General features: G+C 43.3%; 4 protein-coding genes across 4 annotated transcripts; all 4 read right to left on the bottom strand.

The window, feature by feature from the left end:
* Window positions 1–5,064: 5,064 nt before the first annotated feature.
* Window positions 5,065–10,610, bottom strand: LOC112265743 (P2Y purinoceptor 13). Its single transcript, XM_042296469.1, has 4 exons — window positions 9,195–10,610; window positions 8,532–8,731; window positions 8,039–8,428; window positions 5,065–6,422 (listed from the first exon to the last, which is right to left on the bottom strand). The coding sequence occupies exons 2-4, from the start codon at window positions 8,712–8,714 to the stop codon at window positions 5,955–5,957; spliced, it is 1,041 nt and encodes a 346-aa protein (XP_042152403.1). The 5' UTR covers window positions 8,715–8,731; window positions 9,195–10,610; the 3' UTR covers window positions 5,065–5,954.
* Window positions 10,611–17,232: 6,622 nt separating this feature from the next.
* LOC112265745 (P2Y purinoceptor 13) lies at window positions 17,233–25,764 on the bottom strand. The gene is made up of 2 exons (XM_024443305.2): window positions 25,061–25,764; window positions 17,233–18,586 (listed from the first exon to the last, which is right to left on the bottom strand). The coding sequence occupies exon 2, from the start codon at window positions 18,576–18,578 to the stop codon at window positions 17,601–17,603; it is 978 nt and encodes a 325-aa protein (XP_024299073.1). The 5' UTR covers window positions 18,579–18,586; window positions 25,061–25,764; the 3' UTR covers window positions 17,233–17,600.
* A 2,021-nt stretch (window positions 25,765–27,785) lies between these two features.
* On the bottom strand, window positions 27,786–37,048 carry LOC112265744 (P2Y purinoceptor 14). Its single transcript, XM_024443304.2, has 2 exons — window positions 36,262–37,048; window positions 27,786–29,186 (listed from the first exon to the last, which is right to left on the bottom strand). The coding sequence occupies exons 1-2, from the start codon at window positions 36,317–36,319 to the stop codon at window positions 28,138–28,140; spliced, it is 1,107 nt and encodes a 368-aa protein (XP_024299072.1). The 5' UTR covers window positions 36,320–37,048; the 3' UTR covers window positions 27,786–28,137.
* A 92-nt stretch (window positions 37,049–37,140) lies between these two features.
* On the bottom strand, window positions 37,141–39,256 carry LOC112265740 (P2Y purinoceptor 12). The gene is made up of 3 exons (XM_024443298.1): window positions 39,013–39,256; window positions 38,563–38,822; window positions 37,141–38,455 (listed from the first exon to the last, which is right to left on the bottom strand). The coding sequence occupies exons 1-3, from the start codon at window positions 39,152–39,154 to the stop codon at window positions 37,619–37,621; spliced, it is 1,239 nt and encodes a 412-aa protein (XP_024299066.1). The 5' UTR covers window positions 39,155–39,256; the 3' UTR covers window positions 37,141–37,618.
* Window positions 39,257–72,089: the final 32,833 nt, after the last annotated feature.

Below are 72,089 nucleotides of genomic sequence, written 5' to 3'. Positions count from 1 at the left end.
CCATTCTTTATTAAACCAACCATTCTTTATTAAACCACAACCATCCTTTATTAAACCAACCATTCTTTATTAAACCAACCATTCTTTATTAAACCAACCATTCTTTATTAAACCAACCATACTTTATTAAACCAACCATTCTTTATCAAACCAACCATTCTTTATTCAACCAACCATTCTTTATTAAACCAACCATTATTTATTAAACCAACCATTCTTTATTAAACCAACCATACTTTATTACACCAGCCATTCTTTATTAAACCAACCATTCTTTATTAAACCAACCATACTTTATTACACCAACCATTATTTGTTAAACCAACCATTCTTTATTAAACCAACCATTCTTTATTAAACCACAACCATCCTTTATTAAACCAGCCATTCTTTATTAAACCAACCATTCTTTATTAAACCAACCATTCTTTATTAAACCAACCATTCTTTATTAAACCAACCATACTTTATTAAACCAACCATTCTTTATTAAACCAACCATTCTTTATTAAACCAACCATTCTTTATTAAACCAACCATTCTTTATTAAACCAACCATCCTTTATTAAACCAACCATTATTTATTAAACCAACCATTCTTTATTAAACCAACCATTCTTTATTAAACCAACCATACTTTATTAAACCAACCATTCTTTATTAAACCAACCATTCTTTATTAAACCAACCATTCTTTATTAAACCAACCATTATTTATTAAACCAACCATTCTTTATTAAACCAACCATACTTTATTACACCAGCCATTCTTTATTAAACCAACCATTCTTTATTAAACCAACCATTCTTTATTAAACCAACCATTATTTATTAAACCAACCATTCTTTATTAAACCAACCATTCTTTATTAAACCAACCATTCTTTATTAAACCAACCATACTTTATTAAACCAACCATTCTTTATTAAACCAACCATTCTTTATTAAACCAACCATTCTTTATTAAACCAACCATCCTTTATTACAGTTTTTCTCAGTCGCTTTGGTGCATTTCTTAGATCAAAAGTGCAATTCTTGATACTACTTGTACAAATTCCAAATCATCTAGTCACTTGTGCACATCATTAAAGCAATTTCTTATTCCTTTGAACAAATTGCAATTGATAATGTACAAGTGTCAGCTTTTTCCACATTATCAATTGCTCATGTCATGTTGATCAAAATATAGTAGATGGTTCTCTGTTGAATAGTCTTACCCCTCAAAACATCTAGGCATTAGTTCCTTGCATAAGCCATTACATGCAAAATTGTTGAACTATTTGTCATAAACTGTCAAGCATAGTTTTACACATTTCTATTAGACCTTTTGTACAAAAACGTGAATTGATGAGTCGTGCAGGTGAAATTGACCCTCACTCATGAAGGAATGTAAAGTGTTAGTTCAACCAACAATCAACCAGTTGTCTAAATTGCTCAAAGGTGCATCTCATGAAGAATCAATTGGCAAGCATATATAGACAGACCACAACACAGTTGCAATTTTCCAATAATGGATGGACCAGGAAACGAACAGGGTCAACAGCCAAGAGGAGGAAGAAGAGGAGCAAGGATGCGTGGAAGGCAAAACAGAGGAAGAGGCAGAAGAGGACATAGGCGCATATCTGATGACATAAGGGCCACTATTGTAGACCATGTTGTCAATCATGGCCTTACAATGGCTGAGGCGGGTCGAAGGGTGCAGCCGAATATTGGGAGATCAACCGTGTCCTCAATAGTTCAAACGTTTTGAAGAGAGAACAGGTATGTCCACCAATGTACACTGTTACTGTATATAAGCAGTGTACTGTATACTTCCTACAATGCTTCATATTACAGTAGTCCACTTGTATTTCACAGCATACAGAAATATACTCTATACAGATACATACTGCACCTTACATGCACCCACCTGTATGTTTTACAGTAAAATGTGTGTTCACATAGTTTTTGTCTATGTGAAAGTGTGCGATGCATCACTGCATCTTTCCCCACGTAGGACTGTAAGATGACCTCAAACCGGTGGCAGAGGACGCCTTTTCACACCTCAACAGGAGGAGGCTATTTGCACCATGGTCCGAGCAAACAATGCCATGAGACTCAGGGAAATACAAAGGACCATTATAGAAGACAACGATGTCTTTGAAAACATCCATACGGTTAGCATCTCAACCATCGACAGGGTGCTGCATAGAAACCAGATGAGTATGAAACAGCTGTACCGTGTACCATTCCAAAGGAATGAGGACAGAGTTAAGGAGCGACGGTACCAGTATGTATAGGTAAAACATACATCTATGTAACTACTTTACAGCAACATTTTATAGTGATACATAGTACAGTAAGCATAAACTGCACACATTTCCATTGCTGTGGAAGGAACATGCAATATATGTACATTTTTATGTCACTCTTCCTTACCAAAACAAATTCAACTGTGTGTTCTGGGATATGGAGCATAATGGAGTTGGAATCAAGTGAACCATCTCACAACTTTGTATACGTGGATGAGGCTGGCTTCAACCTGACCAAATGCAGAAGGCGGGGACGGAATATCATCGGTCACAGAGCTACTGTGGATTTGCCAGGCCAACGGGGAGGAAATATTACCATGTGTGCTGCTATTTCGGAGCATGGTGTCCTAACCCATATCCCCCTTATAGGGCCATACAACACCCATCAGCTACTCAACTTTTTAGAGACTCTCTACAGGGCTCTCATCCCTGATGATGAGAGGGGTCTGTTTAGAGAGGATTTTCCAAAGTATGTGGTCATTTGTGATAATGTGAGTTTCCATCGATCAAACATCATAAGGCAATGGTTTGTGACCCACCCGAGGATGCTCATAGAATTCCTCCCACCTTATTCACCATTCCTTAACCCAATTGAGGAGTTATTTTCAGCATGGAGGTGGAAGGTGTACGATCGTCAGCCACACACACAGATGACCCTGCTGGCTGCAATGGATGCAGCATGTGAGGACATCACAGTAGACACCTGCAGAGGATGGATAAGGCATTCCAAAAGATTCTTTCCATGTTGCATTGGAAGGGAAAATATCCGGTGTGATGTGGATGAGAATATGTGGGCCGACAGACAGGAACGTCTGGATGTGTAGAGACAGCACAACAGTGCTGTGGGCAAAGTTGTGCCTTAGGGGTGGTTTCCTGTGTTTCTTTCTAATTTAGTTTTTTTTCCTTTGTGCCCCTTGGGTTGTCCAGTCTCTTTCAATCAATAACCCACATACAGTAACATGTAAATAGTAATGTTGAAATTGATATATGACACAGAACTGCAGCCTTGTGCATTTTCAATACAGTAACTGTCATCCAAACTGTAGCCTAAGTTTACATCAGGTAATACTGTCAAAGTACACAGTTACATTGACAACAGGCCTAAACATTTTGACGACCTTGTTCGTGAACAATGACTCAATGACTGGTGACACTGACATGATCATTGGCATGAATATTTACTTTTGAGAGCTGTACTAAGGGTTTTTAGTGACTGACTAGCTTTAGAAACATATCTATTGTATATTGCAGTTGGTACAGATTGTTCTGAGAAATGCACTTATTATTTTGCACATGTTAGGGATGATGTGAAAAATGCACCAAAGCGACTGAGAAACCGTAAACCAACCATTCTTTATTAAACCAACCATTCTTTATTAAACCAACCATCCTTTATTAAACCAACCATCCTTTATTAAACCAACCATTCTTTATTAAACCAACCATTCTTTATTAAACCAACCATCCTTTATTAAACCAACCATCCTTTATTAAACCAACCATTCTTTATTAAACCAACCATTCTTTATTAAACCAACCATTCTTTATTAAACCAACCATCCTTTATTAAACCAACCATCCTTTATTAAACCAACCATCCTTTATTAAACCAACCATTCTTTATTAAACCAACCATTCTTTATTAAACCAACCATTCTTTATTAAACCAACCATTCTATATTAAACCAACCATTCTATATTAAACCAACCATTCTATATTAAACCAACCATTCTTTATTAAACCAACCATTCTATATTAAACCAACCATTCTTTATTAAACCAACCATTCTTCCTCTGCAGTATTTGTGTACTGATTGGTACACTACATGAGCAAAAGTATGTGGACACCTGCTTGTCGAACATCTCATTCCAAAATCATGGGCATTAATATGGAGTTGGTCTCCGTTTGGCTGTTATAACAGCCTCCACTCTTCTGGGAAGGCTTTCCATTAGATGTTGGAACATTGCTGCTATAACAGCCTCCACTCTTCTGGGAAGTCTTTCCGCTAGATGCTGGAACATTAATGCGTGGACTTGCTTCCATTCAGCCACAAGCGCATTAGTGAGGTTGGGCACTGATGTTGGGCGATTAGGCCTGGCTCGCAGTCAACGTTCCAATTCATCCCAAACCCTGACCTCAACGATGGGGTTGAGGTCAGGGTTCCGTGCAGGACAAGTTCTTCCACACTGATCTCGACAAACCATTTCTATATGGACCTCCCTTTGTGCACGGGGGCACTGTCATGCTGAAACAGAAAATAGCTTTCTCAAAATTGTTGCCACAAAGTTGGAAGCACAGAATCGTCTAGAATGTCATTGTATGCTGTAGCATTAAGCTTTCCCTTCACTGGAACTAAGGGGCCTAGCCCGAACCATGAAAAACAGCCCCAGATCATTATTCCTTCTTCACCAAACTTTACAGTTGGCACTATGTATTTGGGCAGGTAGCCTTCTGCTGGCATCCGCCAAACCCAGGTTTGTCCGTCGGACTGCCAGATGGTGAAGCGAACGCATTTCCACTGCTTTAAGAGTCCAACTGTGGCGTGCTTCACATCACTCCAGCCGGCACTAGGCATTGCGCATGGTGATATTAGGCTTTGTGCGGCTGCTCGGCCATGGAAACCCATTTCATGAAGCTCCTGAAGAACAGTTATTGTGCTGACGTTGCTTCCAAAGGCAGTTTGGAACTCGGTAGTGAGTGTTGCAACCGAGGACAGATTTTTTTAGGTGTTTCAGCATTCGGCGGTCCCGTTCTGTGTGCTTGTGTGGCCTACCACTTCGCAGCTGAGCCGTTGTTGCTCCTAGACGTTTCCACTTCACAATAACAGCATTTACAGTAGACCGGGGCAGCTCTAGCAGGGCAGAAACTTGACGAACTGATTTGTTGGATAGGTGGCCTCCTATGACGGTGCCACGTTGAAAATCACTGAGCTCTTCAGTAAGGCCATCCCACTGCCAATGTTTGTCTATGGAGAATGCATGGCTGTCAGCAACGGGTGTGCCTGAAATAGCTGAATCTATTAATTTGAAGGGGTGTCCACATATTTTTGTACATGTAGTGTATTTGCATGAGATGTCTGAGAAACTGTGCTTTTGTCTTGCTTTCCAACAACATGTAAAAACTGCATCACCCTATACTATACACACAAACAACATACCATTTCGTAAGCGTGTGTGTTACATCGTCACACTCACATTATCTAAAAGCACTCAGTCGAGTTGTTTTCCTTTCTGGTGAAATTAAGAAGAAGGAAAGTATTTTTTGGAGAAGATTAGGAAAAGGGAAGTGAGAGCTGACAGTAAATTACGCTGAGAAAAAAAGACAGGATGACTTTGCGATCATTAGAGACCGACACATTAGCCTGGGTTGACTCTTGTGTCTGGTGATGATATTTAGAAAGCCCTGCTGCAGTTATCTGATGTAACACCAGCCATTTTGTTTCAAAATACTCGTCACACATGGGCTATCACAGAGGTCATGTGGGAACACTGCTGTTTATATAGCCTATTAGACCTGCAACACTGTCTTAGTAACAGAGCCACTTATCCAGAAATGATTTGAGGGCTTTACTCTGGTCACAACCTGTCCAGGGGTTAACATCAGGCCTAAATATATTTACAATTTAATAGAGCTGGGAAAAAAAACATGTCAGTTGTGTTTCTAGGCCGAACTGACATCCAACATTCTGTTATGTACTATCTGAGACATCTCCAGCTGAGTGGAGGTTGCCGTGGGCGATTCCAAACCGCCCTGGGGGAGGGGCTTGCGGTTGAGTGTGGCAGTCAATCTTTTCCGGAACACCCTGCACAGGAACACATAGATCAGCGGGTCCAGACACACGTTAGTGGCAGACAGCCAGAGAGTGGTCTCCTTGGCAACGTAGAGTGCGTTTTGCGCCCGACAGTGGTTGTCTATGTTTCGGGTCTGGGTGAGAGTGTAGGGCACCCTGGCGAAATGAAAAGGGGCGAAACAAACGAAAAACACCCCCACCACCACAAAGACTTTGGCCTTGGTCCTACGGCTGGCCGCTTTGGAGCCACTACGCGAGGCTTTGTAAGACTCGTAGACTTTCCGACTGATGAAGGTGTAACACAACAGCATCAGAGCCAGTGTTCCCCAAAACACCACCTGGGAAGAGGAGGAGAAAACCCCGTAAGGCATCAAACGTCATCATCAGAAAAGCTAAAGGAACATTTTTATTTAAGTCCAGGCACTCGTGTGCTTTTGAAAGTTAAAAAGCTTTTAATGTGTTTGGCTAAGTCATTATTAAAATACATTATTATCGCTTACCGGCCAACGCCTTCATCAGGGTGTCAACATGTAATCAGTATAAATGCAACAATTTCAATGATTTTACTGATATCATGTAAGGAAAATCAGTCAATTGAAATCAGCTAATTTTCCCTAATCTATGGATTTCACATGACTGGGCAGGGGCACAGCCTGGGAGGGCATAGGCCCACCCACTTGGGAGCCAGGCCGACCTATTGAGAAGCCAGGCCCAGCCAACCAGAATGAGTTTTTCCCCACAAAAGGGCTTTATTACAGACATAAATACTACTCAGTTTCTTCAGCTGTCCGGGTGGCTGGTCTCAGATAATCCCGTAGGTGAAGAAGCCGGATGTGGAGGTCCTGGGCTGAGCTTCAGCCATTCCTGAATGGAATGTTCATTTCTCTATCATAAGCCGCCTCCACCATCCAACTGGCCTCACAACCCCAGACCAGATGTAACCATGCCAGCCCAAGACTTCCACATCCGGCTTCTTCACCTGCGGGATCGTCTGAGACAAGCCACCAGCTGATGAAACTGTGGGTTTGTACAACCGAAGAATTTCTGCACAAACTGTAAGATAACGGTCTCAGGGAAGCTCATCTGCATTCTCGTCGTCCTCACCAGGGTCTTGACTTGACTGCAGTTTAGGGTAGTAACTGACTTCAGTGGGAAAATGCTCCCCTTTGATGTCCACTGACACGCTGGAGAAGTGTGCTCTTTACGGAGGAATCCCGGTTTCAACTGTACCGGGCAGATGGCAGACAGCGTGTATGGCGTTGTGTGGGCGAGCGGTTTGCTGATGTCAACGTTGTGAAGAGAGTGCCTAATGGTGGCGGTGGGGTTATGGTATGGGCAGGTGTAAGCTACGGACAATGAACACAAATGCAATTTATTGATGGCAATTTGAATGCACAGAAATACTGTGACGAGATCCTGAGGCCCATTGTTGTGCCATTCATCCGCCGCCATCGCCTCATGTTTCAGCATGATAATGTAAGACCCCATGTGACAAGAACCTTTACACAATTCCTGGAAGCTGAAAATGTATGTTCTTCCATGGCCTGCATACTCACCAGACATCTCACCATTGAGCATGTTTGGGATGCTCTGGATCGACATGTACAACAGCGTGTTCCAATTCCCTGCAATATCCAGCAACGTCGCACAGCCTTTGCAGAAGAGTGGAACAACATTCCACAGGCCACAATTAACAAACAGCCTGATCAACTCTATGCGAAGGAGATGTGTCACACTGCATGAGGCAAGTGGTGGTCACATCAGATACTGATGCCCCTACTGTATTTTTTAAGGTATCTGTGACCAACTGATGCATATCTGTATTCCCAGTCATGTGAAATCCATAGGTTAGAGCCTAATGAATTTATATAAATTGACTGATTTCTTATATGAACTGAAACTCTGTACAATCTTAGAAATGGTTGCATGTTGTGTACAAGAATATTGCCCATACTTGGCAGAAGTAGTTGAAGCCCTCGTGCCACAGCATGCCGGCCTGACCCTTTAGAGAGGTACACTTCAGCCGGCCACCAGAGAACAGCGGTGTGCGGTCACTCAGAATGGCATTGGGCAGAGCCAGAGACACCATCACAGCCCAGACGGCCGCACTCAAGGCCTGTCCCACCCCGACCCTCTGGAGGGCGCACTTCCCAAAGGGCCTGACTATCTTGAGGTAGCGGTCCAGGCTGATGAGCCCCAGGAGCAGGATGCTGATGTACATGGTGGTATAGAAGAGGACGGCGGAGTAGCGACAGTAGAACGCACGCAGACGCCAGGAGCCCACATCGGCGTCCGCGAGGACCTTCAACGGGATGGACAGGGTCATCAGCAGGTCTGCCACCACCTGTTGACGGACAGGCCATCACGTCAGTCATATTGTTAAACTATTATTGACAGTCGGACAACTAAATTGATTTATCACAGAAAATAAATGCTGGTCCCCTTACTACGTTCTTCAGGTAGACCACGAAGGTGGTGGTGCTACGGATGTTGAAGAAGATCCATGCAGCCAGGCAGTTGAGTACCAGCGCAAACAGGAAGAGGGCGCTGTAGAGACAGGGGAAGACCACCGCCGTCACGCTGGTGTCACGCACACACTTCAGAGACAGGTTTGATTGGCTGCCGTTCATCCTCACGCCCAGAAGTACTTGAGAGAGAGAGAGAGAGAGAGAGAGAGAGAGAGAGAGAGAGAGAGAGAGAGAGAGAGAGAGAGAGAGAGAGAGAGAGAGAGAGAGAGAGAGAGAGAGAGAGAGAGAGAGAGAGAGAGAGAGAGAGAGAGAGAGAGAGAGAGAGAGAGAGAGAGAGAGAGAGAGAGAGAGAGAGAGAGAGAGAGAGAGAGAGAGAGAGAGAGAGAGAGAGAGAGAGAGAGAGAGAGAGAGAGAGAGAGAGAGAGAGAGAGAGAGAGAGAGAGAGAGAGAGATTCATTCAGTGTAATATGCAGGACAATTAGAATGCACTTTTTCATAAGACCCTTCACAATGTATGTTTAAAAATGTATTTAATATTAATTTGGACATTGTAAATACATCAAGTAGGTTAGTGCTCTGTACAGAGCGGTTCAATTTATGCCGATGATAGACAGTACATTTACTGTGTCAGTCGTTTCTTACAATCTCCACCTGTCTGTCCGTCCGTCCGTCCGTCCGCCTGTCTCTGTATCCGCTTGGCCTTCTGCTTTACATAAGGAGTCTAAACAGCTTAGAATCACATTCAGTGCAGTAACAGGTGCTATGGCAACCGAGGCACATTTTCAAAGTTGGATCCATTCAGGGGTCTATAGGCTGATACTCAGAAGACATGAATCCCTTTAAAAATATGTTTCTACAACTTGATGAGAGATTTGAGGCAAATCCCTGAAAATACACTTGATGTCCCTTCATGAATCTGCATTCATTCAGTCTGATTTGGACAGCTCACGAAAATGTGCTGTGAAGTAGGCCATTAAGCGAAAAACTACATTGAAATGCTTGAATATATACTCTTCCCTGTGACATAAAAAAATATTCAATTGTTATGCAGAATTGCTATACACTGTCAAACATAATCATAAATTACATTAAATGCATAAATGAAAATGTCCTTACCCTCCTTTGATTGAAGTTTTAATGTTGAAGATGTGAAATTCACAGGGAACACTCAATATGAAGAGAAACTCAGCAGTCTTCACTCAATATGAAGAGAAAAACTCAGCAGTCTTCACTCAATATGGAGAGAAAAACTCAGCAATCTTCACTCAATATGGACAAGTGAAATATCCAATTCAGCTGTTTTTTTTCCTTAAAATCTTTCCAAGACTTAACAATTTCTCTTTATTTTCAAGGGTCACATTGGCTTTCACACCGACCAACAAAACGGTCCATTTCAGCGTACTGTATGCACGTGTAATGGTATTTTCTGTAGGAGGTCTCTGGGTCTCTACATAGAGCTCGTGTGTGGCTGTCTCGTCACAATCCCAATGACTTTGCCAATGAGTGACTTTGCCTGTGTGAATGAGCCTGTACCTCCTCTCTTCCTGTTTAATTGTCCACTGAGAGGTTAGTACGGCATGGTGCCAGTCTCCCAGTGCCAGTGTGCGTCAGTTTCACTAGTTGGTGAACGAGCGGCGAACGCAGCAGGCAGGAGACACTTCCTGACTGTGATCTTAAAGAGACCCCCCAGGGCCACACCCCATCCACTCTCCCTGGCCTAGTCCTCCCACCCATTTCTCTTTACTAAGTTCAAAGCCCTGTCTTAATGATGCCAAACCAGAGCAAAGCGGCAGTGTAGTGGCGAGCATGCAGAAATCATTCATCTCTGCTGATTGCTTACTGTCTTCAACTGTGTATCTGTGGGGCCATCTTATCTCCTGACAGGTTTTGATTGAATAGGGCCCAGAGTCCTCAGCACCCTGTCTACTACGCTGCATTGTAGTGTGCATGGTAGTGTGCATGGTAGTAGAGTTAGGGATAGCAGGAGCCTAGTGGTTAGAGCGTTGGAACTTGTAAACGAAAGGTTGCAAGATTGAATCCCCGAGCTGACAAGGTGAAAATCTGTTGTTCTGCCACTGAACAAGGCAGTTAACCCACTGTTCCCGGTAGGATGTCATTGAAAATAAGAATTTGTTCTTTACTGACTTGCCTAGTTAAATTAAGGTTAAATAAAATAAAAAATGTATAATAATAAATGTGTGCATGGTAGTGGTGTGCATGGTGGTATTGTGCATGGTAGTGGTGTGCATGGTAGTGGTGTGCATGGTAGTGGTGTGCATGGCAGTGGTGTGCATGGTAGTGGTGTGCATGGTGTTATGTGCATGGTAGTGGTGTGCATGGTAGTGGTGTGCATGGCAGTGGTGTGCATGGCAGTGGTGTGCATGGTAGTGGTGTGCATGGTAGTGGTGTGCATGGTAGTGGTGTGCATGGTAGTGGTGTGCATGGTAGTGGTGTGCATGGCAGTGGTGTGCATGGTAGTGGTGTGCATGGCAGTGGTGTGCATGGTAGTGGTGTGCATGGTGGTGGTGTGCATGGTAGTGGTGTGCATGGTAGTGGTGTGCATGGTAGTGGTGTGCATGGTAGTGGTGTGCATGGTAGTGGTGTGCATGGTGGTATTGTGCATGGTAGTGGTGTGCATGGTAGTGGTGTGCATGGTAGTGAGTGTGCATGGTGGTGTGCATGGTGGTGTGCATGGTGGTATTGTGCATGGTAGTGTGCATGGTAGTGTACAGGGTAGTGTGCATGGTGGTATTGTGCATGATAGTGTGCATGGTAGTGTGCATGGTAGTGGTGTGCATGGTGGTATTGTGCATGGTAGTGGTGTGCATGGTGGTATTGTGCATGGTAGTGGTGTGCATGGTGGTATTGTGCATGGTAGTGGTGTGCATGGTGGTAGTGTGCATGGTAGTGGTGTGCATGGCAGTGTGTATGGTAGTGTGCATGGTTATGTGCATGGTGGTAGTGTGCATGGTATTGTGCATGGTAGTGTGCATGGTATTGTGCATGGTGGTAGTGTGCATGGTAGTGTGCATGGTAGTGTGCATGGTATTGTGCATGGTATTGTGCATGGTAGTGTGCATGGTAGTGTGCATGGTATTGTGCATGGTAGTTGTGCATGGTAGTGGTATTGTGCATGGTGGTAGTGTGCATGGTAGTGTGTGCATGGTAGTGGTGTACATGGTGGTATTGTGCATGGTAGTGGTATTGTGCATGGTAGTGTGCATGGTAGTGGTGTGCATGGTAGTGTGCAGGGTAGTGTGCAGGGTAGTGTGCATGGTAGTGGTGTGCATGGTAGTGGTGTGCAGGGTGGTGTGCATGGTGTGATGTGCATGGTAGTGGTGTGCATGGTGGTGATGTGCATGGTAGTGTGCATGGTAGTGTGCATGGTAGTGTGCATGGTAGCATGCACGCAATGCAGAGTCGGAGTAAGCATGCAACAGGCAGGATATCTCAATGCCCTTGTTGTCCTCTATTATAATTTGTTTGTTGTTTGTGTGTTAGAGTGCTTCTGTGTTTCTTTGACTTGGAGGGTTTGTTCTGTTGTGTAATCTCTAAAACCCACCATAATTCTGTGTAACATGATGCTGAAACATGAGGCTGAGAGTTTAAGGGCTGATATCTTTAGTGGAAAAAGTACCCAATTGTCATACTTTAGTAAAATTAAAGATACCTTAATAGAAAATTACTCAAGAATGTGTGAAAGTCACCCAGTAAAATATTACTTGAGTAAAAGTCTAAAAGTATTTTTAAATATACTTAAGTATCAAAAGTAAATGTAATTGCTAAAATATACTTAAGTATCAAAAGTAAAAGTATAAATCATTTCAAATTCCTTATATTAAACAAACCAGACGGCACAAGTTTTTATGTTTTTAAATTCACGAATAGCCACTGGTAAACTCAGACATCACTCAGACATAATTTACAAACAAAGTATTTGTGTTTAAGTGAATACGCCAGATCAGAGGCAGTAGGGATGACCAGGGATGTTCTCTTGATAAGTGCGTGAACTGGACCATTTTCCTGTCTTGCTAAGCATTCAAAATGTAATGAGTACTTTTGGTTGTCAGGGAAAATGTAAGGAGTAAAAAGTACATTACTTTCTTTTGGAGTAAAAGTTGTAAAATATATAAATAGTAAAGTAAAGTGCCCAAAAACTACTTAACTAGTACATTCAAGTTTTTTAAATATTTTTTTTTACTTAAGGACTTTATACCACTGCTATGAGAAATGGGAAATGTGCTTGCAGAAGCTTGAGTTTTTTTCCACCACTGTCACTTTATTTTGCTACACAGTTTAGTTATCAAATATCTGACTTCCTGTGTAATAGTTTTTTAATTTTAAAGAAGGCCAGAATGTGTAATGGAACCAGCAGTGAGTGACACACTTCATTCCTTCGAAATATCCAACAACTGTTACAAAACCACAATGAGAATAGTTTCTCTACCACTGAGGAACCTGTATGAAATTAAAGTCCAACTGACACACTTCTATTATGGTCTTTCATTGAGGTTTAAAGGTTATTTACAGAAGTGCTTGAAAAGGTCAGTTGTGTGTGTTGTATATGAAATACCATTTACTATCACTACTATTATCATTGTTTTGATGGACTCATTCTTAGGTTAGTCACGCCCTGATCTGTTTCACCTGTCTTTGTGATTGTCTCCTCCCACCTCCAGGTGTCTCCTGTTTTCCCCATTAGTCCCCGGTGTATTTATCCCTGTGTTTCCTGTCTCTGTGCCAGTTTGTCTTGTTCTCCTAGCTCCTATTTTTTTCCCAAGTCTCTGTTTTTTCCGAACCCTCCTGGTTTTGACCCTTGCCTGCCCTAACACCGTCTCCACCTGCCTGTCCTGACCTCGAGCCTGCCTATCCCCTGGTACTGTTTGGACTCTGACCTGGTTTATGAACTCTCGCCTGTCCCCGACCTGCCTTTTGCCTCCTCCCTTTTGGTTTAAATATTGCAGCTCAACCATCTGCCTCCTGTGTCTGCATTTGAGTCTCTTCTTGTGCCCTTATAATAATCACCCACTCAAAAACACAACCAAAAGTTAGTTGAATTTTCAATGTGTTAGTACTATGCTTTCAACTATCTAAAAGCACAACAAAGTTCAAATGGGAACACAATGTCAGATATTTAGTATTTATACATGAACTCAATGTGTTACCACTGTGCTTCATCTAATAGCACAACCCAATAACCTGGATTGCAGTTGAGAATGAGATGACATTAAAGTACATGGGGCGGCAGGGTAGCCTAGTGGTTAGAGCGTTGGACTAGTTACCGGAAGGTTGCAAGTTCAAACCCCCGAGCTGACAAGGTACAAATCTGTTGTTCTGCCCCTGAACAGGCAGTTAACCCACTGTTCCTAGGCCGTCATTGAAAATAAGAATTTGTTCTTAACTAACTTGCCTGGTTAAATAAAGTTAAAATAAATAAAAAAAAACATGATGTGATCAACGCTGTTCAATATTCTACAGCGACATTGAAGATCTTCACAGACCTGCGACCTTTGCACACTATCTTGAAACATGCATTACCCCGAGGGTAATGACTCTGAAAGCTAATTGGAGTCAGGAGTCAGCTAACCTGGAGTCCAATCAATGAGACGAGATGTTGGTTAGAGCTGCCCTGCCCTATAAAAAACACTCTCAAAATTCTCAAAAAGCCTGATGTGAACCATGCCTCGAACAAAAGAGATCTCAGAAGACCTAATTGTTGACTTGCATAAAGCTGGAAAGGGTTATCCTTGTTGTTCATCCGTCCACGGTAAGACACATTGTCTATCAATGGAGATAGTTCAGCACTGCAAAGATGACTGCCATAGCACAGCACAGAATACTCAATGAGGTTAAGAAGAGTGTCAGCTAAAGACTTACCGAACATGCTAACATCTCTGTTGACGAGCCTACGATACGTGAAACACTAACAACAAGAATGATGTTCATGGGAGGACACTACGGAAGAAGCCACTGCTGTCCAAAAGTGCTGTTGGCAAAACAATTGAACTACAATTGAGTTGTTTGGAAGGACAACAACTACACACAACACTATGTGTGGAGAAAAAAATGCACAGCACACCAACATCAAAACCTCTTCCCAACTGTAAAGTATGGTGGAGGGAGCATTGTGGTTTGGGGCTGCTTTGCTGCCTCAAGTCCTGGACAGCTTGCTATCATCGACGGGGAAATTAATTCCCAAGTCTTTAAATACATTTTTTCAGGAGAATGTCAGGCTATCTGTCCGCCAATTGAAGCTCAACAGAAGTTGGGTGATGCAACAGGACAACGACCAAAAACAGAAGTAAAGCAGCAGTAGTATTTGGAGAGGGCATGGCGTGCCATGCCGAATTTCTTCAGCCGCCTCAGGAAGTAGAGATGCTGTTGCTCCCTCTTTACAAGAGTGGTGTTGTTAGTCCATGACAGGTCCTCGGTGATGTGGACGCTGAGGAACTTAAAACTTGAGACTCTCTACTGTAGTCCCGTTGATGTGGATCAGGGCATGTTCCTTCCTCTGCTTCCTGAAGTCATCAATCAACTACTTTGTTTTGCTGACGTTGAGGGTAAGGTTGTTGTCATGACACCACAATGCCAGTTCACTTACCCCCTCCCTATAGGCTGACTTGTCATCGTCGGTTATCAGGCCTACAACTGTAGTGTCGTCAGCAAACTGGTGGAGTTGGTGTCATGCAAATCAACACAGTCATGGGTGAACAGGGAGTATAGCAGAGGACAGAGGACACACCCCTGGGGGCCCCTACGGGAGTACAGCTGAGGACACACCCCTGGGGGACCCCCGTGTTAAGAGTCAGTCGTGGGTCAACAGGGAGTACAGCAGAGGACAGAGGACACACCCCACGGGGGCCCCTGTGTTAAGAGTCAGTGGGGAGGAGGTGTTTTTGCCAATCCTTACAGCCTGTGGTGGTCTGCCCATCAGGAAATCCAGGATCCAGTTGCAGAGGGTGGTGTCCAGACCCATGGCTCTGAGCTTGGTGTCGAGCTTGGAGGGAACAATTGTGTTGAATGCTGAACAATAGTCAATGAACAACATTCTCACATAGGTGTTCCTCTTGTCCAGAGGTTTTACGGCTGTGTGAATAGCGATGGAAATGACGTTTTCCATGGATCTTTAAAACAGTAGAAAAATTGTGTATCCAGTATGCTGGCCTTGATGTGGGCCATGACCAGTCTCTCTAAGCACTTCGTGACCGCCCTGCGCCAGCAGCATACCACCTTGCATCCCACTCCTGGCTTGCTTCTGAAGCTAACTAGGTTTGGTCCTGGTTGGTCCCTAGATGGGAGACCAGATGCTGTTGAAAGTGATGTTGGAGGACCAGTTGGAGGCAACCATTCCTCTGGTGCCTCAAATAAATATCCCAATGCCCCAGGGCAATGATTGAGGACGTTGCCCTGTGTAGGGTGCCATCTTTCAGATGGGATGTTAAACAGGTGTCCTGCCACTCTGTGGTCACTAAAGATCCCATGGCACTTATTGTAAGAGTAGGGGTGTTAACCCCGGTATCCTGGCTAAATTCCGAATCTGGCCCTCATATTGTCATGGTCAACTAATCATCCAGAAGGCGAGATCAGTACAGGTGCATCAAAGCTGGGACCGAGAGACTGAAAAACATCTTCTATCTCAAGGCCATCAGACTGTTAAACAGCCACCACTAACATTGAGTGGCTGCTGCCAACACACTGACTCAACTCCAGCCACTTTAATAATGGGAATTGATGTAAAATATATCACTAGCCACTTTAAACAATGCTACTTAATATAATGTTTACATACCCTACATTATTTATCTCATATGTATACGTATATACTGTACTCTATACCATCTACTGCATCTATATGTAATACATGTATCACTAGCCACTTTAACTATGCCACTTTGTTTACATACTCATCTCATGTGTATATACTGTACTCGATACCATCTACTGCATCTTGCCTATGCTGCTCTGTACCATCACTCATTCATATATCTTTATGTACATATTCTTTATCCCCTTACACTGTGTATAAGACAGTAGTTTTGGAATTGTTAGCTAGATTACTCGTTGGTTATTACTGCATTGTCAGAACTAGAAGCACAAGCATTTCGCTACACTCGCATTAACATCTGCTACCCATGTGTATGTGACAAATAAAATTTGATTTGATTTGATCCCCAGCTTCCAATTGGCTCATTCACCCGCCCTCCTCTCCCCTGTAACTCTTCCCCAGGTCATTGCTGTAAATTAAAATGTGTTCTCAGTCAACTTACCTGGTAAAATAAGTGTTAAGTAAATTTAAAAAAGGACTGAGGTGAGGTGAGGGCAACAGCACAATATTCATTTGGGCATGTCACCTTGTTTTTCTTGGGCACTGGGACAATGGTGATCTACTTAAAGCAGATTAGGACTACAACTTGGGACAGGGACAGGTTGAATATATCTGAGAAGACATCTGCCAGTTGGTCAGCACACACACTGAGGACGCGGCCCAGAGGACGTCATCTGGGCTGGCGACTTTGTGATTATTCACTCTTTTGAGAGTTTTCCTCAAGTCAGCCTCAGAGAGGGAAAGCACCTGGTCGTCAAATCCAATGTATTTTTTTCCACGTAGATTCCACATCACAATACGTTGACAAATTACCTTAAAACAACATTGATTCAACCAGTTTATACCCAATGGGTGGTTTTACATGCTCTGTGATAACAAGCTAAAGTAACAGTGAAATAACAGCTTGTGTGACCTAATTAATTTTACATTTAGATTTTAGTCATTAATCAGACACTCTTATCCAGAGTGACTTACAGTTAGTGCATCCATCTTAAGGTAGCAGAGACAACCACATATCACAGTAATCCAACTTGCTCTCCAACAATTATGGGTAGAAACATTTTAACAAGTATAGAACAAAAGAAAACCAATCTAAGACAAAGTTATTTAGTTTTCCTCAGGAAATTTTATTCAAATCTCCTATTTAGCCTACAATGTGTTTTTGTCTCAATTAGAGAAATGTCTAATTGGATGATACTCCTCCCTGTCTATGTTGAGCGGTTCTATGTGGTGCCTGATGTTATTTGTGAAGGTGTCCCTTTTCTGTTCAGCATCCCCATAAGTTTCTCTTTGAACTCCCTGCACAGGAAGAAGTAGAGGAGTGGGTCCAGGCAGATGTTGACGGTGGACAGCCACAGGGTCACCTTTTGAGCGATGTTGATGGAGACTTGAGAACAGCCGTTGACATTGTTGGTCTGCTGAATGGTCCGTGGGATCCGCATGATGTGGAATGGAATGAAGCACACAGAGAACACGACCAGAACCAGGAAGACACGGACCTTTGTCTTTTGCTTGCCCTGACTGTTTTTGCTGCCGGAATTTCTGAAGGACTGGAGGACCTTGTTGGTGATGCACATGTAGCAAACTACAACCAGTATGCTTACGGCCCAGAACAAGACATCCATGAACACAACCACCACTGTGTGAAGTCTGACCCCGGCTGGGCTCTTCATGGACATACAGGAGGCATCCGTCTTGTTGCTGGCACCCTGATTGGTCAGGATAATGGTAGGGAGAGCAGTGGCTCCAAACAGCGCCACCCACACAGAGACAGACAGTACCTTACCGAAGACCAGGTTCTGACCCAACAACCTGCCACAGGGCCTGACGATCTTGAAGAAGCGGTCCAGACTGATGAGGCCCAGTAGAGTGATGCTTGTGTACATGCATGTGTAGAAGATGACACCTGAGTAGCGACAGGAGAACAGTCGTAACCCCACAGATGACGTAGGAAGTTTACTGGCCGCCACAATAGGCATGGTCAGGGTCATGAGAAGGTCAGCGGCCAAAAGGTTCTTCAGATACACCATGAAGGTGGAGGTTGAGCTCAGGTGCAGGGAGACCCAGGACGCGACCCCATTCAACATCAAGGCAAGCGGGAACATTGCAAAGTACAGCCATGGGATAACCACATCTAGGTCGTGATAATTGAAAGAGCCACAGTCCAGAAGAAACAGGGGGGATGTCAGGTTAGATGTCATTGTAGCATCTGAAAAAAGGGAGAAGAAAAGTTATGGAAATATCTCAGTCTAATCCATTGTTTGCCAAATGAGGAACTTATTCAAGGACTTTCCTAAGTCAATACGAAAACATGCAAAATGAAGACACTGAGGAAAACCTTTGAATCACCTTGCATCATTTAACATGATTTGCATTGCTTTTGTTAGCAATAACAAGCTAGCTAGCTGCCACAGAGTGACCCAGCCCCAAAGCTAGCCCTGAGCCAGGCCCACTTCCTGGCCTACTCTGTGATCACTCGGCTACACAGCCGATGCCTCCCAGACTCTACCCCAACACGGATAGAATCCACTACTCCACCAGATCCTTGTCATAAGCTCTAGACCTTTGCATCAGATCATCGCTGCTAGCTAGCTGCTACAGAGTGGCTATGCTGGCTAACGTCCCTGCCCCAAAGCTAGCACCAATTAGCCGCGAGCCAGGCGCATCTCCCGGCTAGAAAACAAAATTACTACAACTACAATACCTCTTTCGCCATCTGGCCTGTACCACCACGACTGGTCCGCCGACGTAACTCCATCTGCTGTGTCCTCAACCGGCCAATGCCGGACGTCGGAGCAGATGCTCCTACTTACCCCGGCCTGCAAACTTTAAACGCTGTGTCTCCCGCGTGCTAGCGTAGTAACGCTTCCCTGTTCTATCTGTTGCTGTTCACTGGATCCTATGATCACTTGGCTACATAGCTGATGCCTGCTGGACTGTTCATTAGTCACGATACTCCATTTTTTAATAAAAAAAAAAAAATTCGGCCCCAGCCTAGAACTCAGGCTCTATGTGTAGTTAACTGACCATCTCCGCCCATTCATCACCATTTTACCTGTTGTTGTTGCCTTAGCTGATTAGTGGTCGTTGTCTTACCCGTTGTTGTCTTAGCTGGCTCTCCCCATCAACACCTGTGATTGCTTTTTGCCTCGCTTTATGTCTCTCTGAAATGTCAATATGCCTTGTACACTGTTGTTTCGAATAGTTATCATTGTTTTAGTTTACTGCGGAGCCCCTAGTCCCACTGTACATGCCGTAGATACCTCCTTTGGCCCAACTCCCACACATGCGGGGACCTCCCCCAGCATAACTAGCACGTCCAGAGATGCAACCTTTCTTATCATCACTCGGTGCCTGGGTTTACCTCTACTGTACCCGCACCCCACCATACCCCTGCCTGAACATTATGCCCTGAATCTATTCTACCACGCCCAGAAATCTGCTCCTTTTGTCTCTGTCCCCAACGCACTAGACGACCAGTCTTGATGGCCTTTAACCGTACCCTCATCCTACTCCTCCTCTGTTCCTCGGGTGATGTGGAGGGTAACTCAGGCCCTGCGTGTCCCCAGGAACTCTCATTTGTTGACTTCCATAGCTGAAAAAGCCTTGGTTTCATGCACGTTAACATCAGAAGCCTCCTCCCTAAGTTTGTTTTACTCACTGCTTTAGCACACTCCGCCATCCCTGATGTCCGTGCTGTGTCTGAATCCTGCCTTAGGAAGGCCACCAAGAATTCTGAGATTTCCATACCCAACTACAACATTTTCCATCAAAAAGGTGGGGGAGTTGCAATCTACTCCAGAGATAGCCTGCAAAGTTCTATCATACTTTCCAGGTCTATGTCCAAACAGTTCGAGCTTCTAATTAAAAAATTAATCTCTCCAGAAATAAATCTCTCACTGTTGCCGCCTGTTATAGACCCACCTAAGCTCCCAGCTGTGCCCTGGACACCATATGTGAATTGATTGTCCCCCATCTATCTTCAGAGTTCATTCTGTTAGGTAACCTAAACTGGGATATGCTTAACACCGTGGCAGTCCAACAATCTAAGATAGATGGCCTCAATCTCACACAAATTATCAAGGAACCCACCAGGTACAACCCTAAATCCGTAAACATGGGCACCTTCATAGATATTATCCTGACCAACTTGCACTCCAAATACACCTCTTCTCTTCTGTTTTCAATCAGTATCTCAGCGAGCATCCGCTATGGGTCCGCGGTCAAACAACCACCCCTCATCACTGTCACTAGTCCCCGGGATATGCAACTTTTCATGGAAGTCAGGAACCAATACCGCAATACAGGAAATCAAAGACTAGCTTTTTCAAACAGAAATTTGCATCCTGTAGCTCTAGCTCCAAAACGTTTTGGGACACTGTAAAGTCCATGGAGAATAAGAGCACCTCCTCCCAGCTGCCCACTGCACTGAGGCTAGGAAACACTGTCACCACCGATAAATCCACGATACTCGAGAATTTCAATAAGCATTTCTCTACGGCTGGCCATGCTTTCCTCCTGGCTACCCCAACCCCGGCCAACAACTCCGCACCACCCGCAGCTACTTGCCCAAGCCTCCCCAGCTTCTCCTTCACCCAAATCCAGATAGCAGATGTTCTGAAAGAGCTACAAAACCTGGATCCGTACAAATCAGCTGGGCTTGACAATCTGGACCCTCTCTTTCTAAAATTATCCGCCGCCATTGTTGCGACCCCTATTACCAGTCTGTTCAACCTCTTTCGTATCGTCCGAGATCCCTAAAGATTGGAAAGCTGCCGCGGTCATCCCCCTCTTAAAAGGGGGTGACACTCTAGGCCCAAACTGTTATAGATCTATATCCATCCTGCCCTGCCTTTCTAAAGTCTTCGAAAGCAAAGTTAACAAACAGATCACTGACCATTTCGAATCCCACCTTACCTTCCTCGCTGTGCAATCCGGTTTCCGAGCGTGTCACGGGTGCAGGTACTAAACAATATCATAGCTGCCATTGAAAAGACAGTAATGTGCTGCCGTCTTCATCGACCTGGCCAAGGCTTTCGACTCTGTCAATGACCATATTCTTATCGGCAGACTCAGCAGCCTTGGTTTCTCAAATGACTGCCCTGCCTGGTTCACTGACCTCTGGCAGACTCTATGGGGGTACCACAGGGTTCAATTCTCGGGCCGACTCTTTTCTCTGTATATATCAACGTTGTTGCTCTTGCTGCGGGTGATTCCCTGATCCACCTCCACGCAGGCAACACCATTCTTTTACATCTGGCCTTTCTTTGGACACTGTTTTAACTCATCTCCAAACAAGCTTCAATGCCATACAACACTCCTTCAGTGGCCTCCAAAATGCTCTTAAATGCTAGTAAAACCAAATGCATGCTTTTCAACCGTTCGCTGCCCGCACCCGCCTGCCAGACTAGCATCACTACTCTGGACGGTTCTGACTTAGAATATGTGGACAACTACAATTACCTAGGTGTCTGGCTAGACTGTAAACTCTCCTTCCAGACTTATATTAAACATCTCCAATCCAAAATTAAATCTAGAATCGGCTTCCTATTTCGCAACAAAGCCTTCCTTACTCACGTCGCCAAACATACCCTTGTAAAACTGACCATCCTACCAATCCTCGATTTTGGCGATGTCACTTACACAATAGCTTCCAATAGCTTCCAATACTACTCAGCAAACTGGATGCAGTCTATCACAGTGCCATCCATTTTGTCACCAAAGCCCCTTATACCACCCACCACTGCGACCTGTATGTTCTAGTCAGCTGGCCCTCGCTACATATTCGTCGCCAGACCCACTGGCTCCCGATCATCTATAAGTCTATGCTAGATAAAGCTCCACCTTATCTCAGCTCACTGGTCACGATAACAACACCCACCCATAGCACGCACTCCAGCAGGTATATCTCACTGGTCATCCCCAAAGCCAACACCTCATTTGGCCGCCTTTCCTTCCAGTTCTCTGCTGCCAATGACTGGAACGAATTGCAGAAATCGCTTAAGCTGGAGACTTAAATTTCCCATACTAACTTTAAGCATCAGCTTTCTGAGCAGCTAACCGATCGCTGCAGCTGTACATAGCTCATCTGTAAATAGCCCACCCAATCTAACTACCTCATCCCCATATTGTTTTTATTTACTTTTCTGCTTTTTTGCACACCAGTATTTCTACTTGCACATCATCATCTGCTCATGATTGCTAAATTGTAATTACTTCGCTAGTAAATAAGAATTTGTTCTTAACTGACTTGCCTAGTTAAATAAAGGTAAAATAAAAATAGTATGGTTTATTTATTGCCTTACCTCCTCATGCCATTTGCACACACTGTATATAGACTTTCTTTTTTTTCTATTGTGTTACTGACTGTACGCTTGTTTATTCCATGTGTAACTCTGTAATGTTGTTTGTGCACTGCTTTGCTTTATCTTGGCCAGGTCACAGTTGTAAATGAGGACTTGTTCTGAACTAGTCTATCTGGTTAAATAAAGGTGAAATAAATAAAAATAAATTAGCTTATAGACTTGTATCTATATCACTGAACTATTCCCACCTCTATCCCTATATTTTGTTAGCATTAGCTTATAGACCTGTATGCACATCCTCACTGAACTCTCCCCACCTCTACCCCTATATTTTGTTAGCATTAGCTTATAGACCTGTATGCACATCCTCACTGAACTCTCCCCACCTCTACCCCTATATTTTGTTAGCATTAGCTTATAGACCTGTATGCACATCCTCACTGAACTATCCCCACCTCTACCCCTATATTTTGTTAGCATTAGCTTATAGCCCTGTAGGCACGTCCTCACGGAACTATCCCCACCTCTACCCCTATATTTAGTTAGCATTAGCTTATAGCCCTGTAGGCACGTCCTCACTGAACTATCCCCACCTCTACCCCTATATTTTGTTAGCATTAGCTTATAGACCTGTATTTACATCCTCACTGAACTATCCCCACCTCTACCCCTATATTTTGTTAGCATTAGCTTATAGCCCTGTATGCACATCCTCACTGAACTATCCCCACCTCTACCCCTATATTTTGTTAGCATTAGCTTATAGCCCTGTATGCACATCCTCACTGAACTCTCCCCACCTCTACCCCTATATTTTGTTAGCATTAGCTTATAGACCTGTATGCACATCCTCACTGAACTATCTCCACCTCTACCCCTATATTTTGTTAGCATTAGCTTATAGCCCTGTAGGCACGTCCTCACTGAACTATCCCCACCTCTACCCCTATATTTTGTTAGCATTAGCTTATAGACCTGTATTTACATCCTCACTGAACTATCCCCACCTCTACCCCTATATTTTGTTAGCATTAGCTTATAGCCCTGTATGCACATCCTCACTGAACTATCCCCACCTCTACCCCTATATTTTGTTAGCATTAGCTTATAGCCCTGTATGCACATCCTCACTGAACTATCCCCACCTCTACCCCTATATTTTGTTAGCATTAGCTTATAGCCCTGTAGGCACGTCCTCACTGAACTATCCCCACCTCTACCCCTATATTTTGTTAGCATTAGCTTATAGACCTGTATTTACATCCTCACTGAACTATCCCCACCTCTACCCCTATATTTTGTTAGCATTAGCTTATAGACCTGTATTTACATCCTCACTGAACTATCCCCACCTCTACCCCTATATTTTGTTAGCATTAGCTTATAGACCTGTATTTACATCCTCACTGAACTATCCCCACCTCTACCCCTATATTTTGTTAGCATTAGCTTATAGCCCTGTATGCACATCCTCACTGAACTATCCCCACCTCTACCCCTATATTTTGTTAGCATTAGCTTATAGCCCTGTATGCACATCCTCACTGAACTATCCCCACCTCTACCCCTATATTTTGTTAGCATTAGCTTATAGCCCTGTAGGCACGTCCTCACTGAACTATCCCCACCTCTGTCTCTAAGTTACATACATAGTAGACTTGCCATTTTTGTGAATGACTTTCAAAGTTTCTTTCGTTAACAATTGATGCAAAAGCCATGAGAACCACTGGCAGTAACAAGGGAGTGTACGTTGTTTGACACATTCATTATTTTTCAATTAGTGTACAAAACAACGTCAATTGAGTATTGCGCATAAAGGATACCTTAAATCATCATCTGACTATTTGCTACAGGGAGTTATTTTAATGATTTGAAGTGACAACCAGCTGAAGTAGGACTGATGCACTGAGACTGAAGTGAATGCTGAGAGGTGTAGTGTTTAGATAGCCCTACTAATTTGTGTTTTCCTCTGCCTAGGCTCTTTAATTCATTTGCGCTATTAAGCATTGGTAGTTAATATAATTATTCAAGTCAATGTAGTTGGTGTCATCTGAATCATATTTAATTTGAATGGACGTTACGAAACTCACTTCAAATACCTGTTTTTGAGCACTAATGAAATCATAAAACCTTTAGAAATCTCTTGAGACAACAAGAGAAGACAACCCACAAATCTGTGTAAGGCAAAGAATCATGAATGTTTTACAACTCTTTATTACATATTTAGCTACTATAGAACCAATAAACAAATAAATAACCATTTATGAACTATACTTATAAAACCCATTATAATTTATTTGAAGTGTACCTTGATGAAGCAATGCATAAAACAGAGCAGGATAAGAAGAGGCACATGAACTAACGATGTGCTCACCTACCTGAAGAGAATCAGTGATCAGACGGAACAGTACTGTGGTGTGGAACTCTGCCACAACGCCAGTGAACAGTACATGAGACTCACATCTTGAATTACCCAAGAAGGCTCTACATGTTCAGACAGATGCAAATCCAGGGAAATCCAGGGAAATAGAGTGACACTAAAGCAACAGTGAGAACAGGTTGTAATGTTATTGTGACTCTCTAATGCAGTGTATCATTTACCCAGCATTATTTTACACAATAGAGTCTTGTTTTGACATACTGTAGATTAACCTGACAACCAGAAATATATCTGAAACCTAATAGGACCACTTTATTCATTTTTTTGGTATGTAATTTAAATAGTACATGATATGAAGTATACTTTACTTGTCCATTTACATGGAAATTCATTTTGTGATTTCAACAAACACACATAAACACACCATAGTAATACAATATGGAAAGCTAATAGTTAGCCTACTGTCCAAACATGCATTGGTAGTATATGCAAACAAAAACATAATCATCACTGCAATCATCTTTACAAACATCATAAAAACAAGATGTATTCTGTCTCTCCTGTTAATGTAAATGTGTGGACTTCAGTAGTACATCACACCCAGTGGATTCATTTTCAATATACTAATATACTTTTTCCACATTTTGTTACGTTAAAACCTTATTCTAAAATGGATTAAATACTTTTTTCCTCTCATCAACCTTCACGCAATACCCCATAATGACATCACAATACCCCATAATGACAACACAATACCCCATAATGACATCACAATACCCCATAATGACATCACAATACCCCATAATGACTTCACAATACCCCATAATGACATCACAATACCCCATAATGACATCACAATACCCCATAATGACATCACAATACCCCATAATGACTTCACAATACCCCATAATGACATCACAATACCCCATAATGACATCACAATACCCCATAATGACTTCACAATACCCCATAATGACATCACAATACCCCATAATGACATCACAATACCCCATAATGACTTCACAATACCCCATAATGACAAAGCAAAAACAGGTATAAGAAAAACATGAAATATACATTTAGATAAGTATTCAGACCCTTTACTCAGTACTTTCTTGAAGCACCTGTGACAGCGATTACAGCCTCAAATCTTCTTGGGTATGACGCTACAAACTTGGCACGCATGTATTTGGGGAGTTTCTCCCATTCTTCTCTGCAGATTCTCTCAAGTTCTGTCAGGTTGGATGGGGAGTGTTGCTGCACAGCTATTTTCAGGTCTCTCCAGGGATGTTAGATCGGGTTCAAGTCGGGGTTCTGGCTGGGCCACTCAAGGACATTCAGAGACTCGTCCCGAAGCCACTCCTGTGTTGTCTTGGATGTGTGCTTAGGGTTGTTGTCCTGTTGGAAGATGAACCGTCGCCCCAGTCTGAGGTCCTGAACACTCTGGAGCAAGTTTTCATCAAATATCTCTCTGTACTTTGCTCCATTCATCTTTCCCTCTATCCTGATTCGTCTTCCAGTCCCTGCTGCTCGGAAGAGTCTTGGTGGTTCCAAACTTCTTCCACTGTGTTCTTGGGGACATTCAATGCTGCAGAAATGTTTTGGTACCCTTTCCCAGATCTGTGCCTTGACAAAATCCTGTCTCGGAGCTCTACGGACAATTCCTTTGACCTCATGGCTTGGTTTTTGCTCTGACATGCACCGTCAACTGTGGGACCTTATATAGACAGTTGTGTGCCTTTCCAAATCATGTCCAATCAGTTGAATTTACCACAGGTGGACTCCAATCAAGTTGTAGAAACATCTCAAGGATGATCAATGGAAACAGGATGCACCTGAGCTCAATTTAGAGTCTCATAGCAAAGGGTCTGAATTCTTATGTAAATAAGGTATGTCTGTTTGTAGCAAACCATCCCAAAATTTGTTTTTGCTTTGTCATTACTGTTTTTGCTTTGTCATTCCAAATAAATCAAATCAAATCAAAACAAATGTTATTTATCACATGCGCCGAATACAACAGGTGTAGACCTTACAGTGACATGCTTACTTACAGGCCCTATCCAACAGTGCAGTTCAATAAATAGAGTTAAGGAAACATTCACTAAATAAACTAAAGTAAAAAATATAAAATAAAATAAAAAGTAACACATTAAAATAGCAATAACGAGCCTATATACAGGGGCTTCCGGTATCAAGTCAATGTGAGGGGGTAAAGGTTTGCTGAGATAATTTGTACATGTATGTAGGGGTAAAGTGACTATGCATAGATGATAAACAGCGAGTAGCAGCAGTGTAAAAACAAATGGAGGATGGGCGGTATCAATGTAAATAGTCCTGGTGGCCATTCAGCAGTGTTATGGCTTGGGGGTAAAAGCTGTTAAGGAGCCTTTTTGGACCTAGACTTGGCACTCCGGTACTACTTGCCGTGGGGTAACAGAGAGAACAGTCTATGACCTGGGCGACTGGAGTCTTTTACACATTTTAGGGCCTTCCTCTGACACCACCTATTATAAAGGTATTGGATGGCAGAAAGCTTGGTCCCAGTGATGTACTGGGCCGTACTTACTACCCTCTGTAGCGCCTTACGGTCAGATGCCGGGTAGTTGCCATACCAGGCGGTGATGCAACCGGTCAGGATGCTCTCGATGGTGCAGCTGTATAACTTTTTGAGGATCTGAGTACCCATGCCAAATCTTTTCAGTCTCCTGAGGGGGAAAAGGTGTTGTAGTACTCTCTTCACGACTGTCTTGGTGTGTTTGGACCATGACAGTTTGTTGGTGATGTGGACACCAAGAATCTTGCTCCACTACAACCACATCGATGTTAAATGGGGCCTGTACTGCCCTCCATTATTGGGTATTGTGTGTAGATTTATGAGGGAAAAAATGTAGTTATTCTGTTTTAGAATAAGGCTGTAACGTAGCATTTCTAATAGAAAGAGTAGGATAGTACATTACACCTGGTGGATTCATTTCAAGTATAACTCTTTGGATAGTTAACCCTCCACCAGGTAGCAGTATTATACTCTGTCAAACAGAACATCTCACAACATGAAGTAGATAATTCCAAAGAGTTTTAATTTTCTGTACAGGCACAGGAGTCTCCATCCTGTGTTGGGGTCTGATCCTCTATTGTGTTGGGTCCTCTCCCAGTGAGCCAGCTACAGGTCCCAGGTGGGAGACAGAGCGTCTTGAACAAGGTGATCCTGAAGGACTTACACAGGAAGAAGTAGATGAGAGGGTCCAGACAGACGTTCATGGCTGACATCCACAAGGTGAACTCCTTAGAGATCTGTAAGGTAACCTTAGTGCAGCTGGTTGTTGAGGTAACCTGAAGCAATGTGTAGGGGAGCCGTACGGCGTGGTAGGGTCCGAAACACGTCAGGAAAACCACCAGAACCAAAAACACACGCACTTTGGTCTTATGCCTCCCTTCGTCATTGCTGCTTCCTGATTTCCTGTATGATTGAAAAACCTTCCTTGCTATGCATATGTAGCAGAAACAAATAAGAACACACACCACCCAGAAGATTGCTTTGTTTAATTTGACCAAGCCACTGTGGAAATCTTGTCCTGCATTGCTCTTCATTGCCATACAGAATAGTTTAGTCTTGTTTGTGGGATCCTGATTGGTCAGGATCATGGTTGGAATGACAGCAGTGGACAACAGCACCACCCAGATGGAAGCAGCCAGCACTTTGCCGAAGACAAGGTTCTGACCCAACAACCTGCCACAGGGCCTGACGATCTTGAAGAAGCGGTCCAGACTGATGAGGCCCAACAGAATGATGCTCATGTACATACAGAGATAGAAAAGAACATCGGAGTAGCGACAGGCAAAGGTCTTCAGAGTCAGAGGAGCACTGGGCAGGATATTGGCTGCTTTGACAGGGATGGTCAGGGTCATGAGAAGGTCAGCGGCCAGAAGGTTCTTCAGATACACCATGAAGGTGGACGTTGAACGAAGTTGCATGCAGACCCAGACTGCTACCCCATTGATGATGAGGGCCGGGATGAACAACAGGAAGTAGAGACTTGATATAGTCATATTTAAGGTATCTTCATTAAAGCCACAGTCCTTTGGAGGGGAATGTGATGCCATTGTGGCTACTAGTTTTGAGGAATCTGCAAATGAGGTTAGCAAGAAAAATGATTAAAATAATAATTAATTTCTAGATTAAAGGGGAAATCTGCATTGGTACATCAATTTTAGGAATTTTGAATAAATGATATGTAGCTATTGCTTCTTGAAGAATATAATTTAAGAATATAAATGGATCATGTGCTTAGTGTCTTCAAAACATTACCGTCTGGTTTCCCAGAGACAGGTTAAACCTAGTCCTAGTTGGCATGTTCAATGGATAATGTCTATCTATCAATAAATTAACCCTCAACCTACCATTTTGACCCCAAGAAGAAACTATTGGAAAAGCAACAATCACAGCAAAATATAAACTGATTTCTTATCAAAACATATTTACACATGCAATTAATGTTATCTGAAATAAAATTTGACCAAAATGACCGTTAACCTCAATTCCATATGTTACTAAGCTAACATATCAAATTATTTTAAGATGGTCATACCATGGATCATTTAGCCATTTGTTTTTGAATTTTAGGATGCCTTTAGGTATAAAAAAAATATATTGAAAAGTGATTTGATCAAATATTTGGCCTTTACTATTATAGCCCACGCATTGAATTACACATTCAGAAAAGACGCAAAAAAGACAGTAAACAAATGTATCATAAGAAATAAGGTTTTGAAGTCGCTGTCCTATATTTTGGAGGTATAAGAAATATCTCCATACTTCCATTAATTTGTATGGGTTACCTTCAGATGAAGGTTTAATATCTATACATATCTCCATACTTCCATTAATTTGTACGGGTTACCTTCAGATGAAGGTTTAATATCTATATATATCTCCATACTTATATTAATTTGCATGGGTTGGCTTCAGATGAGTGTTTAATATCTATATATATCTCCATACTTCCATTAATTTGTATGGGTTACCTTCCGATGAGTCCCATGACACTTGTGGGGGATATAGAGCAAAAAGGAGAATACCATCGTGTTCAAGAGAGTCTCCTCTTTCCACAGAGGGGTTTGTAGCCCAAAAGGTTTGGACGCTACAGACATAGATGGATACGGTGGATTGAGATGCAGCCCATGCAAAAAAAAACAGTCATTTTGCACTAGATCTGTACACTCCAATATGGGTATCCCTCTGCGTAGCAGGATATATTTGGAGGAATTTCAGATTAGTCCCGTGTACCAGGTAGTGCTGAGACTGCAGCTGACCCCCGTAATTAAATACTGTAGTAGCCAACATACTACATCCACCTCTTCATTTTCTCAGTTCATTCAAGAGAGGAATGTTAAGAGCTCTACGTTAGAGTGTATAAGAGCAGAAGTGTACCGGCTGCTATTCAATAGCTTGGAGCAGCTAGCTAGTCAGTCTCTCTATCACAAGACTCTATCAGAAGTGTACCGGCTGCTATTCAATAGCTTGGAGCAGCTAGCTAGTCAGCCTCTCTATCAGAAGACTCTATCAGAAGTGTACCGGCTGCTATTCAATAGCTCGGAGCAGCTAGCTAGTCAGCCTCTCTATCAGAAGACTCTATCAGAAGTGTACCGGCTGTTATTCAATAGCTCGGAGCAGCTAGCTAGTCAGCCTCTCTATCAGAAGACTCTATCAGAAGTGTACCGGCTGTTATTCAATAGCTCGGAGCAGCTAGCTAGTCAGCCTCTCTATCAGAAGACTCTATCAGAAGTGTACCGGCTGCTATTCAATAGCTTGGAGCAGCTAGCTAGTCAGTCTCTCTATCAGAAGACTCTATCAGAAGTGTACCGGCTGCTATTCAATAGCTTGGAGCAGCTAGCTAGTCAGTCTCTCTATCAAAAGACTCTATCAGAAGTGTACCGGCTGCTATTCAATAGCTTGGAGCAGTTAGCCTCTCCATCAGGGTGCTCTGCTGTCCCTCCATTCGGTTTTGGCTTGTGCCATCTCCTTTGGGTTCTTTCCTTGTTTTTATTGCTTGTGACAGTGTACCAACCTGGGCGATACTCAGTTTGTTCTACCAGTATTGCAGCGCTGAGGGTTTGTCTTAGTTGGGACAGTGCACCAACCTGGGCGATGCTCAGTTTGGTCTACACTGGTCTACCAGTGTTCTAGCCTTCGGGTTCGAGGACCGTGCCTAACCCACAAGATTGGTAGACTGTGTACGTTCCACTCAGCCAGACTTGCAGTTCTCCCCTGAGAGTAAGCCAGGTGTTTGGAGGTGCACCACGTTTTCATCTCTCACAGGGTGCAACCATCTTGCCCAGACACTTGTGTTCCACAGTGAACGAGCTATGCAAAGTAGCTAGCTTAGCGAGAGATGATCATTGCAGGATTAAGCACAGTTACAGTATAAACACACTTTCCCTTGAAATCAAATCAAATCAAATCAAATTTTATTTGTCACATACACATGGTTAGCAGATGTTAATGCGAGTGTAGCGAAATGCTTGTGCTTCTAGTTCCGACAATGCAGTAATAACGAGCAAGTAATCTAACTAACAATTCCCAAAAAACTACTGTCTTATACACAGTGTAAGGGGATAAAGAATATGTACATAAGGATATATGAATGAGTGATGGTACAGAGCAGCATAGGCAAGATACAGTAGATGATATCGAGTACAGTATATACATATGAGATAAGTATGTAAACCAAGTGGCATAGTTAAAGTGGCTAGTGATACATGTATTACATAAGGATGCAGTCGATGATATAGAGTACAGTATCAACGTATGCATATGAGATGAACAATGTAGGGTAAGTAACATTATATAAGGTAGCATTGTTTAAAGTGGCTAGTGATATATTTACATCATTTCCCATCAATTCCCATGATTAAAGTGGCTGGAGTAGAGTCAGTGTCATTGACAGTGTGTTGGCAGTAGCCACTCAATGTTAGTGGTGGCTGTTTAACAGTCTGATGGCCTTGAGATAGAAGCTGTTTTTCAGTCTCTCGGTCCCAGCTTTGATGCACCTGTACTGACCTCGCCTTCTGGATGACAGCGGGGTGAACAGGCAGTGGCTCGGGTGGTTGTTGTCCTTGATGATCTTTATGGCCTTCCTGTAGCATCGGGTGGTGTAGGTGTCCTGGAGGGCAGGTAGTTTGCCCCGGTGATGCGTTGTGCAGACCTCACTACCCTCTGGAGAGCCTTACGGTTGAGGGCGGTGCAGTTGCCATACCAGGCGGTGATACAGCCCGCCAGGATGCTCTCGATTGTGCATCTGTAGAAGTTTGTGAGTGCTTTTGGTGACAAGCCAAATTTCTTCAGCCTCCTGAGGTTGAAGAGGCGCTGCTGCGCCTTCCTCACGATGCTGTCTGTGTGAGTGGACCAATTCAGTTTGTCTGTGATGTGTATGCCGAGGAACTTAAAACTTGCTACCCTCTCCACTACTGTTCCATCGATGTGGATGGGGGTGTTCCCTCTGCTGTTTCCTGAAGTCCACAATCATCTCCTTAGTTTTGTTGACGTTGAGTGTGAGGTTATTTTCCTGACACCACACTCCGAGGGCCCTCACCTCCTCCCTGTAGGCCGTCTCGTCGTTGTTGGTAATCAAGCCTACCACTGTTGTGTCGTCCGCAAACTTGATGATTGAGTTGGAGGCGTGCATGGCCACGCAGTCGTGGGTGAACAGGGAGTACAGGAGAGGGCTCAGAACGCACCCTTGTGGGGCCCCAGTGTTGAGGATCAGCGGGGAGGAGATGTTGTTGCCTACCCTCACCACCTGGGGCGGCCCGTCAGGAAGTCCAGTACCCAGTTGCACAGGGCGGGGTCGAGACCCAGGGTCTCGAGCTTGATGACGAGCTTGGAGGGTACTATGGTGTTGAATGCCGAGCTGTAGTCGATGAACAGCATTCTCACATAGGTATTCCTCTTGTCCAGATGGGTTAGGGCAGTGTGCAGTGTGGTTGAGATTGCATCGTCTGTGGACCTATTTGGGCGGTAAGCAAATTGGAGTGGGTCAAGGGTGTCAGGTAGGGTGGAGGTGATATGGTTCTTGACTAGTCTCTCAGCTCAGTTACCTTAGCTTTCTTGGGAACAGGAACAATGGTGGCCCTCTTGAAGCTTGTGGGAACAGCAGACTGGTATAGGGATTGATTGAATATGTCCGTAAACACACCGGCCAGCTGGTCTGCGCATGCTCTGAGGGCGCGGCTGGGGATGCCGTCTGGGCCTGCAGCCTTGCGAGGGTTAACACGTTTAAATGTCTTACTCACTTCGGCTGCAGTGAAGGAGAGACCGCATGTTTCCGTTGCAGGCCGTGTCAGTGGCACTGTATTGTCCTCAAAGCGGGCAAAAAGTTATTTAGTCTGCCTGGGAGCAAGACATCCTGGTCCGTGACTGGGCTGGGTTTCTTCCTGTAGTCCGTGATTGACTGTAGACCCTGCCACATGCCTCTTGTGTCTGAGCCGTTGAATTGAGATTCTACTTTGTCTCTGTACTGGCGCTTAGCTTGTTTGATAGCCTTGCGGAGGGAATAGCTGCACTGTTTGTATTCAGTCATGTTACCAGACACCTTGCCCTGATTAAAAGCAGTGGTTCGTGCCTTCAGTTTCACACGAATGCTGCCATCAATCCACGGTTTCTGGTTAGGGAATGTTTTAATCGTTGCTATGGGAACGACATCTTCAACGCACGTTCTAATGAACTCGCACACCGTATCAGCGTATTCGTCAATGTTGTTGTCTGACGCAATACGAAACATCTCTCAGTCCACGTGATGGAAGCAGTCTTGGAGTGTGGAGTCAGCTTGGTCGGACCAGCGTTGGACAGACCTCAGCGTGGGAGCTTCTTGTTTTAGTTTCTGTCTGTAGGCAGGGATCAACAAAATGGAGTCGTGGTCAGCTTTTCCGAAAGGGGGGCGGGGCAGGGCCTTATATGCGTCGCGGAAGTTAGAGTAACAATGATCCAGGGTCTTTCCACCCCTGGTTGCGCAATCGATATGCTGATAAAATTTAGGGAGTCTTGTTTTCAGATTAGCCTTGATAAAATCCCCAGCTACAATGAATGCAGCCTCCGGATAAATCGTTTCCAGTTTGCAGAGAGTTAAATAAAGTTTGTTCAGAGCCATCGATGTGTCTGCTTGGGGGGGGATATATACGGCTGTGATTATAATCGAAGAGAATTCTCTTGGTAGATAATGCGGTCTACATTTGATTGTGAGGAATTCTAAATCAGGTGAACAGAAGGATTTGAGTTCCTGTATGTTTCTTGTATGAATCCTGCCAACCTGAACCCTGTCTTATATAGCAGAAAATTAAGCCATAAACGTGATGTGAGGTAGAATGCCCTGCCCCTTCACTGTCAGGCAGTTCACACTCCACGTCTCCTCCTTCACATAGTGTATGAGACTAAGGCTGATACTGTAGGTCCGCAGTAATCTTTACTATTATCCAGTATTGCACAGTGTTTACTATAGGACACAGTATATTACACTGTTGGCTGAATTATTCTTCCACATTGAAAAGCTACAGCCATTCATGTCTCCTGTCCTTCAGATAGTGTATGAGACAAAGGCTGGTACTGTGGGTCCCATGCTACACTATAATACAGTAGTGTGTAGTGTATACTATAGACACAGTAATATTACAATGTTGGCCTCATTCTGCAGTATTGGGTTTATGCTAGACTGACCATAGTGATATTATACTGGTGTTTTTTCACAAAGTTGCTGGGTGGCAATAGTTTCTGTTACACTATTTGACAGTACAAAGAGTAAATATCTTAGTTTCCCATGGAAACTCACATCTCATCTCTATTACAGTTTCTCACTGTGTTTATTGTAGTTCTGTTACACTATTTTACAATACAAACAGTAACCTATCCTAGTTTAAAAAAAAATGTTACATTACTTAGAGTGACGCACAAGTGTCAATAGACACTTGTGGATTAATTTGCATATTTTTGGTTGTAAAAATGACTGCCATGTAGCCGTTTCCTGCTGTCAATGACCAAAAGCACCCTCTTTGGCCTCATGGGTGGAATGTTATTCATATTTTTCATAATTACTCAAAATTATAAATGTACAAGATGAAAATCTGGTGTTTCTATGTCAAACTGTTTTATTATATTTCAGTCTAATGTGTAAACTCAAAATGTAATACATCTCAACTCTATATCTGACCTGGTACAGGTGTCTTCTTTTCTTTAAGGCCAGAACCATGTGTGTGAGGTGTAGACTTTTGTTTCAAAGTGGATTTGTTTAAGACTACCAAGAATCTACAGTAAAATGTTTTAGAGGCAGTACACAATATTTTGAAATATACTGAATTTGTATTTTAGAAAAAGCCAATTCAATTCACTTCAAAAAGTGATCGTGAGAGACATTGACCAAAATAAGGCTTTGTTTTCTTTATTTATACTTACCCCACCGACAGCATCTCTGCTAGTGAAACAATGGGATTGGTAGGGGCTACATTTTCTAAGCCACTTCAAACCAAATGGTATAGCACTCAAAATAGCATAACAAGTTGTCCATATAGAATATTGGAGGTTATACAATGGGTGGGTCTAATCATGGATGCTGATTGGTTAAAACCGCATTCCTGCCGGTGTCCATTCCACAAGTTACCACCGCCTAAATCGAATGATGTTGAAATGCCTATTTAATCTGTTCCATCTCACTGCGCAATCCATTGTCTCATCTGCCCAGCCAGGCATTTTATAAACTTGATCTCCACTGTAAAAATAATTTAAAAATGAAAAGCTGGAATGTCTTGAGTCAACAAATATTCAACCCCTTTGTTGTAGCAAACAAGTCACATAACAAGTTGCATGGACCCAAAATCCCAAAGTATTCCTTCAAAAAGTCAGAAAATGTACATACCAAACACAGATTTCCCCTTTAATGTTTTTTAAAAATTAAAACATAAATTTGACACCACGATGTGGTTCATTTTCATTGTGTGAATGAATAGTTTCTTGTTATTGCAAAATACAATTGAAAGCATAAAAGTCTAATGATTGTGATTCATAAAGTTCACAAGAAACATTTCTCAAAAAAATTCACAGCTTATTCTTTCTGTGTCAAAAGGCAACCTTTTATCAGATTTGGGATATTTACGAACAATATTATTTAAGAAAAAAATGTCTATGATGTATTATTATAAATAAATAAGGAAACTCACCGGTGAAGTTGAGAAAAACCATCTTATCATGGAGGAAAGTCACTACGATGTCTTTCATGTGAGATATGTTACTGCGATGTATTGGGCCTGCGTTTGTTACGTCACCTAATACACTTCCTGAAGATGGGGAAGTGGTAAAATAAGAGCTCACGCACAGGGTTAGTTATCAATATCTTTGGCTTTTTTGACCACAACTGAAAAAAAAAGCCCTTGTTTGTCAAACTTCTTATAATATAACAATATCATGCAATTTAGCAGATGATTTTATCCAAAGTTACTGACAGTCATGCATGCATATATTTTGTGTGTGGGTGACCCAGGAATCAAACCCACAATTCTGGCATTGCAAGAGCCATGTTCTACCACCTGAGCCATATGATGAGACTGATGGAACTGCTGCTGTTAGCATCTGCCCATGCAGATGGTATTTCTCCTACCAGTGACCTGGATTCGGCAGGTTAGGGAGGTTATGTATGTTTGTTATATTTTCACAGGGAGGTTGGTGTTTTTTTAATCATTTTTTATCCTAGTTATTATTTAAAAGATCAGACGTGTTGATCCCATGTTTCTCTCTCTCATGCTCTTACACTATGCACACACACCATTTCTTTCACATGAACTATTGTTTTCACATGAACTATTGTTTTCACATGAACTATTGTTTTCACATGAACTATTGTTTTCACATGAACTTTCAGCTGTTTTTCGCAGTGTGGTTTTGTTTTTCAGTCTGCCCTTAGGCCAACTGTTAAAAGGTTGTATACTGTCTGTCTACACATACAGAACATCTGGCTTTCAGGGGATTTTTCCCTCAGTATCATATTGTTTTGTTGAAGAATGGTTAAAGACATGGATCAACGAATGGGAGAGAAAAAAATATTTAGATTTCACAAGTTTATGTAGTATAGAATGTCTTGTTGTCCATTATAGGCATACGTGCTGTGCCATGGTTACACATAATTACATATCTGTTATTTCAGTTCCTGAAGCCTAAAAAATAACGAGGTCAAAGCAGAATGCCGGTATGGGGAACTAAGCTGTTATGAGAGAGACATGGTGATTAGGTGATTTCCTTTGGCATGAGGTTATGGTGACATTTAGAGGGGGTTATGACATTCTACAACATGTTACAGACTGGTGTTACAGACTGGTGTTACAGACTGGTTTGCATATTATTGTAATTATCACTGGTCTGTGCAGAGTTTCCTACTTTACTCTTTCCATTGCCCAGACAGAGCTACAATCAACACACAGTTGATGTTTCCGTCAGCCTTCCAGTAGAGGGCAGTATGATCCTCTGTGAAACATTCATCAGACCACAATACATGGAAGTCCTTCAGAAGAGAGCTTTAGTTCGCTACAGACAAGCAGAGGAGTCTCCCAGAGGGGTACTGCCTGTGTTGGGGTCTGGCCCTCTCCCAGTGAGCCAGCTACAGGTCCCAGGTGGGAGACGGAGCGTCTTGAACAGGGTGGTCCTGAAGGACTTACAGAGGAAGAAGTAGATGAGAGGGTCCAGGAGGGAGTTGAGGGAGGACAGCCAGAGTGTACTCTCCTTTAATTGGAAGAAGAACAGCTTGAGGTTACAGTCAAACATGCGTCCCCGGGTCTGGCTCATGGTGTACGGCACGCGGGAGAAGTGGAACGGCACGAAGCACACAAAGAACACAGCCAGCACCAGGAAGACGTTTGAACTCACAGTCTTCCTCTGGGGCTGGCGCTGCCCTTTACCAGTACCAGCTCGGCTGGCTCCACCAGCACGGTAAGCGTTGGCGCGGGCGTAGGAACTGTACAGCTCTTTGGTGATGAGGGCATAACACACTATCACCGTCACCAGGTTGCCCCAGAAGATGACCTGGCACACATGGTTGACCACCTCATGCCAATGCAGCCCAGCCGCTGTCTTCAGATCACTGCACTTGAAGTAGACTGAGGTGGGGCTGCGGCTGGTCAGGACCATGTTGGGCAGGGAGAGGGCCAGCAGGGAGCACCAGATAACCCCAGAGAGCAGTTTCCTGTGGGACAGACGAGCCGCGTTGGTCCCCTTGAAGGGCTGGAGGGTCTTCCTGCAGCGGTCGATGCTGATGAGACCAAAGAACAGGATGCTGATGTACATGGTGAGATAGAAGAGCACAGAGGAGACACGACAGACGAAGACACGCAGACCCACGGACGCCATGTTGGAGTCAGACAGCACCTACAGCAAAATACATTAATAAAGGCAGTGATTTAATTGCTGTTTTTTCATAGTTATCAATATTATAACTTTGATTAATATTATGATTATTATAATTGTAACTGCACCTTGAAGGGGAAGGTGAGGGTCATGAGGACGTCGGCCACCACAATGTTCTTGAGGTAGATGATGAAGTGGGAGCGGCTGGGGATGCTGAAGAACACCCACACTGCCAGGCCGTTGAGGGACAGGCCCAACAGGAAGAGGAGGGAGTAGAGAACAGGAAACACCACAGTCTTCAGCACGTTGTCACGGGAACAGCTGCTGTTGGTGTGGTTGTGATTGACAGGGGTCAGGGCGAATCCTGTTGTGCTGTCCATATCTAGGGCTGTGACGTATGAAGCAAAATAAAAAAAGGTGAAAGTTGTACAGTACTGTATACTTCCTCATTTCATCCATTACTTACTGTAATGATGACTGGCTTAGAGATAATATAGCTGCCCTCCCATACAAAACAACTTGTTTGGATATTCAGAATACATTATTAAATTGAATTAAAAAATGATGAATACACTCACAAAATGCACTGCTGACGAACTTTGGAACCACGTACAGCCACGTACTGGAGGACTGTGACTTCTTCTCTCTCGGCAGGTTGGATTCGTTAGATACTCTACTTGGAATGCAGGGGTTTGGGCTCTTCAAGACAGAGAAATGCATGAAAATACCCTTCTCTCTCTCTCTCTTTAAATCACTGTCAATCTGATCTGACACTAGAGCAAAGTGACAAAATGTGTGGAGATGTTCTCTCTCTCTCTCTCTCTCTCTCTCTCTCTCTCTCTCTCTCTCTCTCTCTCTCTCTCTCACTCTCTCTCTCTCTCTCTCTCTCTCTCTCTCTCTCTCTCTCTCTCTCTCTCCTCTCTCTCTCTCTCTCTCTCTCTCTCTCTCTCTCTCTCTCTCTCTCTCTCTCTCTCTCTCTCTCTCTCTCTCTCTCTCTCTCTCTCTCTCTCTCTCTCTCCTCTCTCCTCTCCTCTCTCTCTCTCTCTCCTCTCCTCTCTCTCTCCCTTCTGCTTTTGTTTCCGGTCATGCCATTCAGAGGAAAGACAGTCTGGTCCCCCCCCAGGATCCTGCAGTCCACAACACCCTCTCATGAATGTTATCCTGTTGCACAATCTGGCCATCAGCTGATGTGTGTGTGTTAATACACAGTACACTGAGTGGACAAAACATTAAGAACACTTGTTGAGTTGCACCCCCCCTGTTTTTGCCCTCAGAACAGCGCCAATTCATTGGGGCATGGACTCTACAAGGTATTAAAAGGGTTCCACAGGGATGCCGAAGTTGACTCCAATGCTTCCCACAGTGTAAAGTTAGCTTGATGTCCATTGGGTGGCAGACTATTCTTGTGTCGACACACAGGAAACATTTGAGTGTGAACAACCCAGCAGCATTGCAGTTCTTGACACAAATCTGTGTGCCTGGCACCTACTACCATACTCCGTTCAAAGGCACTTCAATATTTTGTCTTGCCCATTCACCCTCTGAATGGCACACATATACAATCCATGTCTCAATTTTCTCAAGGCTTAAAAAGAATATTTTAAATCCTTCTTTAACCCGTCTCCTCCCCTTCATCTACACTGATTGAAGTGGATTTAGCAAGTGAGTCACCTGGTCAGTCTGTGTCATGAAAAGAGCAGGTGTTCTTAATGTTTTGTATATTCAGTGTATAGTGAGCTACTTTTGACCCGAGCCCAATCCCATATGTCATAAATCAAATCAAATCAAATTTTATTTGTCACATACACATGGTTAGCAGATGTTAATGCGAGTGTAGCGAAATGCTTGTGCTTCTAGTTCCGACAATGCAGTAATAACGAGCAAGTAATCTAACTAACAATTCCAAAAAAAAAAACTACTGTCTTATACACAGTGTAAGGGGGTAAAGAATATGTACATAAGGATATATGAATGAGTGATGGTACAGAGCAGCATAGGCAAGATACAGTAGATGATATCGAGTACAGTATATACATATGAGATAAGTATGTAAACCAAGTGGCATAGTTAAAGTGGCTAGTGATACATGTATTACATAAGGATGCAGTCGATGATATAGAGTACAGTATCAACGTATGCATATGAGATGAACAATGTAGGGTAAGTAACATTATACAAGGTAGCATTGTTTAAAGTGCTAGTGATATATTTACATAATTTCCCATCAATTCCCATGATTAAAGTGGCTGGAGTAGAGTCAGTGTCATTGACAGTGTGTTGGCAGTAGCCACTCAATGTTAGTGGTGGCTGTTTAACAGTCTGATGGCCTTGAGATAGAAGCTGTTTTTCAGTCTCTCGGTCCCAGCTTTGATGCACCTGTACTGACCTCGCCTTCTGGATGACAGCGGGGTGAACAGGCAGTGGCTCGGGTGGTTGATGTCCTTGATGATCTTTATGGCCTTCCTGTAGCATCGGGTGGTGTAGGTGTCCTGGAGGGCAGGTAGTTTGCCCCCGGTGATGCGTTGTGCAGACCTCACTACCCTCTGGAGAGCCTTACGGTTGAGGGCGGTGCAGTTGCCATACCAGGCGGTGATACAGCCCGCCAGGATGCTCTCGATTGTGCATCTGTAGAAGTTTGTGAGTGCTTTTGGTGACAAGCCGAATTTCTTCAGCCTCCTGAGGTTGAAGAGGCGCTGCTGCGCCTTCCTCACGATGCTGTCTGTGTGAGTGGACCAATTCAGTTTGTCTGTGATGTGTATGCCGAGGAACTTAAAACTTGCTACCCTCTCCACTACTGTTCCATCGATGTGGATGGGGGTGTTCCCTCTGCTGTTTCCTGAAGTCCACAATCATCTCCTTAGTTTTGTTGACGTTGAGTGTGAGGTTATTTTCCTGACACCACACTCCGAGGGCCCTCACCTCCTCCCTGTAGGCCGTCTCGTCGTTGTTGGTAATCAAGCCTACCACTGTTGTGTCGTCCGCAAACTTGATGATTGAGTTGGAGGCGTGCATGGCCACGCAGTCGTGGGTGAACAGGGAGTACAGGAGGGCTCAGAACGCACCCTTGTGGGGCCCCAGTGTTGAGGATCAGCGGGGAGGAGATGTTGTTGCCTACCCTCACCACCTGGGGGCGGCCCGTCAGGAAGTCCAGTACCCAGTTGCACAGGGCGGGGTCGAGACCCAGGGTCTCGAGCTTGATGACGAGCTTGGAGGGTACTATGGTGTTGAATGCCGAGCTGTAGTCGATGAACAGCATTCTCACATAGGTATTCCTCTTGTCCAGATGGGTTAGGGCAGTGTGCAGTGTGGTTGAGATTGCATCGTCTGTGGACCTATTTGGGCGGTAAGCAAATTGGAGTGGGTCAAGGGTGTCAGGTAGGGTGGAGGTGATATGGTCCTTGACTAGTCTCTCAAAGCACTTCATGATGACGGATGTGAGTGCTACGGGCGGTAGTCGTTTAGCTCAGTTACCTTAGCTTTCTTGGGAACAGGAACAATGGTGGCCCTCTTGAAGCATGTGGGAACAGCAGACTGGTATAGGGATTGGTTGAATATGTCCGTAAACACACCGGCCAGCTGGTCTGCGCATGCTCTGAGGGCGCGGCTGGGGATGCCGTCTGGGCCTGCAGCCTTGCGAGGGTTAACACGTTTAAATGTCTTACTCACTTCGGCTGCAGTGAAGGAGACCGCATGATTCCGTTGCAGGCCGTGTCAGTGGCACTGTATTGTCCTCAAAGCGGGCAATACTGTGATGGTACAGTATATCTGTTTAGTCATGGACAATGCTGTGATAGTACAGTATATCTGTTTACTATGGACAATGCTGTGATAGTACACTATATCTGTTTACTATGGACAATGCTGTGATAGTACAATATATCTGTTTACTATGGACAATGCTGTGATAGTACAATATATCTGTTTAGTATGGACAATGCTGTGATAGTACAATATATCTGTTTACTATGGACAATGCTGTGATAGTACACTATATTTGTTTACTATGGACAATGCTGTGATAGTACAGTATATCTGTTTAGTATGGACAATGCTGTGATGGTACAATATATTTGTTTACTATGGACAATGCTGTGATAGCACAGTATACAGCGTGCAGCCTACTGTAGGTCACCATATTTGTGTTTTCATGCTGAGCATATGCCTGTGTGTGTGTGTGTGTGTGTGTGTGTGTGTGTGTGTGTGTGTGTGTGTGTGTGTGTGTGTGTGTGTGTGTGTGTGTGTGTGTGTGTGTGTGTATGTATGTGTGTATGTGTGTGTGTGTGTGTATATGTATGTATGTGTGTGTGTGTTTTAGTATGCCGAATACGATGGGTGGTTTTGGGTTATCATATTTCACATTTTGGGGTTTTGTTTATTCAACAAGTTATTTCCATTTGAAGCATTTATCAGCACCGTTCCGGACCAACAGTCTCTGAATAAAAAACACATGGAAAACTGACGCTTTAATGAGACAGACTGGTCTCCTTTCGGGACACTTCAAGGACTTAAGAGAAGCTCTGTGACATCACTGTCCCACTGTCCTCACAATCCGTACGTTCTCTTCACTCTATGACATCACTGTCCCACTGTCCTCACAATCCGTACGTTCTCTTCACTCTTCACTCTATGACATCACTGTCCCACTGTCCTCACAATCCGTACGTTCTCTTCACTCTTCACTCTATGACATCACTGTCCCACTGTCCTCACAATCCGTACGTTCTCTTCACTCTATGACATCACTGTCCTCACAATCCGTACGTTCTCTTCACTCTTCACTCTATGACATCACTGTCCCACTGTCCTCACAATCCGTACGTTCTCTTCACTCTTCAATCTATGACATCACTGTCCCACTGTCCTCACAATCCGTACGTTCTCTTCACTCTTCAATCTATGACATCACTGTCCCACTGTCCTCACAATCCGTATGTTCTCTTCACTCTGTGACATCACTGTCCCACTGTCCTCACAATCCGTATGTTCTCTTCACTCTGTGACATCACTGTCCCACTGTCCTCACAATCCGTATGTTCTCTTCACTCTTCAATCTATGACATCACTGTCCCACTGTCCTCACAATCCGTATGTTCTCTTCACTCTGTGACATCACTGTCCCACTGTCCTCACAATCCGTATGTTCTCTTCACTCTGTGACATCACTGTCCCACTGTCCTCACAATCCGTATGTTCTCTTCACTCTGTGACATCACTGTCCCACTGTCCTCACAATCCGTACGTTCTCTTCACTCTGTGACATCACTGTCCCACTGTCCTCACAATCCGTACGTTCTCTTCACTCTGTGACATCACTGTCCCACTGTCCTCACAATCCGTCTCTTCACTCTGTGACATCACTGTCCCACTGTCCTCACAATCCGTACGTTCTCTTCACTCTTCAATCTATGACATCACTGTCCCACTGTCCTCACAATCCGTACGTTCTCTTCACTCTTCACTCTGTGACATCACTGTCCCACTGTCCTCACAATCCGTACGTTCTCTTCACTCTTCAATCTATGACATCACTGTCCCACTGTCCTCACAATCCGTATGTTCTCTTCACTCTGTGACATCACTGTCCCACTGTCCTCACAATCCGTATGTTCTCTTCACTCTGTGACATCACTGTCCCACTGTCCTCACAATCCGTATGTTCTCTTCACTCTGTGACATCACTGTCCCACTGTCCTCACAATCCGTATGTTCTCTTCACTCTTCAATCTATGACATCACTGTCCCACTGTCCTCACAATCCGTATGTTCTCTTCACTCTGTGACATCACTGTCCCACTGTCCTCACAATCCGTATGTTCTCTTCACTCTGTGACATCACTGTCCCACTGTCCTCACAATCCGTATGTTCTCTTCACTCTGTGACATCACTGTCCCACTGTCCTCACAATCCGTATGTTCTCTTCACTCTGTGACATCACTGTCCCACTGTCCTCACAATCCGTACGTTCTCTTCACTCTTCAATCTATGACATCATATAATTGGCCCAGACCATAGAAATAATCCGACCCCTACTGTCATAAAACGTCTCCCTGTACAGAAACCCAGCATAAAAACCACAAACAGCAAGCAATGCAGAAGAACAATGGCTAGGAAAAACTCCCTAGAAAGGCAGGGAACATAGGAAGAAACCTAGAGAGGAACCAGGTTCTGAGGGATGCCCAGTCCTCTTCTGTCTGTGCCTGGGTGGAGATTATAAGGGCACAAGGCCATTAAGTCCAGACCGTTCTTCAAGATGTTCAAACATTCATAGATGACCAGCAGGGTCAAATCATAATAACAGCGGTTGTGGAGGGTGCAACAGGTGAGAGAGAGAATTAGATCAAATCAAATTGTATTGGTCACATACACATATTTAGCAGATGTTATTGCGGGTTTAGCGAAATGCTTGTGTTCCTATCTCCAACAGTGCAGAATTATAGGGAGCATATATAACATCACACAGGACACCAGATAAGACAGGAGAATTACAGCAGATAGGACAGACTGACCCAACCCGAAAGGTTTCTGTATTGAATCCCAGAGCTGTCGTTCTGCCCCTGAACAAGGCAGTTAATGCTTCTACACCTGCATTGCTTGCTGTTTGGGGTTTTAGGCTGGGTTTCTGTACAGCACCTTGAGATATCAGCGGATGTACGAAGGGCTATATAAATACATGTGATTTGATTTGATTTGAGTTAATCCACTGTTCCACCCGTAGGCCGTCATTGTAAATAATAGTTATTTTTCTTATCTTGTCTTTTTCTTATCTGACTTGCCTAGTTAAATAAAGGTTAAATAAAAACAACTTTACAAAATGTAATGGTACATCAACTGGTGAAAGCTTTGCTAAGTTTATTTACTTCTGAAATGTAACAAAACTAAGGCTACAAAACATGTCCTTACAAACAACTGCTGTTAGATAGTAATAACAGCCACCTCATATCTCTATCTGACAGATAACTAGGGGCTCAGAGCTGACCTGGCTGTGGTAGCTACTAACTAGTGTAGCTTATTCATTCGCCTCAGTCCAAATGGGATGAAATATTAGCTAACGTTACATGTCAGTTACAATAATAGCTCAGCATTGCGAATAAACACTAGTTTAGTTTTTTCTTCTTCTGTTAACAGGTTAAACAGCAGTTACCTTGCCAGCTACATCAGTCAATTAAAGAGTAGCCAGTTTCTGTTCCTTCCACAACTTGGTGAAAGAGCGTAACGTGTACACTGAACTTTGCCCAACTCTCCCACGCCGGTCCAGCCAGCCTTCCAGAAGCTTTGCCTTCACACAGCCTGTCAGTCCACTCTGTGGTGTCTGTGTGGTCCTAAATCCAGTCGGATAAACACTGCGAACAGCCTACCGACTACTCGGAGGCTTCCGCATGGTCCTAAAGCACATTATTGCCGTGTTTGTATCCCATTCCAATGATAAAAGTGGAGGGGGGGACAAAAATACAATTTCAGAATGTGGGAGGGACATGTCCCCCCCATCCCCAGTGAAAGTTGTGCCCTTGTTTACATACCTTTATATGTAGGGTTTGTATGTAGTAAGGTTTGTGAACATACAGTGCCTTGCGAAAGTATTCGGCCCCCTTGAACTTTGAGACCTTTTGCCACATTTCAGGCTTCAAACATAAAGATATAAAACTGTATTTTTTTGTGAAGAATCAACAACAAGTGGGACACAATCATGAAGTGGAACGACATTTATTGGGTATTACAAACTTTTTTAACAAATCAAAAACTGAAAAATTGGGCGTGCAAAATTATTCAGCCCCCTTAAGTTAATACTTTGTAGCGCCACCTTTTGCTGCGATTACAGCTGTAAGTCGCTTGGGGTATGTCTCTATCAGTTTTGCACATCGAGAGACTGACATTTTTCCCATTCCTCCTTGCAAAACAGCTCGAGCTCAGTGAGGTTGGATGGAGAGCATTTGTGAACAGCAGTTTTCAGTTCTTTCCACAGATTCTCAATTGGATTCAGGTCTGGACTTTGACTTGGCCATTCTAACACCTGGATATGTTTATTTTTGAACCATTCCATTGTAGATTTTGCTTTATGTTTTGGATCATTGTCTTGTTGGAAGATAAATCTCCGTCCCAGTCTCAGGTCTTTTGCAGACTCCATCAGGTTTTCTTCCAGAATGGTCCTGTATTTGGCTCCATCCATCTTCCCATCAATTTTAACCATCTTCCCTGTCCCTGCTGAAGAAAAGCAGGCCCAAACCATGATGCTGCCACCACCATGTTTGACAGTGGGGATGGTGTGTTCAGGGTGATGAGCTGTGTTGCTTTTACGCCAAACATAACGTTTTGCATTGTTGCCAAAAAGTTCAATTTTGGTTTCATCTGACCAGAGCACCTTCTTCCACATGTTTGGTGTGTCTCCCAGGTGGCTTGTGGCAAACTTTAAATGACACTTTTTATGGATATCTTTAAGAAATGGCTTTCTTCTTGCCACTCTTCCATAAAGGCCAGATTTGTGCAATATACGAATGATTGTTGTCCTATGGACAGAGTCTCCCACCTCAGCTGTAGATCTCTGAAGTTCAACCAGAGTGATCATGGGCCTCTTGGCTGCATCTCTGATCAGTCTTCTCCTTGTATGAGCTGAAAGTTTAGAGGGACGGCCAGGTCTTGGTAGATTTGCAGTGGTCTGATACTCCTTCCATTTCAATATTATCGCTTGCACAGTGCTCCTTGGAATGTTTAAAGCTTTGGAAATCTTTTTGTATCCAAATCCGGCTTTAAACTTCTTCACAACAGTATCTCGGACCTGCCTGGTGTGTTCCTTGTTCTTCATGATGCTCTTTGCGCTTTTAACGGACCTCTGAGACTATCACAGTGCAGGTGCATTCATACGGAGACTTGATTACACACAGGTGGATTGTATTTATCATCATTAGTCATTTAGGTCAACATTGGATCATTCAGAGATCCTCACTGAACTTCTGGAGAGAGTTTGCTGCACTGAAAGTAAAGGGGCTGAATAATATTGCACGCCCAATTTTTCAGTTTTTGATTTGTTAAAAAAGTTTGAAATATCCAATAAATGTCGTTCCACTTCATGATTGTGTCCCACTTGTTGTTGATTCTTCACAAAAAAATACAGTTTTATATCTTTATGTTTGAAGCCTGAAATGTGGCAAAAGGTCGCAAAGTTCAAGGGGGCCGAATACTTTCGCAAGGCACTGTATATATTTGAGGTTTGTATACAGTATAAGGCTTATTTTGAATTGGAATAAAAAAACAAAAAACAAATCGCAGCACACAGAGTCTTCGGAAGGTATTCAAACGACTTGACATTCAAATCAAATCAAATCAAATTATATTGGTCACTTATACGTGATTAGTAAATGTTATTGCGGGTGTAGTGAAATGCTTGTGCTTCTAGCTCCGACAGTGCAAGTAATATCTAACAAGTAATATCTAACAAGTTACACAAATTACACACAAATCTAAGGAATTAATTAAGAATATATACATATAGAGGAGCGATGTCAAAGCGGAACGGACCAAAATCATCTCATTCCAGAATCATGGGCATTAATATGGAGTTGGTCCCCACTTTGCTGTTATAACAGCCTCTACTCTTCTGGGAAGGCTTCCCACTAGATGTTGGATCATTGCTGCTATAACAGCCTCTACTCTTCTGGGAAGTCTTTCCACTAGATGTTGGAACATTGCTGTTATAACAGCCTCCACTCTTCTGGGAAGGCTTTCCACTAGATGTTGGAAAATTGCTGCGGGGACTTGCTTCCATTCAGCCACAAGAGCATTAATGAGGTCGGGCACTGATGTTGGGCAATTAGGCCTGGCTCGAAGTCTGCGTTCCAATTCATCCCTAAGGTGTTCGAGCTCAGGGCTCTGTGCATGCCAGTCAAGTTCTTCCACACCGATCTCGACAAACCATTTCTGTGTGGTCCCTGCAGCAATGTTCCAACATCTAGTGGGAAGCCTTCCCAGAAGAGCAGAGGCTGTTATAGCAGCAAAGTGGGGACCAACTCCATATTAATGCCCATGATTCTGGAATGAGATATTTGGCAAGCAGGTGTCCACATACTTTTGGCCATGTAGTGTATATAATAGAACAGCAGCATTGACTGTGTGTGTGTGGTGTGTGTGTATGTGCATTTGTGTGTGTGTGTGTGTGTGTGTGTGTGTGTGAGTTTGTGTGTGTGTGTATGTGAGTTTGTGTGTGTGTGTATGTGAGTTTGTGTGTGTGTGTATGTGAGTTTGTGTGGGTGTGTATGTGAGGTTGTGTGGGTGTTTATGGATATTTGCCGTCTCTTCTGCTTCCCATGAATGTCCCAGTGATATATCGGTATCAGGTGTGGTGATCAGTTCTGACTGGTGCCTTTCAGGAGAAAGAGGAGAGAAGAGAGAAAAGAGAAGAGAGAGAGAGAAACAGAGAGGAAGTGAGAGTGTTCTCCTCTGATCAGAGAGAGAGAGGATGTGAGAGTGTTCTCTCACAGCTGAGGATAATACCCGGTTTGTGTCTGCATGCTAGTTGACCCCTGCCCCTTTAGGGCACGCACACACGCAAGCACGCACACACGCACACACGCGTGCACACACACACACACACACACAGCGCTTTGTTCAGACAGCCTGGCGAGGGGAGAGACAGGATGAAAATAAAGGAATTCAACACCAACCCTGGTTTTTTTTCACGTTCAAACCCTCACAACCTCCACCCCTCTCCTTTCCCCAATCTCTGCTGTAGGAGCACTCTTCACTCGCTTAATCTGCCCCTCCTCCAACCCCCATGACTCCACTTCAGCTCTCTAATTGATTCAGCAGCCCAGCTTAAGGCTCATAATCATTCCAAGGCATGGATGAAGCAATTAACAGAGGGGTGGGGATGGATGATGAAAGCTGATTGACCGGAGAGGGAGAGGAAGGGTCCAACTCGGCGGAAAATCTGTCCTCATCCGGCAGGTGACGTTTTTTTTTCATTGTCTCGCCCACCAAGTGAGTTTTTGTATGGAGGTCAATGAGAGTTTTGAATTTGGTCAACAAAAACATGAATGGCATTTTTGCGCACGTGAGGTTTATTTGTTACAATCGACGTTTCATAATGCTTAAGGGGTTACGAGTGTACTGATATAAGTAGGACACGTGACATCCTGCCAACTTTGAGGAAAACACTTTATATCGGAGTTGTCTGGAGATGGCTATGCATATTCATGGCATGAGGCTAGTAGCATAACATCTCTCTCCATTGAATACAGGAGGCTGACATTAACAACCCTCATCGAATATTGCAAAAAGGATTACAGTAATAAGATTTATTCACCAATCCAAAGAAAGTATAGGCGGGAGCTAGACAGCCCGCCGTGCCGCTTTGAGGACAACGACTCCCATTGTTACGGTGGAGAGACAGTATCTTGTCAGTATATCCATCATCTCCGGAATGACTGCCTGTCTGGTTTTCTTCTCCGGTCTCTTCCTGGTGTGATGACATCATAATGTCAAAGTGTTCTCTCCGGGCCTGAGGGAGAGAGACCTAACATCAGGAGATGTAATAAGAGAATGAGCAATGACAGAGACGGGGACATGGACCACGGGCATGGAGGATCCTGGGGGTGGAAAAAGCAGTAGATCAACTTTGATCCTTAACCCAGCAGGGTCTGGACCATATCTGTTCGAGAGATGAAGGGGTATTGAAGAATTAGGAGATCTTTTATTTAGGGTTCAGTGACCTTTCGGGTGGTCTCTATGTTTGTTTGTGTGTGTGTGTGTGTGTGTGTGTGTGTGTGTGTGTGCATGTGTGTGTTTAGAATGGCAGCCTGTCAGGCTAGCTCCTGAACACACACCCTGAACGTGCAGGCTGCTCTATGTTTTGAAAGTGTAAGGTTACTACAGCCACTGATGTTGGCAGCCTGTTCAGTCAGATCAGGCATAGCTTTTCCACATGGCTCCGACACTTGCAAAACAGAAGCTTTAAAAAAGGCACTGGAAAAGTCCATGGAAAAACAATTTCAGGCCTATATCATGTTGTGGGTGTTTTGGTAAGGGGGTTGAGGGCCACTAACTAACCTGGGCCACTAACACCAGCAGCATATAAACTAACCTGACACCAACAGGATATAAACTAACCTGACACCATCAGGGTATAAACTAACCTGACATGTCGTGGAAATTTCCTTAATTACCAAATGATGAGAGAGCAAATCACACACCAGTCAGAGTTATGCTTAATCTTCACCTTTAATTATAATTAAGCTTTTGCAATAGCATTTTGACTTTCAACAGTTCAGTATCTCTAATGAAAAGTTAAGAGTGGTCAACATAATGGCAAGTGGGATCCTTTATAGCAAAGATCCACCCCCCCTAGACGACATGACAAACCACAGGTCTTAGGAACTTACACAAAGAAAGACTTTACTTCAGAGGACTATCCCCTAGCCAGACAGAGTTGGCTATAAATTATCATTCAGTTTGGTCTCCTAATGGGGTCCTTTATAGCACAGATCCACCCCCCCTAGACGACATGACAAACCACAGGTCTTAGGAACTTACACAAAGAAAGACTTTACTTCAGAGAGGACTATCCCCTAGCCAGACAGAGTTGGCTATAAATTATCATTCAGTTTGGTCTCCTAATGGGGTCCTTTATAGCACAGATCCACCCCCCCTAGACGACATGACAAACCACAGGTCTTAGGAACTTACACAAAGAAAGACTTCACTTCAGAGAGGAGTATCCCCTAGCCAGACAGAGTTGGCTATAAATTATCATTCAGTTTGGTCTCCTAAACAAAGCTCTTATCTCGTCCTTGGTACAAAATGGTACCAAGACATTACCCCCACCCTATGATATATATCCAATTGTCATTTTAGATACCCCATCCTAAATACAACCAATTCTGGACAAGCTCACGGAGAGGAAAGTGAGCCTTTAGGTCAAGATAGGGGCAACGAGAGAGGGAACATAGAATGGTTCCAGACACTGCCATCCTCCTCTCCCCGATGGGAAAAGTAGGGAGTGGCTGGCACACAGACACAGTGGAGCCAAAAGATAATTGGTTCCCCATCAATCATCCCTTCACATGGTTCAAAAGATATGTTTACACATGATGACACCTTGACCTCTCCCCTCTCTGCGGCCCAAGCAACTTAGTCTTGATAGAGAACAGATAATTGCAAATGGCCACCACTATAGTACAACAAAATACATTCTTATGAGAAATAACTCATAAGCATATCATGAAAATAAAACATCCTATCTATGTTACCCAACTAATTCTGATTAATCCCCAACAGACACCATCAGGGTATGAACTAACTGGACACCAGCAGGGTATAAACTAACCTGACACCATCACTGTATAAACTAACCTGACACCATCAGGGTGTATACGTGTGGGCCCACACACACACACCTCTCAGGTTTAACTGGCTGCTGGACTTTCCTCTCCACCAATAAATTATATTTTTGATTCCGTTCTGAGCTTTGTTTTTTTTGCACACACACAAAGGGAGTCCATGGCATTTCCTGAACAAAAGTTATGAGGAACGTTATCACTCATTTAATAGGTCTGGCACCACCATCCGCCCTCTGACCTACAAAACATTTTACATCACTTATACAGCTTATGTTTTACAGATTTTCCAGGAGTGATCCAGGTAGCCAGACCTTTTCCCACCGAAACACGGTTCTGCTCCATTTGAGGATATATAATTCTACTAATTACATAACACTTGAAATAAACGCTGGCTCTGATGAAATGTTGGGTCCACAGAACTGTCTGGACGGCCAGGAATGTTTGACTGAGCTGGGTATCTTGTACAGTGGTTCATGCTTTAAAAGTTGCGTCATACTGCGGCACACCTTGCTGCAGCATTGTGTGGCACACTAATTGTCAGCCATTTTTTCTGTTAATGTAAGTTATTGCAAGTTTAACCACCAGAGGGCATCTTTGAGAAGCATTTGATAATTTCCCATATTGCAGGCTCGCGGGAGACCGGGGTTCAATCCCCCAACGGGGAGGAAGGAGTAGGCTGTCCTTGTAAATAAGTTAGTTCTTAACTGATTCCATTTGTGTTATTTCATAGTTGTGATATCTTCACTATTATTCTACAATGTAGAAAAATCCTGGAATGAGTAGGTGTGTCCAAACTTTTGACTGGTACTTTCTTAATTAATTTGATTAAAATGATGGTGTTTCTATTCCATGAAAAACAAAAAACCCTCTGAATTTCTATTAGGATGGAATGGAAAATATGGCGCTGTACAACATGACGGTCGGCAGTACAGTACTGGGCTATTTAGCTAAAGAATCCCTGTGTCTTGCGGTCGGGGCAACTCATAAGCTGGCCATGTCCTATTTGTTTCATAGTCGATATATAATCACATTTCATGACGGTGTAACGGTAGCTTCTTTTACAGGAGGATGAAAGAACACAATATGTCTGTCAGGGAATGCTATTCTGATATGTCAGATGAAGAGTTAGACCAGAAAGTCAGGGCCATTAAGGCAAGGATGCCCCTTGCCGGCTTTAAGATGGTCAAAGAAAGTCTCAGAGCAATGGGCCATCGTGTACAATGGAGAATATTTAGGGAGTCAGGTACTGTATCATTGCCAGATTGATCCAGCTTTGTTGCGTTGCTCGGCAAAAATACTCTCTTCCTGCTCCCCTGTCTCTCGTCCACATTGATCCAAAACATAAATTGATAAGGTACTAAGATGTATAGTGTCTCCATCAAATCTAAGAAGTCATTTTAACTTTTTTATTCTTACTTATTCCAAGACACATTTTCAATGATGTATAAAATTGGAGTTGTTCTTCATCAACTGGTAATACATACATAATGAAGCAGGTTAATAGATTTCACATTTCACTTTTAATTCCAATGCTTTCAAGATACAACAGGTATGTATATTATTTTGTATGCATATTGCATATATCCCATCACCTAATGAACAACCACAATACCAGTCTGGTGTTAAGCTTTCTGTGCTGTATTGGCGTATCCTCAAAATGACATCTGCTACTTTAGATTGAACAGTCATATCTCAGTTATTGTTTTCATATCTATAAAAAATAAACTATTTTATTTACTTTCAGAGAGCAAGCTGATCAACTGGTCAAAAATGTAGATATTGCCAGATGTTCACTGTCCGAGGAACAGGCCGTGGAAGCTTTATTCCTGGCGAAAGTGTCCATAACCAGAGGTAATTAAACTGTTATGTGTTCTTTTTCTCTCTTCCTCTCTGTCTTGTTGTACATGGAACCTGTCTCACATGCACAGTTTGGAGGAAGAAGGATACCTTGACCTGTCTAATTGTATCCACCTCTTCTGTGTGGGATATGTGTTCCTACCTCAACTGTGGGCAAATCTGCAGTTGGAATAATCACCCTTTAAGTACAGAGGCAAACCTGACACCTCAGCAGCTATTGTCTTAGCACTACACAACTGATTCAAATGATCAAGTCATCATCAAGCAAGTGGTATTCATGTCTAATAATGACATTATCTTCTATTGTTTGTCCTCATGTGTTTTTCAGCATAAGGTTTTCTGTAAGGTACAGGCTACAATGTGGGGATCTCATGACTGGTAATAACTACAATACATGTACGTACAGTGGGGCAAAAATGTATTTAGTCAGCCACCAATTGTGCATGTTCTCCCACTTAAAAAGATGAGAGAGGCACTTCAACTATGACAGACAAAATGAGAAAAAAAAAATCCAGAAAATCACATTGTAGGATTTTTTATGAATTTATTTGCAAATTATGGTGGAAAATAAGTATTGTACTGGCTTAAGACATGTACTGGCTTAAGCAGGGGGACACGTCTGGCACTGCAGGATTTGAGTCCCTGGTGGCGTAGTGTGTTACTGATGGTAGGCGTTGTTACTTTGGTCCCAGCTCTCTGCAGGTCATTCATTAGGTCCCCTGTGTGGTTCTGGGATTTTTGCTCACCGTTCTTGTGATCATTTTGACCCCACGGGGTGAGATCTTGCGTGGAGCCCCAGATTGAGGGAGATTATCAGTGGTCTTGTATGTCTTCCATTTCCTAATAATTGATCCCACAGTTGATTTCTTCAAACCAAGCTGCTTACCTATTGCAGATTCAGTCTTCCCAGCCTGGTGCAGGTCTACAATTTCGTTTCTGGTGTCCTTTGACAGCTCTTTGGTCTTGGCCATAGTGGAGTTTGGAGTGTGACTGTTTGAGGTTGTGGACAGGTGTCTTTTATACTGATAACAAGTTCAAACAGGTGCCATTAATACAGGTAGCGAGTGGAGGACAGAGGAGCCTCCTAAAGAAGAAGTTACAGGTCTGTGAGAGCCAGAAATCTTGCTTGTTTGTAGGTGACCAAATACTTATTTTCCATCATAATTTGCAAATAAATTGATTAAAAATCCTACAATGTCATTTTGTCTGTCATAGTTGAAGTGTAACTATGATGAAAATTACAGGCCTCTCTCATTGTTTTATGTGGGAGAACTTGCACAATTGGTGACTGACTAAATACTTTTTTGCCCCACTGTATATAGGACTTGCATCCTTGGCACAATAAAGTTATTATATTCAAAATCAAATCAAATCAAATGTATTTGTCACATACACATGGTTAGCAGATGTTAATGCGAGTGAGCAAAATGCTTGTGCTTCCAGTTCCGACAATGCAGTAATAACCAACGAGTAATCTAACCTAAGAATTCCAAAACTACTACCTTATACACACAAGTGTAAAGGGATAAGAATATGTACATAAGGATATATGAATGAGTGATGGTACAGTGGCTAGTGATACATGTATTACATAAAGATGCAGTAGATGATAGAGTACAGTATATACATATACATATGAGATGAATAATGTAGGGTATGTAAACATTATATTAAGTAGCATTGTTTAAAGTGGCTAGTGATATATTTGACATCAATTTCCATCAATTCCCATTATTAAAGTGGCTGGAGTTGAGTCAGTGTGTTGGCAGCAGCCACTCAATGTTAGTGGTGGCTGTTTAACAGTCTGATGGCCTGGAGATAGAAGCTGTTTTTCAGTCTCTCCATCCCAGCTTTGATGCACCTGTACTGACCACGCCTTCTGGATGGAAGCGGGGTGAACAGGCAGTGGCTCGGGTGGTTGTTGTCCTTGATGATCTTTATGGTCTTCCTGTGACATCAGGTGGTGTAGGTGTCCTGGAGGGCAGGTAGTTTGCCCCCAGTGATGCATTGTGCAGACCTCACTACCCTCTGGAGAGCCTTACGGTTGTGGGCGGAGCAGTTGCCATACCAGGCGGTGATACAGCCCGACAGGATGCTCTCGATTGTGCATCTGTAGAAGTTTGTGAGTGTTTTTGGTGACAAGCCAAATTTCTTCAGCCTCCTGAGGTTGAAGAGGCGCTGCTGCGCCTTCTTCACGATGCTGTCTGTGTGGGTGGACCAATTCAGTTTGTCTGTGATGTGTACGCCGAGGAACTTAAAACTTACTACCCTCTCCACTACTGTCCCATCGATGTGGATAGGGGGGTGCTCCCTCTGCTGTTTCCTGAAGTCCACAATCATCTCCTTAGTTTTGTTGACGTTGAGTGTGAGGTTATTTTCCTGACACCACACTCCGAGGGCCCTCACCTCCCTGTAGGCCGTCTCGTCGTTGTTGGTAATCAAGCCTACCACTGTTGTGTCATCCGCAAACTTGATGATTGAGTTGGAGGCATGCGTGGCCACGCAGTCGTGGGTGAACAGGGAGTACAGGAGAGGGCTCAGAACGCACCCTTGTGGGGCCCCAGTGTTGAGGATCAGCGGGGTGGAGATGTTGTTGCCTACCCTCACCACCTGGGGGCGGCCCGTCAGGAAGTCCAGTACCCAGTTGCACAGGGCGGGGTCGAGACCCAATGTCTCAAGCTTGATGACGAGTTTGGAGGGTACTATGGTGTTAAATGCTGAGCTGTAGTCGATGAACAGCATTCTTACATAGGTATTCCTCTTGTCCAGATGGGTTAGGGCAGTGTGCAGTGTGGTTGAGATTGCATCGTCTGTGGACCTATTTGGGCGGTAAGCAAATTGGAGTGGGTCTAGGGTGTCAGGTAGGGTGGAGGTGATATGGTCCTTGACTAGTCTCTCAAAGCACTTCATGATGATGGAAGTGAGTGCTACGGGGCGGTAGTCGTTTAGCTCAGTTACCTTAGCTTTCTTGGGAACAGGAACAATGGTGGCCCTCTTGAAGCATGTGGGAACAGCAGACTGGGATAAGGATTGATTGAATATGTCTGTAAACACACCAGCCAGCTGGTCTGCGCATGCTCTGAGGGCGCGGCTGGGGATGCCGTCTGGGCTTGCAGCCTTGCTACTATTCTACTCAATCCATAGGCTTCATTAATGCCATTCAGACTTGAAGTTGATACAACAACTATGATAGCTGAGGTATGAATATTAGTTCAGAACCTAACGGTTTATGGTCCGTACACAGATCGGCTACATACTCCGGCTACATACACATCAGTATTTTTATCCCCCAATACACAATAAGAAAGTAAATAGTTAGATAGCTATGTTACTTCTGCTGCATTGCACGGTAAGGCAAGCTTACACAATTGTATATTTGCAGTAAATGCTTTAGCTAGCTAGATTCTTTACATCCACTGTTTCCATAGACAACAGCCTGGTTTGCTGGTTTTCTCAGGAGTCCCTAAAACCGTAAACAACAGGAATTACAATGTCATACTGTACTCATGTCACAACACCAGCTAGCTAGCTGGCTAATGTGAGCTAATTAGTTAACTTGCTAAATCACGATTTAAAAAAAATTAACTTTATGACCAAAACATCTGCACAATCATTTGTCTCTACATTAACTAACACATTCCTCTCAATTGTACATTTTTAGCTTAATTCGTAATGACGTTATAATTACTTACATTTGCTTCCTCCGTAATGTTTTGTCAGCCATCTTTGTTGTAGAAAGTTACCAGGGATGGGTGGCTCGCATCAAATTCGTCATTGGAACCACTCGACATGATTGGTCATATAAAAACCTTGGCACCCAAATGCATAATGAGCGCTCTAACTCCCCCTTGTGGTGGTCTGGAGCAATGAAGCCGTGACGCGGGGTGAACTTGCAACCTTTAAAGGAGGAACCACCGTACAGGTAGGTTGGGGTCCTGCTGGTTACTTTTTTTTGTGGTTGCTTTGAAAAACAAGTCAACAGAGGATTCTTTTGATGTTCACCGTACCCCAGATATGGCTGCATCTTCCTCCCCTTGTCCTTCAGAGCGAGGCTATCTTTAGATGTCTGTGCTGTTCCATGTCCTTCAGAGCGAGGCTATCTTTAGATGTCTGTGCTGTTCCATGTCCTTCAGAGCGAGGCTATCTTTAGATGTCTGTGCTGTTCCATGTCCTTCAGAGCGAGGCTACTATGCCAATGAACCGCCATTTTGACCTTACTACGCCAATGAACCACCGTTTTGACCTTACTACGCCAATGACAGCCATTTTGACCTTATTACGCCAATGAACAGCTATTTTGACCTTATTACGCCAATGAACAGCTATTTTGACCTTACTACGCCAATGAACCGCCATTTTGACCTTACTACGCCAATGAACAGTCCTTTTGACCTTACTACGCCAATGAACAGTCATTTTGACCTTATTACGCCAATGAACAGATATTTTGACCTTACTACGCCAATGAACCGCCATTTTGACTGCAACATTCTAACAGATTAATAAATAAATGCTTTCGGAAAAAGCTTTCGGAAAAATAATAATTTGGTTGTTTTTATGAAAGTCTTGGGTAACATTAGAATATGAAAAACAATTATTTAAAAGAACAGAATAGCATTTTTATTCGTTTGTTACTTTAGGTGATATGCTACTGTAGGATAGCAGTGGATGGATTCTTATGGATTCTTGGAAAAATTCTATTTGAAACAGAGCTCATCTCTTAATTTTTGGGGGGAGATATTTTGCAAAGGTACATGTTTTGGAAACCTCGGAATTTGCTCTTTCTGATACTATATAGAAATCAATACGTCTTACCTGCATGGAACTCTGTAGGAGTATTTGAAAAGGTCACTTTTTGGTACGCCGAGAAAAAAAACACGTCCTCCTAAAACTGCTTGGAACACAAATTATGTTTGTGATATCGAACTTCGTACAACATATGTGTGTTAATACTCTCCTCTGTCAGAAGGTGTAGTTTATTATCCTCTGTGTCAGAATGTGTAGTTTAATACTCTCCTCTGTCAGAAGGTGTAGTTTAATACTCTCCTCTGTCAGAAGGTGTAGTTTAATACTCTCCTCTGTGTCAGAAGGTGTAGTTTAATATCCTCCCCTGTCAGAATGTGTAGTTTAATACCCTCCTCTGTCAGGTGTAGTTTAATATCCTCCTCTGTCAGAAGGTGTAGTTTAATACTGTCCTCTGTAAGAAGGTGTAGTTTAATACTCTCCTCTGTGTCAGAAGGTGTAGTTTAATACTCTCCTCTGTGTCAGAAGGTGTAGTTTAATACTCTCCTCTGTGTCAGAAGGTGTAGTTTAATATCCTCCTCTGTCAGAAGGTGTAGTTTAATACTCTCCTCTGTAAGAAGGTGTAGTTTAATACTCTCCTCTGTGTCAGAAGGTGTAGTTTAATACTCTCCTCTGTGTCAGAAGGTGTAGTTTAATACTCTCCTCTGTGTCAGAAGGTGTAGTTTAATATCCTCCCCTGTCAGAATGTGTAGTTTAATACTCTCCTCTGTGTCAGAAGGTGTAGTTTAATACTCTCCTCTGTCAGGTGTAGTTTAATATCCTCCTCTGTCAGAAGGTGTAGTTTAATACTCTCCTCTGTCAGAATGTGTAGTTTAATATCCTCCTCTGTCAAAAGGTGTAGTTTAATATCCTCCTCTGTCAGGTGTAGTTTAATACTCCCCTCTGTTCCAGAAGGTGTAGTTTAATACTCTCCTCTGTCAGAATGTGTAGTTTATTACTCTCCTCTGTGTCAGGAGGTGTCGTTTAATATCCTCCTCTCTGTCAGAAGGTGTAGTTTATTACTCTCCTCTGTCAGAAGGTGTAGTTTAATACTCCCATCTGTGTCAGAAGGTGTAGTTTAATATCCTCTGTGTCAGAAGGTGTAGTTTAATACTCTCTTCTGTCAGGTGTAGTTTAATACCCTCCTCTGTCAGAAGGTGTAGTTTAATACCCTCCTCTGTCAGAAGGTGTAGTTTAATACTCTCCTCTGTCAGAAGGTGTAGTTTAATACTCTCCTCTGTGTCAGAAGGTGTAGTTTAATACTCTCCTCTGTCAGAATGTGTAGTTTATTACTCTCCTCTGTGTCAGGAGGTGTCGTTTAATATCCTCCTCTCTGTCAGAAGGTGTAGTTTAATACTCTCCTCTGTCAGAAGGTGTAGTTTAATACTCTCCTCTGTCAGAATGTGTAGTTTATTACTCTCCTCTGTGTCAGGAGGTGTCGTTTAATACTCTCCTCTGTCAGAAGGTGTAGTTTAATACTCTCCTCTGTCAGAATGTGTAGTTTATTACTCTCCTCTGTGTCAGGAGGTGTCGTTTAATATCCTCCTCTCTGTCAGAAGGTGTAGTTTAATACCCTCCTCTGTCAGAAGGTGTAGTTTAATACTCTCCTCTGTGTCAGAAGGTGTAGTTTAATATCCTCCTCTGTCAGGTGTAGTTTAATACTCTCCTCTGTGTCAGGCGGAGTAGTTTATTATCCTCTGTGCCAGAAAGGGAAAATGTAGTAGACATTTTGCCAGGGGCCACAGCTTGTTTACATTTCAAGGAAACAGTTTCATATTCACAGGGCTTTGACTGTCACAGAAGATGGACAAAGGTACAAATCATTTCCCATGAATGTGAAATTTGTTTGGATAGGACTTGTTTTGATAACACATATGTTTTTAGAGTACTGCATATAACATGACATAGGGTAGGTTATATTAACGAGTGTCCCCTACTTAGACAACCAGCCAGCCGTAGGAATAATATTTCACACTATGATAGTGTTACACCCCGCATTCCATAAACATTGACATAAAACCCCAGGTCACAGGCAGAGCAGTGTAGTGACTGCCAGAATTAGCCTGCTCTTTACAAGCCTGTGTAAAGACCAGTTACATTGATCTAAAGCACAGTCGGGATAGGAGACAGCTCACCGCCAGTCAGACCCTAGAGTATTATCTTTGTTGAGCTTTTATAAATCATATGGCCACAAATGTAGCAGTTTGAGTCGACCAAACAGTATAACAATGAAGACTCAATATATACCTGTATAGCCTGTACAGTAATTCAGAAGTCAATAGCTGTGTTTGAAAACCCATACTAATACACACAATCTAGTAAAGGATGAGAATATATAAGTATAAAATATATGGATGAGCAGTGACAGAGAGGCTAAGATGCAATATATAGTAAAGAATAGATAGTGGAGGATAGAGTATTCAGTATATACATATGAGATGAGTAATGTGAGATATGTAAACATTATTAAATTGGCATTATAAAGTGACTGGTGTTCCATTTATTAAAGTGGCCAATGATATCATGTCTGTAGGTAGGCAGCCGCCTCACTGTGCTAGTGGTGGCTGTTAAACAATCAGATGGCCTTGAGATAGAAGCTGTTTTTCAATCGCTCTGTCCCAGCTCTGATGCACCTGTACTGACCTCGCCTTCTGGATGGAAGCGGGGTGAACAGGTAGGGGCTCAGGTGGTTATTGTCCTTGATTTATTTTTTCCTTCCTGTGACATTGGGTTTTGTAGGTGTCCTGGAGGGCAGGTAGTTTGCCCCCGGTGATGCGTTGTGCAGTACCAGGCGGTCATACAGCCCGACAGGATGCTCTCAATTGTGCACCTGTAAAAGTTTGTGAGGGTTTTCGGTGACAAGCCACATTTTTTTCAGCCTCCTGAGGTTGAAGAGGCGCTTTTGCACCATCTTCACCACACTGTCTGTGCGTGGACCATTTCAGTTTGTCGGTGATATGTACACCGAGGAACTTAAAACTTTCCACTTTCTCTACTGCTGTCCCGTCGATGTGGATAGGGGGGTTCAATGACGGCCTAGGAACTGTGGGTTAACTGCGTGTTCAGGGGCAGAATGACAGATTTGTACCTTGTCAGCTCGGGGGTTTGAACTTGCAACCTTCCGGTTACTAGTCCAACGCTCTAACCACTAGGCTACCCTGCCGCCCCATGATCCTTGACTAGTCTCTCAAAGTACTTCGTGATGACAGAAGTGAGTGCCACGGGGCAATAGTAATTTAGTTCAGTTACCTTAGCTTTCTTGGGACAGGAACAATGGTGGCCATCTTGAAGCATGTGGGGACAGCAGACTGGGATTGATTGAATATATCCGTAAACATACCAGCCAGTGGTCTGCGCATGCTCTGAGGACACGGCTAGGGATGTTGTCTAAACCGATAGCCTTGGGAGGTTTAACACGTTTAAATATTTTACAGAGAGCCCACTGTCTTTGGTAGCGGGCCGTGTCGGTGGCACTGTATTGTCCTCAAAGCGCTCAAATAAGTTGTTTAATTTGTCTGGGAGCAAGATGTCTCGTGTTGGAGCCATTGAATTGCGACTCCACTTTGTCTCTATCGTGACGCTTGCCTATTTGATTGCCTTATAGAGGGAATAACTACACTGTTTGTATTCGGTTGTTTCCAGTCACCTTGCCATGATTAAATGCAGTGGTACGTGTTTTCAGTTTTGCCCGAATGCTGCCATCAATCCACAGTTTCTAGTTAGGGAAGGTTTTAATAGTCGCTGTGGAATCTCCTGTACCCTTCCTTATATACTCGCTCACTGAATCAGCATATACTTCAATGTTATTGTCTGAGGCTACCCGGAACATATTCTTGTCCACGTGATCGAAGCAATCTTGAAGCATGGAATCCGATTGGTCAGACCAGCGTTGGATAGACCTAAGCACGGGGGCTTCCTGTTTTAGTTTCTGCCTATAGGAGGGGAGCAATAAAGATGGGCTCTTTGTCAGATTTGCCAAAGGTAGGGCGGGGCAGGGCCTTATAAGCATTGCGGAAGTTAGAGTAGTAGTGGTCGAGTGTGTTATTCGCTCGTGTACTGCAATCGATATGCTGATAGAATTTAGATTGCCTTGTTCTCAGATTAATTCTGCTAAAATCCCCAGCTACAATAAATGCAGCCTCAGGATATATGGTTTCCAGTTTGCATAATGTCCAGTGAAGTTCCTTGATGGCCATCTTGGTATCCGCTTGCGGGGGGATATACACGGCTGTGACGATAATCGAGGAAATGCCCTGGGAGGTGCAGACAAAGGATCTGCTTGTGCTGGTAAGTTGATGTCTCTCTGATATCCAATAGTTCTTCCCGGCTGTATTTAATAACACTTAAGGTTTTCTGGGCTAACAATGTAAGAAATAATACATTAAAAATACAAAATACTGCACAGTTTCCTAAGGACTTGAAGCGAAGCTGCCATCTCTATCGGTGCCATCTTGCATACTACATACTATATACTACTAGATCATTTTAGTATGCTGTAAACGAAAGGTATCATTTTAGTTGAGCATAATAGGGCTTTGACTGTCCACTGGAAGTTGATGCTGTTGCTAGGCAACCTCTTGCTAGCTTGTTAGCATAAGAAATGACTAGCTAGACATTTTACAAATACGATTGTGTTGGCAAATTCAATCCGGAGTGCTAGAGTGCTTTTTGGGCTTTCGTAAATCCAAAGCATTGTCAGATTGTCCGATGGTAAATTCAGAGCACGTCGCTCTTGGAGCGTTCAGAGTGCAAACTGGAAGCTCTGCCTGAGGAGTAGGGTTCATCCGAGCGTTCAACGGCAGTCAAGCACCCAAGCTAACTGTCTAACGTTGGCTAGCTACTTCCAGACACAAATGAGATAACACCCCACTCTGACCATTTTACCCCCCTCCTAGCAGAGCTAGCAGAGCTGGTTAGGTTTTTTTCATGTTATCCAGAGCGTTGGGGCCTGTAACTGTGCTGCTGGCAAATACGCAATTACACTTTTTTGCTGACATTTACTGACACTGGCTGTATTCAACGGGTGTTGAACCGTTCATAAATTCATCAGTTATTCTGCCGTCTGGCAGAGAGTACTCTGAAATTGGAGTAGATTGCCAGAATTAACAATGCGCATTGAAACGCACAACGACTATACTATACTATACCACTTAGCTAAGAATGATGTGAATAATCAAGTCAATAAACGTTGAGTAGTTAGTTAGATAGCAGATAGTTAATGTACTGCCTGTTAAGTTTGATGTATTAGTAGCCAACTAATGTTAGGTAGCTAGCTGACATACAGATACATACTGCTGTAATGATATGCGGTTCATAAGGATAGCATAGCGAACAAATTGTTAGCCAACATAACGTGTAACTTAACTTATTTGAAAAGTCATTACTTAGCTCAACATTTTCTTAACATTTGTCAGAATGAGTTAAAGAAATGAATTTATATCCGCTCTCATCGGACTTCGGCTGCATATTTTCCGACATTTTCTTCAAATCTGAGAAATTTTCTGAAGAAATGTATTAAGAACATAATTAATTAATTAAGGCAGTAATTAGCTCAAAAATTCTAATCATTAGTTCATCACATTGTTGATATAGCAACAAACGAATCCCATAGTGGCTCATTGGGGGACACTATTGGGCTGGGAGACATTATTTGGCAGATCCTAAAAGCACGGAAACAGCATCCACTGCTTGTATACTTCGTATTTTGGTTAATGTCGTACGACATCAGGGAATTTTTGGCATACTATTTCCAAACTATGACCAATAAGCAAACTATATACTCAATTCACATCACAAGTAGTAAGGTTACTCTGGGTAGTGTGGTTAGTCTAGTTCGTATGGGTAGTGTGGTTAGTGTGGGTAGTATGGTTAGTATGGGTAGTGGGGTTAGTGTAGTTAGTGTGGGTAGTGTGGTTAGTGTGGTTAATGTGGTTAGTGTAGTTAGTATGGGTAGTGTGGTTAGTGTGGGTAGTGTGGGTAGTGGGGTTAGTGTGGGTAGTGTGGGTAGTGTGGGTAGTGTGGTTAATGTGGTTAGTGAGGTTAGTGTGGTTAGTGTAGTTAGTATGGGTAGTGTGGGTAGTGTGGTTAGTATGGGTTGTGTCGTTAGTGTGGTTAGTGTGGGTAGTGTGGGTAGTGTCGGTACTGTGGTTAGTGTGGTTACTGTGGGTAGTGTGGATAATGTGGTTAGTGTGGTTATTGTGGTTAGTGTGGTTAGTGTGGGTAGTGTGGTTAATGTGGGTAGTGTGGGTAGTGTGGTTGGTATGGGTAGTGTGATTAGTGTGGTTAATGTGGGTAGTGTGTTTAGTGTGGGTAGTGTGGTTAGTATGGGTAGTGTGGTTAATGTGCTTAGTGTGGGTAGTGTGGGTAGTGTGGGTAGTGTGGTTAGTGTGGTTAATGTGGTTAGTGTGGGTAGTGTGGTTAATGTGGTTAGTGTGGGTAGCATGGTTAATGTGGTTAGTGTGGGTAGTGTGTTAGTGTGGTTAATGTGGTTAGTGTGGGTAGTATGGGTAGTGTGGTTAGTGTGGGTAGTGTGGGTAGTGTGGTTAATGTAGTTAGTGTGGGTAGTATGGTTAGTGTGGGTAATGTGGTTAGTGTGGTTAGTATGGTTAGTATGGGTAGTGTGGTGAGTGTGGTTAATGTGGGTAGTGTGGTTGGTATGGGTAGTGTGGTTAGTGTGGTTAATGTGGGTAGTGTGTTTAGTATGGGTAGTGTGGGTAGTGTGGTTAGTGTGGGTAGTGTGTTAGTGTGGTTAATGTGGTTAGTGTGGGTAGTATGGGTAGTGTGGGTAGTGTGGGTAGTATGGTTAGTGTGGTTAATGTGGGTAGTGTAGTTAATGTGGTTAGTGTGGGTAGTGTGGTTAGTATGGTTAGTATGGGTAGTGTGGTTAGTGTGGTTAATGTGGTTAGTGTGGTTAGTGTGGGTAGTGTGGTTAGTGTGGTTAGTGTGGTTAGTGTGGGTAGCATGGTTAATGTGGTTAGTGTGGGTAGTGTGTGAGTGTGGTTAATGTGGTTAGTGTGGGTAGTATGGGTAGTGTTTAGTGTGGGTAGTATGGTTAGTGTGGTTAGTGTGGATAATGTGGTTAGTGTGGGTAGTGTGGGTAGTGTGGTTAGTGTGGGTAGTGTTGGTAGTGTGGGTAGTGTGGTTGGTATGGGTAGTGTGGTTAGTGTGGTTAATGTAGGTAGTGTGGTTAGTATGGGTAGTGTGGTTAGTGTGGTTAATGTGCTTAGTGTGGTTAGTGTGGTTAATGTGGTTAGTGTGGGTAGTATGGTTAATGTGGTTAGTGTGGGTAGTATGGTTAATGTGGTTAGTGTGGGTAGTATGGTTAGTGTGGTTAGTGTGGGTAGTGTGGGTAGTGTGGGTAGTATGGGTAGTGTGGTTAGTGTGGTTAATGTGGTTAGTGTGGGTAGTGTCATTAGTATGGGTAGTGTGGTTAGTGAATTTAGTGTGGTTAGTATGGGTAGTGTGGGTAGTGTGGGTAGTGTAGGTAGTGTAGGTAGTATGGTTAGTATGGTTAATGTGGTTAGTGTGGGTAGTGTGGTTAGTGTGGTTAGTGTGGTTAGTATGGGTAGTGTGGTTAGTGTGGTTAATGTGGGTAGTGTGGGTAGTGTGGTTAGTGAATTTAGTGTGGTTAGTATGGGTAGTATGGGTAGTGTGGGTAGTGTGGGTAGTGTGGTTAGTGAATTTAGTGTGGTTAGTATGGGTAGTGTGGGTAGTGTGGTTAGTGTGGTTAATGTGGTTAGTGTGGTTAGTGTGGTTAGTGTGGTTAGTGTGGGTAGTATGGGTAGTATGGGTAGTGTGGTTAATGTGGTTAGTGTGGTTAGTATGGGTAGTGTGGGTAGTGTGGTTAATGTGGTTAGTGTGGTTAGTACTGGAACACAGCTAGTATCTCTATATGGTCCTGTTTAGGAAGTCATATCAACCATCACGAGTAAACCGTTAGTCTGACGTTATTAAGCGTTGGTACTGTTATGGAACCTCCAGGAATCGTAAATGGCTTTGACAATATGTTTCACACCAGTAGCATGACATCACTGAGGCCACATGGTCTCTGAAATCTGTCCCACAGAGATGACCTCATAGCGCTCGGCAACAGAACAATTTCACTATGACATCACAGTTAAAACAGACATTCTTAATAGTCGTTGTAAGGGGGGGGTCTTTCATTGCAATACTATCACATCCATCACTGATGTACTGTAGTACACATACATCTTTGTGACAGTTATAATGACTAAAACAGGGAGGGATCCTTTCATTAATGTCTAGTGTACAAATATCATGTTTCTGTATTTGACTCTGCATGTCCAGGTCTCTGTCCTGTGACTCTGTGAACAGAGAACACCACCATGTTTGTGAGAGTCTCGTTTTTTAATAGAAGAGTCATATTAGTAGTCATATTAGTTTGTAGCCCAAACTGTTCAGAAGGCAGCTTAGCCCCAGTGATGTACTGGGCAGTATGCACTACCCTACAATTTTTAGGCCCTTCCTCTGACACAGCCTGGTGTAGAAGTCCTGGCAGGCAGCTTAGCCCCAGTGATGTACTGGGCAGTATGCACTACCCTCTGTAGTGCCTTGCAGTCAAAGGCAGAGCAAAGGCCGAGCAATTGCAGTACCATGCAGTGATGCAACCTGACTGGTTGCATCACTGCATGGTACTGCAATTGCTCGGCCTTTGACTGCAAGGCACTACAGAGGGTAGTGCATACTGCCCAGTACATCACTGGGGCTAAGCTGCCTGCCATCCAGGACTTCTACACCAGGCGGTGTCAGAGGAAGGGCCTAAAAATTGTTAAAGACCCCAGCCACCCTAGTCATAGACTGTTCTCTCTACTATCGCATGGCAAGCGGTACCGGAGTGCCAAGTCTAGGACAAAAAGGCTTCTCAACAGTTTTTAACCCCGAGTCATAAGACTCCTGAACAGGTAACCAAATGGTTACCTGGACTATTTGCATTGAGTGCCTCCTCCACACCCCCAAACCCTCTTTTTACGCTGCTGCTACTCTCTGTTTATCATATATGCATAGTCACTTTAACTATACATTCATGTACATACTACCTCAATTGGCCCGACCAACCAATGCTCCCGCACATTGGCTAACCGGGCTATCTGCATTGTGTCCCACCCACCACCCGCTCTTTTACGCTACTGCTACTCTCTATTCATCATATATGCAATAGTCACTTTAAACCTATCTACATGTACATACTACCTCAATCAGCCTGACTAACCGGTGTCTGTATGTAGCCTCGCTACTTTTGTAGCCTCTCTACTGTACATAGCCTCTCTACTGTACATAGCCTGTCTTTTTACTGTTGTTTTATTTCTTTACTTACCGATTGTTCACCGAACACCTTTTTTGCACTATTTGTTAGAGCCTGTAAGGAAGCATTTCACTGTAAGGTCTACCTACACCTGTTGTATTTGGCACACGTGACAAAGAAACATTGATTTGATCTGATCTGTGGACTGACTGGGTATAGTCAAGGTTAGTATCTGGGGACTGACTGGGTATAGTCAAGGGTAGTATCTGGAGACTGACTGGGTATAGTCAAGGGTAGTATCTGGAGACTGACTGGGTATAGTCAAGGGTAGTATCTGGAGACTGACTGGGTATAGTCAAGGGTAGTATCTGGGGACTGACTGGGTATAGTCAAGGGTAGTATCTGGGGACTGACTGGGTATAGTCAAGGGTAGTATCTGGGGACTGACTGGGTATAGTCAAGGGTAGTATCTGGGGACTGACTGGGTATAGTCAAGGGTAGTATCTGGGGACTGACTGGGTATAGTCAAGGGTAGTATCTGGGGACTGACTGGGTATAGTCAAGGGTAGTATCTGGGGACTGACTGGGTATAGTCAAGGGTAGTATCTGGAGACTGACTGGGTATAGTCAAGGGTAGTATCTGGGGACTGACTGGGTATTGTCAAGGGTAGTATCTGGGGACTGACTGGGTATAGTCAAGGGTAGTATCTGGGGACTGACAGGGTATAGTCAAGGGTAGTATCTGGAGACTGACTGGGTATAGTCAAGGGTAGTATCTGGAGACTGACTGGGTATAGTCAAGGGTAGTATCTGGGGACTGACTTGTAAAAGTGCAGCAGGTGACCCACCTGGTTATGCTCAGAGGACAAACCCTACATCTGGGCCCAATCAGGACAGGGAACCCCCATGAAAGTACTCTCTTTTCCCCCAGGGCAAGGGATCCTAGAGAAATGACCCAATTATAACACATACTTCCTGGGCTGTTGAGACTGGGTTTGATCATGTGATGAAATGGAACCATTAGAACCCATAAGATTGACTATTTATTATATTATTTTAACTATTTATTTGATTGACTTTTTATAATGGTCCACTTTGGCTCTGGGCACTTTGCAAATCATTATATTTTTCTGATGGAAGAATGCTTCCTCATTGGTCCTCATTGCTAGAGGATAACCACATTAGTCCATTGAATGTTGTTGCGGTCACTTTCCACCGTGGAACTGAGAGGCTCTGAGCAGGGGATCCCCAACCCAAGGAGATGCAGACCTGGATGGTAAGAGGGAAGATGAATCTGTCCCTTGTGTCTGGAAGATGGAGGTGAGGATTGTGGAATGCTGACGTGAAATTCTTGCCTCACGGCAGATACATAGACGGGACACTGATCCATGAACAAGTGTGTGTGTGTGTGTGTGTGTGTGTGTGTATGGGTGTGTGTATGTGGGAGGTGTGTGTGTGTGTGTGTGTGTGGGTGGGGTGGGAGCGTTCTCACCTAAAAGGCCCCTACTGGACTCTGGCCCACACTAAATGTGCGGTCCACCGTTTTCACTCATTAAGTTTGACTAGTTGAGAACTTCATAGCTTTAGAGAAATAACACATTTCCTCCCATGGCAATGGTAGCAGCAGAGTCATTATCAACAGTGACTTTGGCCAGCACACCTGATAGGCCTCTACTTGCATCCAAGTTTTCAGAATGTTCTAGTATTTTAAAGAGATTTTGGATATCATGCCGCAGACCAGAAATATGTCTCACCCTTCCCTTGAATCACTCCTCTCCCCACTCTGTTACTTCCCCTCCTCTCCCCACTCTGTTACTTCCCCTCCTCTCCCCACTCTGTTACTTCCCCTCCTCTCCCCACTCTGTTACTTCCCCTCCTCTCCCCACTCTGTTACTTCCCCTCCTCTACCCACTCTGTTACATCTCCTCCTCTACCCACTCTGTTACATCTCCTCCTCTACCCACTCTGTTACATCTCCTCCTCTACCCAACCTGGTCTCAAAGCATTTCATATTATTCTGTACGTAAGACACTCCATTCAGTATGATATGCTACATTTAGTTTGGTTTGTATTCATTTGTGGATGTCCATCACTCATTTTGTATGATATGCTACTAATTACAATTAGTATTACAGTTGATGTCAAAAGTTTACATACACTTAGTTTACAACTAGGTTGGAGTCATTAAAACTCATTTTCAACCACTGCACAAATTTCTTGTTAACAAACTATAGTTTTCTCAAGTCGGTTAGGACATCTACTTTGTGCATGACACAAGTCATTTTTCAAACAATTGTATACAGACAAATTATTTCAATTATCATTCACTGTATCACAGTTCCAGTGGGTCAGAAGTTTACATACACTAAATTGACTGTGCCTTTAAAAAGCTTGGAAAATTCCAGAAAATGATGTCATGGCTTTAGAAGCTTCTGATAGGCAAATTGACATCAATTGAATAATTGGAGGTGTACCTGTGGATATATTTCAGCCTACCTTCAAACTCAGTGCCTCTTTGCTTGACATCATGGGTAAATCAAAATAAATAAGCCAAGACCTCCAAAAATTGTAGACCTTCACAAGTTTGGTTAATCCTAGAGGGGGATATTTGCCATCTCCTGAAGGTACCACGCTCATCTGTACAAGTAATAGTACGCAAGTATAAACACCATGGGACCACGCAGCCGTTATACCGGTCAGGAAGGAGACGCGTTCTGTCTCCTAGAGATGAACGTACTTTGGTGTGAAAAGTGCAAATCAATCCCAGAACAACAGCAAAGGACTGTTAAGGTTTTCTTCTGGTGAAGGAGAGGCGGACCAAAATGCAGCGTGGTTATTTTGATACATGGTTAATAAAAGATAAACACAAACAATAACCGTGAAAACCTAACCAGCCTATTCTGGTGCAAACTAACACAGAGACAGGAACAATCACCCACGAAACACTCAAAGAATATGGCTGCCTAAATATGGTTCCCAATAAGAGACAACGATAAACACCTGCCTCTGATTGAGAACCACTCTAGGCAACCATAGACTTACCTAGACAACTCTACTATACCACAATCCCATAACCTACAAAAACCCCAAGACAAAATACACCACATAAATAATCCATGTCACACCCTGGCCTGACCAAAATAATAACGAAAACACAAAATACTAAGACCAGGGCGTGACAAGGACATTGTGAAGATGCTGGAGGAAACAGGTACAAAAGTATCTATATCCACAGTAAAACGAGTCCTATATCGACATAACATGTAAGGCCGCTCAGCAAGGAAGAAGCCACTGCTCCAAAACCGCTATAAAAAAGCCAGACTACGGTTTGCCACTGCACATGGGGACAAAGATCGTACTTTTTGGAGAAATGTCCTCTGGTCTTCTGCAACAAAAATGTAACTGTTTGGCCATAATGACCATCGTTATGTTTGGAGAAAAAAACACTCTACTTCCATGTTCGCCTTAAGTAACAATCTGTCTCATGTAAACATACCAATTGTAACGTATCATACTAATTTGAGAGTCACGGATTTACATTTACTATGTTATGTCTAGTCTATGAGACCAGGTTGCTGTACCTACTCTATTACTTCCCCTCCTCTTTCAGGATTACACAACGACCTTTCAGTTATTTCTCTCTTTCCACTGGTCACTGCCCTGCCCTGGTATCCCCACACAAAGACCTGTATCAGACAAGTCTTACAATACCTATCCAGGTGTTGTAAGATCTGGCATCCATCAGCAACGCTTGGCTAGAGGAATGTGCCCTATGTGTTGAGGTTACATGGGGAGCTGTACGTAGCAGGGCCTGAGTGATTAATATGTCTGACAGACTGGCTGCCATAACAAACCCCCTGGCTCCTGTGATGTGGAAAAAGTGCAGGCCAAACATGAAACATTCTGCATTTTGGAACCTGACTGCTCATGAGAGTTAAGTGACAATGAGTTAGAGATGAGAGGAGGGCTGGGATGGGCTCTATACTCACAGTGGAAGCAACACAGTAGCAGAACAATCATTTCAGTGTCTGGACTCTTTGGATCCTTGTTGAGATTTAGTGTATATTACCATCTGGCATTGCAGGAGAAATGGAAATAATGGAGCAGCAAAGTGGTAGAGGTTGAGGTATGGTAGATGAGAGATTGAGTTGAGGTATGGTGGGTCAGAGGTTGAGGTATGGTAGATTAGAGATTGAGTTGAGGTATGGTAGGTCAGAGGTTGAGGTATGGTAGATTAGAGATTGAGTTGAGGTATGGTAGGTCAGAGGTTGAGGTATGGTAGATCAGAGGTTGAGGTGTGGTAGATCAGAGGTTGAGGTGTGGTAGATCAGAGGTTGAGGTATGGTAGATGAGAGGTTGAGGTATGGTAGATCAGAGGTTGAGGTATGGTAGATCAGAGGTTGAGGTATTGTTGATGAGAGGTTGAGG

The sequence above is a fragment of the Oncorhynchus tshawytscha genome, linkage group LG13, assembly GCF_018296145.1.
Source record: "Oncorhynchus tshawytscha isolate Ot180627B linkage group LG13, Otsh_v2.0, whole genome shotgun sequence".
Lineage (NCBI taxonomy): Eukaryota > Metazoa > Chordata > Actinopteri > Salmoniformes > Salmonidae > Oncorhynchus > Oncorhynchus tshawytscha.
This window is presented reverse-complemented; position numbering and strand designations above follow the sequence as displayed.

Coding starts and splice junctions, on each gene's coding strand:
- LOC112265743 (XM_042296469.1), bottom strand. CDS start 8,714: ATGAACGGCAGCCAATCAAACCTGTCTCTGAAGTGTGTGCGTGACACC. Junction 8,429..8,531: donor TGGTCTACCTGAAGAACGTA/GTAAGGGGACCA, acceptor GTCCGTCAACAG/GTGGTGGCAGACCTGCTGAT. Junction 6,423..8,038: donor GCTTCAACTACTTCTGCCAA/GTATGGGCAATA, acceptor TCCTCTTCCCAG/GTGGTGTTTTGGGGAACACT.
- LOC112265745 (XM_024443305.2), bottom strand. CDS start 18,578: ATGACATCTAACCTGACATCCCCCCTGTTTCTTCTGGACTGTGGCTCT.
- LOC112265744 (XM_024443304.2), bottom strand. CDS start 36,319: ATGAAAGACATCGTAGTGACTTTCCTCCATGATAAGATGGTTTTTCTC. Junction 29,187..36,261: donor GGTTTTTCTCAACTTCACCG/GTGAGTTTCCTT, acceptor CCTCATTTGCAG/ATTCCTCAAAACTAGTAGCC.
- LOC112265740 (XM_024443298.1), bottom strand. CDS start 39,154: ATGCATTTCTCTGTCTTGAAGAGCCCAAACCCCTGCATTCCAAGTAGA. Junction 38,823..39,012: donor GTTCGTCAGCAGTGCATTTT/GTGAGTGTATTC, acceptor CATACGTCACAG/CCCTAGATATGGACAGCACA. Junction 38,456..38,562: donor CCCTCACCTTCCCCTTCAAG/GTGCAGTTACAA, acceptor ATTTTGCTGTAG/GTGCTGTCTGACTCCAACAT.